Source organism: Vicia villosa, linkage group LG1 (assembly GCF_029867415.1).
Source record: "Vicia villosa cultivar HV-30 ecotype Madison, WI linkage group LG1, Vvil1.0, whole genome shotgun sequence".
Taxonomy (NCBI): Eukaryota; Viridiplantae; Streptophyta; class Magnoliopsida; order Fabales; family Fabaceae; genus Vicia; species Vicia villosa.
This window is the reverse complement of record NC_081180.1, coordinates 140677771-140749859: the sequence shown is the minus strand read 5'-3', so window position 1 is coordinate 140749859 and position 72089 is coordinate 140677771. Positions and strand designations below refer to the sequence as shown.

The 72089-nt window shown below is 36.0% G+C and overlaps 3 protein-coding genes across 3 annotated transcripts; 2 read left to right on the top strand and 1 right to left on the bottom strand.

Moving 5' to 3' along the window:
- The first annotated feature begins 17050 nt into the window (after nucleotides 1–17050).
- LOC131655785 (uncharacterized) lies at nucleotides 17051–18466 on the top strand. Its single transcript, XM_058925596.1, has 3 exons — nucleotides 17051–17702; nucleotides 17745–18062; nucleotides 18183–18466. The coding sequence occupies exons 1-3, from the start codon at nucleotides 17051–17053 to the stop codon at nucleotides 18464–18466; spliced, it is 1254 nt and encodes a 417-aa protein (XP_058781579.1).
- Nucleotides 18467–33375: 14909 nt separating this feature from the next.
- LOC131644342 (early nodule-specific protein 2-like) lies at nucleotides 33376–35383 on the bottom strand. The gene has a single exon (XM_058914818.1). The coding sequence runs from the start codon at nucleotides 35359–35361 to the stop codon at nucleotides 33598–33600; it is 1764 nt and encodes a 587-aa protein (XP_058770801.1). The 5' UTR covers nucleotides 35362–35383; the 3' UTR covers nucleotides 33376–33597.
- A 2647-nt stretch (nucleotides 35384–38030) lies between these two features.
- On the top strand, nucleotides 38031–42072 carry LOC131618222 (la protein 1-like). Its single transcript, XM_058889488.1, has 5 exons — nucleotides 38031–38237; nucleotides 40340–40389; nucleotides 40776–40918; nucleotides 41410–41544; nucleotides 41790–42072. The coding sequence occupies exons 2-4, from the start codon at nucleotides 40374–40376 to the stop codon at nucleotides 41506–41508; spliced, it is 258 nt and encodes an 85-aa protein (XP_058745471.1). The 5' UTR covers nucleotides 38031–38237; nucleotides 40340–40373; the 3' UTR covers nucleotides 41509–41544; nucleotides 41790–42072.
- The last annotated feature ends 30017 nt before the right edge of the window (nucleotides 42073–72089 follow it).

The following is a 72089-nucleotide window of genomic DNA, read 5'->3' as shown; positions in this document are numbered from 1 at the left end:
TTGAATTTGTCTGTTTTGTTTGGTCTTCCATTTGCTGTAGAAGTACTTAAACAATTATTGGATGATCATGGAATGCTGAAAGCTGTGAGTTTATTCGACATTCTTTTCTGCTGGTGAGGATGCTTAACATCTGTTGAAATCCTAATTTATTCCAAGCATACCACTTGAGGATCAAGGTAACACCTCAAACTCAGAAATCCAATTTTCTCATTCTTCGAGGTAAGCCTAAAACTCAATCAACTGTGTTATAACTCCATCAACTGTGTTTGTACTGTCAGTATTAAATGTTGTACTATTTGTCATATTGTTGCTTAATTATTCAGATAATATTTTGTGTGTTTTCTGCCAGTCAAATATTTATGTTTTTGTGCATTAAATGATTTTTAGGGTTATTATCGGTAATTTGCATGCGTACAGTAAATAATAATTATTTATTATGTATGTGTTTTTTAACAAGTCATGTAAATAAACTTTCATCTTTCACATAAAACAAAAACAACAAAAAGAAAATTAACTTTGACTGTTGATTTTTCACTCTAACTGTTACATGCCTGAATAGTCAGTTGACAGTCAAACTGCTAACAGTACAATTCTCCGTGTTTTGTACTATCAATCAAATCAAACTTTTGCATTTCAAAATTCCAAGATTTTTGTCCTAGAAGTCTTCTGAATATCACATGATTAGCAGAGACTCAGCACTGCACAAAAATCAGGTACGCTTAACTGTCTCCTACACAAACAGTCCCTGATTAGGGTTTATTGTTTTTTCAGGAGAAACAAGTTTTTGAGACCTCAAATGGATTTCATGGACCTCCATACATCTCAAAGTACCATCATACAAATTTTCAAACTTCAATTCACTCAGACGCACCGTCAGCAGCTCAAACAGTCAACAGACGACCCGTTTGACCAAAAAAGTCAACGGACAGTCAAAAATGAAATTTTTTGTCAACATCCATATTTTGTCAAAGGATTCATCATTTGATCATTGGATGATCATAATTCATCTAGGAAAGGTCAAAAATCAACAAAACCCTAAGATTCAAAATTAGGGTTTTCTCCTAAAAAGTCAACTGAACTTTGACTGATCATAACTCTCTCATCCTTCATCCAAAAAATTCAAACCAAAGCTCATTTTGAAGGAAATTCAATTATCTTTCAAATTCAATTGGTCCCATGGTCATTAGGTTCACCATTTGAAAAATATGAACCAAGACATTACAGGTCATTTTCAAAGTCAACAAAAAGACACTTTTTTCAAAAGGATACACAAGGAGCATCAAAACTCATTTTGACATGAGACCAAAGACATTGGTTAGAGGACTCTTTGATGTTTCCAAAAAGTGCAAGATCTCCTTCATATGACAAAAATTGAGGGATTTACATCTTGTTGAAGTTGGCTAAATTTTGGGAAAATGCATAAAACCAACATTGCTCAAAAATGTATTTTTTCCAAATGGGGCCAAGTTTTCATAGTTCAAACATGTTTACCATGATACAATGGGCCTCCCACGACCAAGACAAAGCCCACACCATTTTTATTCATTTTTGGTTTAATTTTATCCTATTTTAAGATTAAATGAAAATGGAAAATGGAAGGATAATGCATAGCTTAGTTTCTAAGCATGAGTCATCAAAGAATCTTTAATTTTCTGCAGAAGATTGAAGTACAAGGCAAGAGAATTGAAGAGGAGCAAGGCTTGGTCAACAATTCAAAGATTTTTAATATTTAAAAATCAAGAATTCAACAAAGACATAAATGCTTCTTAGCTTAGTTTATAAGCACTTCAATGCTTATATAAAGGCTATATCACTTCAGCAAAAAGGAGATGACGAATTTAGAAGCTCCCATAGGCATATATCACTCTTGTAACAACTTGTAAAAATTCAAAGAAACTTGAAATTCGAATTTTAAGTTTAAGTCATTTTCAATACAAACTAAACATTCAAACACCTTCCTCAAGTATCACTGAAACTATTCCAATCATTTCCCAGCCTTGAAACCCACTGAACTAAGCACTACAGGTCACGATTTATTCAAAATAAAACCAACTCGTATCTGATCATTCAGTCATGTTTAACAAGATGTAGACATATATTTGAACTTAGCTTAATGTCCTGATCATTTCTGGACATTTAATTAAAGTTTGGGAGCCTGTACACGAAACTACCATTTTAGGGTTTCTTAGTTCAAATTTAGGGTTCTTCGTTAGAACCAAAAATAGGACAAATTAAGGGCATGGTTGAATTCAGTAGATTGAGACGAATCGAATGGGCATGTCGCGCCAAATTTATATTCATGTTTGACCCTATTCGCTATTTTGCAGGTTTAGAAGGTATCTATTACAGCGCTTTTATTACAAAAACGTTATTAAAGGTGCTGGCTGGAGGTTGAAGACGATGAGGTGTCCTCACCTCATTGGATAGAACGCGCGCGCCAGTGTTTTTGAATCCTGGGTTCCCATGTGCGCTTTACATCATCTTTCCATGTGACCTCAATATCTGGGCCGTCTGATCTCATTAAACTCTCAATCCAACGCATCAAAACACTCATCCTTACCATGGTCCTCATTTAAATACCACACCTGATCATTCATCTTTTTATTTTCTATTTTATTTTAGTTTCTTTGTTAAATTAATTAAAAATAGTTTTAAAAATCCAAAAAATACACAAAAAATATTTTTAAGTTTCTAAAATAATATTTTATTTTCTGATATAAAAATATTTTATTTTTCTTCATAATTTGAATATTTTGTGTAATTAATTAGATAATATGCATATATTTATCTTTTAATTATTTTCACCCAATCAAAAATCATAAAAAAATTTGTTCTTTATATTAAATATTGTTTATATATTATAAACTAATTTTGTACATATTTTGAATAATTTTCTCTTCAAGTTTTAATTATTTGTGTAATTATTTATATAATTATGTATTAATTAACTTAATAGATTTCAAATCAAATTTCAATAATCCCAAAAAAATTAGTTTTGTTTTAAAATTAATTAACAAGCATTTTGAACATATTTTGAACTTAATTTTTAGGTTTGAAATTTATTTTCATCTTTTTTCCTCGTTTTAATTTAATTAATCATGCATTAATTATAATTAAAAACAATCATAAAAAACCAAAAACATTTCTTTTATTTACTTGCAATTTAAATTCCTAGATAAATGTATAGGTTGTCAAATTCATGTAAATAGCGTAGTTTACATTTCCTGCACAATCGATGTAATAGCGTAGATTTACTTTCCGCATTTTACATTTCCGCATTTTAAATTCCAGCACATATAAACTGCGTGTATGCCAAAGATAAAATTGAACTGTTAGATCACTAACTTCAAAGATAAAATATCTGAATCCAAACACAATCACACTTGCACCTCTTAGGGTAATCCCTTTCTCATTCTTTTCAAAATCAAAATCAAATTCTTTTATTTCAAACGCAAAATCGAACTTTTGTTTATATCCGGTGAAAGGATAGATTTTTAAAGGAAATAGGATAAAGACCTTATAACTCAGGGTAGATCTCCTAATTTGCTTGCTCAAATCAAAACAAACAAATCTCTCATATATCATTGTTTTTCAAAATAAAACTTTCAAAAAGACAATACTTTGTATATATCCAAACAAGGATCATTACGAAGTTAACGCTCTTTTTTCCAAAGCATCTTTTGAAAGATAAAAACACTTTGTATACATCCGCACAAGGATCATTACAAATTCAATTTACAAAGGTATTTCAAACCACATACGAGCATTTCAGAGCAATTGAAAACAAGTGAGCTAAGCAAATTAAAGAGCCCATGGATAACCATGGATACAAAGGGTGCTAACACCTTCCCTTTGTATAACCTACCCCCTTACCCAGAATTTCTTAAAGGTCTTTTTTCTGTTTCTTTTATAAACCTTTCCTTAATTGGATAAAATAAAAGGTCGGTGGCGACTCTCTGATTTTCAAGCACAAAAGCATAAACAAAAAGAGTCAGTTCGCGTATCTCTCCGCGAGAGGTATGGCAAAAAACCGAGCGCGCGACAAACTGTTTTCGCAACAGTAATCAATTCACTTTCAAAATCATTCAACTCATTTTCAAAACTGGGCCTCTCGAATATTAGAGAGTATAAGTCCCTTTCCTTTTCTTTGTACAGTTTTTCTTTAAACAGAAAACTTCTTTCAAAACAAAAACTTTCAAACTGTTTTCAAAACCCCGCGCTTTTAAACAAAACAATCAACCATGTTTTATAAAATAAAACAGGGGCCTCCACATAGGTATAAGTCCCATTCCTGTACATGAAATTAGGTATTTCATTGTACACACACCATTTTGTATATATCTCGTTCAATTTGTTTTTTTTTAACTTCGAACAACAAATCAAAAAATGAAGGTTTTCTTTAAATCTTCCCAAAAATACCATGGGCCTCCATGTAGGTATAAGTCCCGAGCCTTTTTGTAAATACTTGTTTACATAGCTTTTGAATAAACTCAAGTGGGTCTCTCCCCGAGTATAAGTCCCGAGCCCCCGTGTTTACAAACGGATCATGCTTACAGGTATATTTCCTTCATAAACTCCATTGTATACACACACCTTGTCATATATATGTGCTTGTTCATAATTGTTCATATTTGTTCATGTACTTGTTCATATTTGTTCGTACTTGTTCATATTTGTGATTGTGTTATATATATGCTTGTTCAACTTAGTACAACACTAGGTTCCCCATAGCCTCCTATTGGGCTTCGTGCAAAGAATCTCCCTTAGTTTAGGTTAGGACATAGAGTATGGTTTCCCGGTGAAATCGCTCTAAGAGCTCAAACCAACTATACCATGCCTCCTCTTGGGCTTCGTACAAACGACTTGTCCCTCCCATAGCCTCCTCTTGGGCTTACAATGCAAGGACCCTCGGTAGTCCCTCCCATAGCCTCCTCTTGGGCTTACAATGCAAGGACCCCCGGATAGCCTCCTCTTGGGCTTCGTACAAGGACCCACGGGCTTCTTATAAGCATCCCCAATATCCAAATCAAATACCCTAGGAGATTAGACATTTATCATCTCTATGATAGGAGTATCTCATCTATATCATCACAAACAATCAATCAATCAAATTTCTCTTTTGCCACAAGGCTAGCTAATCAATCAAACCTTTTTGCCACCATACTGGCTGATTAATCAAAGTTTTTGTCACAAGGTTGAGTTCATTGAAACTTTTGCCACAAGGCTGGCTGATTAATCAAAACTTTTTGTCACAAGGCTGACTTCATTGAAAGTTTTTGCCACAAGGCTGGCTAAAAAACATCTTTATCATTCTAAGCGCCATAAGTGGCATGGCCCAGGGCTTATAATGAAAAGATTTCAAGCAAAATCAAACAGATGTATGTGATGATATAGATTAGATACATCGAACATTGAGATGACATTTGTCTCTTTTCCTTTGCTTCCACTAGCATAAGTGGGAACTACGATTGCTCTGACTTTCTCAACATCCCTTTGAGAATACGTAGGCACAACGTCGTATCCTTGGCGAGAAAAACTTCTCTCTCAAACCACTCAAACCTTAGGACCCGTAGACCCCGAGCTACAGATGCTCTGATTCCCTCTAAGGGATATGTATGCAGAGGATCGCGATGATCTTTGCGAGCATAATCAAACAAACACCCTAGGTCCCACCTATCTCACAAGAACCTCTCCATAACATAGAATGAAACAAACATAACAAAGAAGCCTATAGAGTACTATAGATACGTTGGGTGCTAATACCTTCCCTTCGTATAACCAACCCTCTTACCCGGAATCTCTCCCCCACTTTTAAGGTTATTGCAGCTTTTTTCCTTTTCCTACTTTGGAAACAATAAAAAGTTTGGTCGAAACAAAAGAAAAATCATTTTTTGAGCACTCGAGCTCAAAGAAGGCATCAGCTGTCTCATCCCAAAAAAAGATACGATTTTTCCCGCGACAGTCATATCTGACGGCGGCGTAGCTGTAGACCCTTCAAAGGTATAAGCAGTGATAAATTGGGAACGACCCAAGAATGCAACTGAGGTCCGTAGTTTCCTATACTTGGCAGGTTACTATCGGATGGGCTTTTCTAAATTGGCTTTACCTTTGACCAGACTTACAAGGAAGGAAGTTTCATTCAAATGGAATTCAGAATGTGAGAAGAGTTTTCAGAAACTCAAGGAAAAGTTAACTACGGCTCCAGTGTTGGTGATTCCAGATCCAAACCGATCTTACGAAGTGTTCTGCGATGCTTCTAAGAAAGGTTTAGGTGGAGTTTTGATGCAAGATGGATAGGTTGTAGCTTATGTATCTAGACAGTTGAGATCTCATGAGGAGAATTATCCTACTCATGACCTCGAACTCGCTGCAATTGTGTTCGCGCTCAAGGTGTGGCGACATTATTTGTATGGAGTTCACTTTGAGATGTTTAGTGATCACAAGAGTTTGAAGTATCTCTTTGATCAAAAGGAACTTAACATGCGTCAAAGGAGATGGATGGAGTACTTGAAGGACTTTGACTTTGATTTGAAGTACCATCCCGGTAAAGCTAATAAGGTAGCAGATGCCTTAAGTAGAAAAGAGATAAAAGTTGCAGAGCTGATGATGTTGGAGTTTGGTCTTATGGAGAAGTTCAGAAATCTGGATTTACAATTTGTGTGGGCACCAACGGGTGTGTTGATTAGTAACTTGTGTATTGAGAATGAGTTGCGGGAAAGGATCCGTCAAGCACAGTGGAATGATGTAGAATTGCAGGCCAAAGCAAACCTTCCAGATTTCGTTCGTACATCTGATGGACTCATTCTTTTTGGACGGAGGATGTGTGTGCCAAACGACACGGAGTTAAGGAGGTTAATTTTGGACGAGGCTCACAAGAGCAAATTCACCATTCATCCCGGATCGACCAAGATGTATCAAGACTTGAAAGGAAATTTTTGGTGGCCCGGTATAAAAAGAGATGTGGCTAACTGTGTAGAGCAGTGTGTGATATGTCAACAAGTGAAGATAGAACACCAAAGGCCCGGTGGTATGCTACAACCGTTTGATGTTCCTGTCTGGAAGTGGGACAGTATATCCATGGACTTCATTGTGGGACTACCACGAGTCTTGGGTGGGCATGACTCTATATGGGTGATAGTGGATCGTTTGACCAAGTCCGCGCATTTCTTACCGGTTAAGACAACTCACAAGGTTTCTCACCTTGCGAGGCTGTTTGTAGTGGAGATTGTAAGGTTGCATGGTGTACCATCTAGCATTGTGTCAGATAGGGACCCGAAGTTTACCTCCCGATTTTGGAAAGCTTTTCATCAAGAGATGGGTACAAATCTGAATTTGAGCACTTCTAACCACCCTCAGACAGATGGACAAACAGAAAGGACTATTCAAACCATTGAGGATATGCTAAGGGCATGTATCTTGGAAATTGGTGGAAGTTGGAAAGATAACTTACCTTTGATAGAATTCGCGTATAACAACAGTTATCATGCGAGTATCGGGATGGCACTGTATGAAGCTTTGTACGGACGGAAATGTCGATCACCTTTATGTTGGTCTGAAGTTGGTGAGAAGGGAATTCTTGGACCGGACATAATTCAGGAAACCACGGAGAAGGTTAAGATGATTCGAGATAAGATGAAACAAGCTCAAGATCGGCAGAAGAGTTATGCGGATAAACGAAGGAGACCATTGGAGTTTGATGTAGGAGATCATGTGTTCTTGAAGGTGACTCCGAGGTTGAGATTGAAAGGACCGTTTAAGACATGCAAGCTTAGCCCGAGATACGTAGGACCCTATCAGATCATGAGACGAATAGGTGAAGTCGCATACCAGTTAGCGTTGCCTCCTTCACTATCCGAGCTGCATGATGTATTCCATGTGTCTCAGTTGCGGAAGTTTGTGCCGGATTCGTTTCATCCTATCCTACCGGATACAATTGAAGTTGAACCAGATCTTTCTTTCCAACCGAAGCCGTGTCGTATTCTGGAGTATGCTAGCAAGTCGTTGAGAAGCAAAGAGATACCTCTTGTGAAGGTGTTGTGGGAAGAGTCGCGTCCTGACGAAGCCACTTGGGAGCTCGAATCAGAGATGCGAGAGTTGTATCCTCACCTGTTCTGGTAAATTTTCGAATTCGAGGACGAATTCTATTTAAGGGGGGGAGAATGTAATATCCTAATTTTATTTCAAGAGATTTACTAATAGGAAATTGCAATTAGTTGGATTGTAACTAAGTGGCATCATGGTAAATAGAGTCTAGTTGGAGGGTGTTGTGGTCAATGCACCTAATACTAAAGACTTAGGGATGAGTTTGGCTTGAAACTCATTCTATTCTTGGAAAACAAACAGAATTTTGGAGAAAGAAGAAGAAGGAAACGTGAAAAGCAAGAGGAAGGAGAAGGAGGCCCATAACACAACTTCATCATCAACCTTGCATGCACCATTAATTCAGCAATCTTCATCTTTTCTTCTGATTTTCGCAGCCCCTACTGCTCCCCTTCAAGATGAATCTCATAGATAGAGGCTTTGGGGTATTTTATTGGGTTTATGCCATTTTTGGGGTTAAGGGTTTTTGAGAATAAATGCTTCAATGATCCTACATATGCATGTTTAACCCTCCATTCTGGTAATAATGAGTATATGTATGTTTACCATAGCTTATTATTTGATTAACAATGGCTGCATGTTGAAATTTGGGGCTTGGGGACCCCAAATGCGTTTCTGCATTTTTGCTGTTTTGCAGAGTTTGCTGCAGCGAACTTTCATTCGCTGCAGCGAATGGTTTGCTGTAGTGAACTGTGTAGCGAATAAACCTGGGAGCTGAGTTGATTTATTCGCTGTAGCGAACTTTCCTTCGCTGTAGCGAATCGGGGCTTCGCTGGGAGTTCGCTGTAGCGAACAGATCTGGTTTTGAAGAAAGTTTGCTTCTGTTTGAGTTTGCTGTAGCGAACAGAAGTTCGTTGTAGCGAACTGGTCTGATACAGAATTGATGCCATGTAGGCTACATCACTTCGGACTCACCTCTAATGGTGCCACGTAGGCAATACCATTAGACTTTCACCCGGTGGGCTTGTACTGTCTCGTAGACGTTTCGCATCTGTATAACCACCTGCGTATATACCTGATTGATGGGGTAGTGACGCCACTTAGGAAGTCATTACGGTAACTCATCCCAGATGAGATTGTGTAGCCAAGTAGGCCTAAATCATATGGGATTCATCTGACTCATGGTGCGGTGGGCTTATGCGAGTCTCTTGACGCGATGTACAGGAGTAACTCACCGAGGGTGTGGTTAGTGCAGCTTAGGTAGATAAGCGGATACTACTTCTAGATTCCTCGTACCGGTGTACGGGTTTGCATGCTTGTTTGTAGTGGCTTGTGCCGGTTTGTTTGTTATATCCATTGGTTGGTTATGGGACTACCAATGGTGATGCTACCCATGTGTGTACTTGTAACTAGCCGTGAGGACAACCTGGATTCTCGGTGAATCCATTGATTGCATGTTCCCTGTAGAACTGAGTGAACCCGTAAGATAGGGAGACTCATTGAGATTTAGTAATCTCACCCCATTCCAATTATTCTTTTACAGGTGGTTCGAGGCAGGATCGAGGCAAGGGTAAGATGACTTAGCTTCGAGTTGATGTTCTTGGCGATGCTTTCCGTTGTAGTCTATGATCTTTTGTATCTCCATCTTTTGTATTATGGATATGTATTTGTACCAGTTGGAACTCTTGTATTTTGGCCATGACAGTTTGGGCTTTTGTACTTGTACTTATACATTATCTATTCCGCTGATTATGTTTATGATTTTCGAGTGCCATTTTAATGCCATATACGTATATCCTAGGCAATGTATGTATGGGGTGTTACACATCCAATCCAACTCCCATGATTTTTTGAGTTTTATTTGATTTTACAAGGATTTTTTATTCATTTAAAAATGGTTCAATTCATGAAAATCAAAGGAAAATAAAAGATTTGGTTAGGAGATATATATTGATCAATTTCAATTATCAAATTACTCCATAATTAAGTCAAAATTCGTGCTAATGGCAATTGGTAAAATTAGATTGAAATTTGACATATTAAGGAAGATTTAGTCAATTTCAATCAAATCTTCAATCATTGAGTGAAGAAGATTTGATCAATATTCGTACCCTAAAATCATTCTACTATATAATCATAAGATCACCAAATGCAAGAGGAATTGGTGTTACACGGATTTCCCAGCAAAAGAATCCTAACTGAACCCCTAAAATTCTCACCAAAAAATCAACATTGTTTTCTCAATTGCGGCGAGATTCAGAGCTTGTTACTGATTGAATACGCTTCTCTGAGGTCTCCTGAAGATATCTGAACCATCTCCAAGATCGCACACATTCAGGATCGTCGCCCAATCCTCACGGTTTTGTATCTTCTTTTTTTGAATTTGATTTCATTGATTCATGCATATTTAACGTGATTTATTCGCAAACTTGTGTTCATGATGAAATTTGTGAGCTTTCTGTGTGGTTTAATTTGGATTTAAGCGCTGATATATTGAACCACCATTGTTAGGGTTCTAAATGTTCCAAACAGGGGTTTTACGTAAGGAGCTATTTTAGGCCACATCCATGACTCCGTTGGATTTATGGTGTTGTTTATACTTGATCTGGGCTATTCGTGGGCTTCGATTGATGTTGATTTGCAGGTTTTGAGCAAGGGAAGCTATGGCCACCCATAAAAACCGTGGCCTAAAGGTTCTCAATTGCTGGAAAAGCGACGAAGAAGAAGGGCAGTGTCTGCGCGCACTCTTCCTTTTAAATTTGTCATTCGCGCGTTTTTTGTATATTACATTCTGGAATGATTATATTGACAGCGAATAAAACCTGATCCAGTGGTAAAGGCGCGCGTGATAAAGCTTTAATGCGCAAGGGCAGGGGTTCGATCCCTGCCTCTTGCACAAAATTTTGCTGATTTTCTTTGTGTGCAGATCTAGCGCGCATAGATAATGAATGCTCACGGTGCAACCCTACGCCACAGCCTTTGGATTATGGCTAAATCTCATCCGAGGACCCTGGAGACGCTGCCTCATGGTGAACATTCATGGACGCGCAGCATACGATCCAAGCTAAGTTTCCCAATCTTCTTATTTTTATTTGTTCAAGTACTATTTTGCCATATATTATTTATTTGTTTTATTTTATATAATTCTTTTCAAAAATCTTTTTTAATTGAAACTTCTCCTAAAATTTTCTTTTTTTCATAAAATACTAAAAATAAATTTTTTTATTTAATTACTAATAATACTTTTTTATTTGATTTAAATAATTAAAATGTTTAAATTGATTGTTTAGATTAATTATAAAGTTTTTTTATTAAATGATAAAAATACATATTACGGTTAGAGGATTTAATCGAAACCCTATTTTCACCGATTTAATTAATTAGGTTGAAAACCAATAATTAATTAATTCGATTTTTATTTATTATATTAAACTTAGTCAATTCGTACCCTAATCAGGGTTTGCGAAGATCACGCCTACACTAATTTTTTTTCTTATTGTGCAGTTTTTCAGGGTTAGCACCAGGATTTTCTCCGATTACGAGCTATATCTGATCAAAAGCTAAGTTCTATTCCATATTAATTTTTATTTTTATTTTGCTTTATTTTTATCAGAATAAAGTTAGCCTCGACTGTTAGTGAACCGATAATGCACTCACCCTTGGTTTTCTATTTTTCTTTTCTCAATTTTCAAGGTTAGCCAACCGTCTAAGCTCAATAGTCGGTAACCCTAAAACCTAGATGATTTACTTTCTTTAATTATTACTTGCGTCAGACCTATTGCACTGCTGGTCCTCTTCTCCCCTTCCCCATAATTTATTATGTATTTGCTTCGAGGTTGTATTGTATGGCCTTGAAGGCACTTAAACTGTGATATTATATATTATTGTGTGGTTAGTAATCCTAGGGAGTGACAACCATGAATTGAATTAGAATCACCTAAATACAAGATAAATATCTGAATTTAATCACGTGATTGTTGCACCCACGCACCTTTTATAGTACCCCTCTTGTTGCCTGTTGCCTTGTGTTTAATGCAGAATAGCCAAAGTCCCTCGAATACGAGGATACCTCACCAATGTTTCCCTCAGTTTATTCTCAAGGTCATAAGTCTCATAAGTCCCTAATGATGCTGCCTTCGATTCGCCAAATATGACCTCGTCCCTCGAAGTTGCCTACGAAGTGCTGAGGTATCCTCTGGTTGCCTAACGAAGATGGCTATTATGATCCTTCCCTTAGACTACCTGCCTCTCTATGGCATGGGACAGTCTTATGGCGAACGATAATTCGACGACCCTTCAACCTCCAAATCACAGGACTTCCCTACCCTCCTATGGTATGGATAGCCCTAAAAGGCTAAAAGAACATTTTTCATCTAACCAGGTAAGTTGCCCCTAATTGCTTTGCTCTGGCTCAAATCTTTTTCTTACACTTTTTCATAAACCTTCAAAAAGGCTACGCTCATTTACGAGCTAAAGTCCTTATTTCTCTTCTTCTACATTTCTAAAAACTTTTGGCTTCAAAACTAAAGAGCAAGGCAATTAAGAGCCCATGGATAACCATGGATGCAAAGGGTGCCTTAAAAACCTTCCCTTTGCATAAATTACCCCCCGAACTCAGTTTTTTTATTTAAAAGGTTTTTCCTGTTCTTTTAGCCTTTCTGTTAATTTGGATAAAATAAAAGTCGGTGGCGACTCTTGTTTACCGCGACATTTCAAATAAAGTCAGTTCACCGTATGACAGTATCATATTTACTTATACAAAATTTATTTAATTGTTATCATCAAAACACTAAGATAAGAATGGAATCAAACTATGTTCTAACAATAAGTACTCAGATCTTGTCAAAGTATTTACCATTGATCAGATATGACTCACTTCTTCAGAGAACCACATCTCCACACTCTTATACTATCTCCAGAACAACTTCCTTTTCTGAATAGGTACATTCTTGAGATGATGTTCCAACATCAGCATTGGCATCAATCTCGAACATATGGATTTTATCATTCACTATGGCTTTGGGGATAACACCCATCATAATCCAAACACATCTCTTTAAAGGGAACACAAGAGACCCATACATCAACAGCTGAACATTTTTCAACCTGTTTTAGAGAGACACCAGTCAAACAAGTTGAGAAGAGTAAATTCTCCATTATGTTGATATCAAGATATTAGCTCTGACATCTTTTCAAGAATCTTCCAACTTCTGATCAGGGATTGCTTCTTCACCAACTGCTAGGAATACCTTGAGAATAAACCATTATCCCTCTCAAGGGCAATACAGACTATGATTAGTGCTAATCCACACACAACATAACCTATTCCAGGGTACACAGCTGGAAATATTTCCCTTCCAGATGACAGAGAGGATGCTCTTGGCATATGAACTTGACCTTCATATTTGAGCAAACTGGCTGAGATACTAACATGGATCGAAGGTTATCTGAACCAGGAAGTAATCAAAGATTGATCATCACCTTAATCATCTAAGACATGTTTTATTGGAAAAAAACATCTTAGAAATATAACCCAAATGCCTCCTCTTCTGACACAAATAGTCTGTAACGCCCCGAATTTAATTAATTATTTAATTAAATTAATCAAGGATTTGTTCGTTGAAATTAGTCGAAGTCGGGATTTATCAGTATTATTCTAAAGGCGTAATTGGATTAATATGTTGATTTCAGCTGTTAAGTTTATGGTCGGATTAATTAGTTGGATTAGTCGGAAAAATACAAATTGCGAGTTGGTATTATTTAAGTTATGGATCAATTGTAGTTGTGGAATATTATTGGAAATAATATTCGTTTATGTTATGTGGCTATTTAATTATTTTATGATGTGTTTTGTGAATTATTTGATAATTATGAGATTATTTAGCATTATGCCATTTTATTAAGTTATTATGTCGGTAAATAAATTAGTTTAGTCGGAGAAATATTATTAGAATTGATATTTTAGTTTATTTAAAACTATTTAGTTTAATGGGCCTAATTTGGTTTTGAGAAGCATAGTAAAGAGGGGTGTTAAGCATTAAGCCCAATATGATATTAGAAATAGATTTTTTTTAATGAAATAAGGAAATAGAGAGTATGGTGTTATCAGATTAAGAAAACAAAATTGGAAGAGGAGGAAGCCAGGTTTTGGAGAAGAGGAGAGAAAGCTAGGGCAAACCCCATTGGGAGCTTAGAGTTGTCTTCAATCCAAACCAGGTAAGGGTGGGATTCTTGCATTATAAGGGTTTGTATGATGATAGGTTATGGTGGGGATTAGATTCTATCCTTCAATATCCATGTTTGTATAACAATTGCAATTTTGATGTCGTTGTTCAATGTTGAAATTGATGGATGATTTGTTGTGCAAATGATGTAAATGATATGTGGATTCGAATAACTATTTGATGCTAATGTTAGACCTGGGAAATTATGACCTAAACTGATGTTTTGATATGTGAGAATGGATTTTTTTGGGGTTTTGGGGGATAAACTCGTAGCATAAAAATTTGGGGATTTTGGGGTTCTGCAACAGCGGGAACCGGTTCCCAGTTTGGAGGAACCGAGTTCCCGGACGCATTGAAACGTGAAAATTGAGATTTTGGAGATGGGAACTGGTTCCTAGTTTGGAGGAACTGAGTTCCTAGACCCTCTGTGCATAAAAACCTTGTTTTTTTGGATGGGAACTATAATGCCCAGAAAAATGATTATTTTCTTAATTTAGTCATTTGGAATGTTTATTGAATTTTTCGCATTTTGGGACGATTTAGTCAGTGTTAATTCGGGATAGAGGAGTGATAATTAATCAAGAATTTTAATATTTTCAGTATCAAAAATATTAATAGATTAATAGTGAGCGTTTTGGAAATTTTCCGAGCATTTGAGATTATACCGTAAGTTGGAGATTAAGAGTTAAAAAAAGGTTTATTAATTAAAGTAGGTGGGCTGGTTAGCAATACTGTATGCACGTTGATGAGTGGCCCAAACTGGAAATAGTGAGGTAATACTAGATTTTAGAAAAACTCAGTAGACACCACAATTTGGAGAGAAGCTGAGTTGCAGAGAAAGAGAGAAAGAGGAGATACGAGCAAATTCCATAGCAGAGCAATTTTGGGGATTTTCGATCGGGATGAATTAGAGAAACCTTCATTCCAAAGGTAAGGGGTGGGGTTCTTGATCTATAATTGGGAACATGATGGATTGTATGTGGGTTTGGGGAATTTTGTTATCTTTGAGTTCGATTGAAATTTTCCTAATATGCATGAATAAATTGTATGCTACTGTGTTGGAATTCTGTTGGAATTCTGTTTGCAAAATCTATTGTTTTCCACTATGGTTGATTGATGTTTTTCTGTGATTGTTTGACTGAGTTGAAATTATGATCGATAAGGATTTTGTGTTGGGAATATTTTTTGTGATGTTGATGATGTTTGTTTTCGTGGAAAACTGATGATTTAATCTGGGAAAAAGAAGAAAATGATGTAAGGGACGGGGCCACGTAACTAGGACAGGTGTCCCTTAAATAAATAGTGGGGAAGACCCCACATGTGTGGGGCAGGCGGCCCTAAGGGAAGGGGAGGGCGCCCTTGGGTGCTTGGGGAGGTCCCATTGTGGGACGGGTGTCCCATGTCTCAATTATATACTTTTCTTGTTTTATTGTTTAATCATTTAGTAGCCCAGTAAATGAATTACAAACAATAACTAAAATAACTAAAATGCTACCTTTGAATATTCTTAGAATTGAATAATAGGCTTAAGTGAATTACCAGTAATTGAATTAACACAATATAGAAGAGGTTATATAAATAAAACGATTTCAAGAAATAGGAAAATAATGCTAGCAGAGTTAATTGTTAGAGATAGCAGAGTAAACCTTAGCAGTAGCAAAGTAGCATTAAGTTAGCATATCAGTGACAAGAAATGAATCTTCTGTAGACCGAATTTAATTCAATCGAGTAGAATAAATTAGGTACGTACGGGAATAATTCGGTAATTTTGGTAATGTTTCGAATGCGAAGAATACTGTGAAGTTTGCGAAATTGCAGTAAATTGATGTGATGATTATTATCAATGATTATTGATAATTTTGGCGATATAGGCGAATGCCTTTGTGACGATATATATATACTGTGATGTTCTTGTGATTTGTTGCATTTCGTCCGTATCGCATGATTTGCATATTTTGATGACGGCCTCGATTTGGCGAAGGTGACGAAGGCTTACGCCTGTATGAATGCCTCTAATTACGGGCAATTAGTGATGGGGGCTGAAGCCCCGGGTACCATATGCATTGCATCTGTCACGTCTCATTCATTTGAATTGTTTGTGACTTTGTGTGAATTTGAATGTTAAACCGTTTTACGGAAATTGCGAATTGAGTTATATTATAACTTGAACCGTAATATACTATTCATCATGATTTCGTTTATATTATTTGATATCTCACCCTTTACTTGTTTTCGTCGTTGCCTTGGTAACGTGCAAGTGATGCTTGTGAGTGAAGTGTAGCCACCATGAGTCGAGTCGGTTGTCGCTCTGATACGTAGCACTCGGGGGGACAAACGAATGTTTTTCTTTAATAATTTAATTTCTGAATTTTTATGGTGTTTGGTTTTAGCTCATACTTGATGTTTAATTGAGAAAGATGCTATGATGATGATACTAAAGTTTTGTGAAGTTTTGTGAATTCTGCTGCGACGTTGTTTTAATTCATGGAGTATTTTTGAGGATTAATTTAAATATTTATATTGTTTGCTTTCGTTTAATTGCTATGTATCCATGTGAAGGCACGTTTTATGTTTGTGAGTTAAAATGAAGAATGTGACATCCTATTTGATTGGTTGAAAATTTTACTCTAATATTTTGAAATAAATATTCGGGTAGATTTGGGGTGTTACATTAGTGGTATCAGAGTAGGTCGGTCTGTCCGGCAAAGGGTCGTGTTGTAGTTGTTTAACAATCGAATATTGTTATTTAGTTCTAGCCATTGTTTGTGATGTAGATATAAGTTGAGATGGCGAGAAGAAACGACGCTGCAATTGCTGGTGCATTGGAGGCTATGGCTCAGGCTTTGGGAAATCAGCCGAACATTGGAGAGAATGTTGGGTGTCGTAGTTTGGATACCTTCCAGAGAGAGAATCCGCCTGTCTTCAAGGGTACCTATGATCCTGATGGTGCAATGAATTGGTTGAAGGAGATCGAGAGAATATTCTGTGTGATGGATTGCACTCCAGAGAAGAAGGTTCGGTATGGTACTAACATGCTAGCGGTGGAAGCTGAAGACTGGTGGTTAGAGACTCGTCAAAGGTTGGAAGTTGCTGGTGAGGAAGTGACTAGGGTTGTGTTTCGTAGGGAGTTTCTGAGGAAGTATTTTCCTGAGGATGTTCGTGGAAAGAAAGAGATCAAGTTCCTTGAGCTGAAACAAGGGAGCATGTCTGTCACTGCTTATGCTGCGAAATTTAGCGAGTTGGCTAAGTTCTATCAGCATTATGATGGACCGACTGGAGAGTTCTCGAAGTGCATCAAGTTTGAGAACAGGTTGCATCCAGAAATCAAGAATACTACCAGCTATCAGAAGATTCAGATATTTGCTGATTTGGTGGATAGCTGCCGGATCTATGAGGAAGACAACACTGCTCACTATAAGATGATCATTGAGAAGCGAAGCTAGAACCAACAGAACCGTGGTTAGCCCTATGATACTACAGCTGGAAAGGGTAAACAGAAAGCTGCTCAGGGTCAGAGGACTAGTGGGGGAGATGCTCTTGCTGGTATTGTGTGCTTCAAACGCGGAAAACCTGGTCACAAGAGTAATGTATGTAGTGCTGAGGCACAGAGGTGTTTCCGTTGCGGGAAGACTGAACATTTGGCTCCTGATTGCAAGCATAAGGAGGTTATCTATTTCAATTGCGGCGAAGAGGGGTACATCAATACAAAGTGTGAGAAACCGAAGAAGGCGCCAGGCAGTGGGAAGGTGTTCGCTTTAGCTGGGACACAAACAACTAGTGAGGACCGACTCATTAGAGGTACATGCTTCATCAATAGTACTCCTTTAATTACTATTAATGACACTGGTGCTACTCATTGTTTCATTGCTGCTGATTGTGTTGAAAGATTATATCTTGTGTTGTTTGCTATGAATGGAGAGATGGTAGTCGATCTTCCAGCTAAGGGGTCAGTGACTACTTTTCTTGCATGTGTGAAATGTCCTTTGTCGATCTTCGATAGAGACTTTGTTGTTGATCTGGTTTGTTTGCCTTTAAGGGGATTAGATGTGATTTTAGGTATGAACTGGTTAGAGCATAACCATGTCCATATTAATTGTTATCATAAGTCGGTGAGATTTTCTACTCCAGAAGAAGAAGCGAGTTTGCTGTCAGGTAAACAGTTACGCCGACTGATGCTAGAAGAGGAAACTCAGATGTTCTAGTTAATGGCTACATTATTAGTGGAGAATCAAGCGGTGATTGAAGAATTTCTAGTAGTACAAGACTTTCCTGAAGTTTTCCCTGATGAAATTCCTGACGTACCACCTGAAAGAGAAGTTGAGTTTACGATTGATCTTGTACCTGGTACCAGACCTGCTTCTATGGCTCCATACAGGATGTCAACGTCTGAATTGATAGAGATAAAGAAGCAATTGGAGGACCTACTTGAGAAGAAGTTTGTGAGACCAAGTGTATCACCGTGGGGAGCTCTAGTGCTATTAGTGAAGAAGAAAGATGGAAGTATGAGGTTATGTGTTAATTATAGACAGCTGAATAAAGTGACTATCAAAAACAAGTATCCACTTCCGAGAATAGATGACTTGATGGATCAGTTAGTGGGTGCTCGTGTATTCAGTAAGATTGATTTGAGGTCGGGTTATCATCATATTAAAGTGAAAGATGAAGTCTTAAGGGTATCACTCTAAGGGAGAGAAATGAATCCTAGATGGCAAAAGATTTTGCTTCTTATTCTTTCTTTGGAGCAGGAAATTTTTTTGTGAACCACTCAGGTCTAATCTTTCTGGTTGCGAAAGGAGCCATAGAGGGAGTAAAATTGTGACGCTTTGCAAAAACAATCACAAAGTTGGTAAAAGCTTATTGGAGGTTGCGTCCTTCTTCGATTGGAGTTAGAAGAGCCTGACACGTTCCTTTAACTCTCCTATTTTTAATCTCGTCAGAGTTGGCATCAATAGGACTGAGATATGGTAAAGAAGTCTCGAAAGAAGCATTTAACCAGAGTTGAAGCAGCCAGAAGGGACCAGCGAACCGTAGGCTTCCTTTCGGTTTGGGGTTTTTGAGGTACGTGGCTCCTTCGCCAAGAGACTCATAAAGGTGGATCAGGATCATCTGGCTCAAACAAAGTTTGTTTCCAGCATTGTGTTGGTTGGAAATGATGATGAACTTCTTCGCCAATGGAATGGACCTCGAGCAGAAAACGTAATGCCATAGCCATAGAGCAAGAAATGCAATGTGCTCTCGATCAGACACTTCATCAATTTCCTTATTATGGTAGTGTTCGATGTGGGTACTATATGTTCCTCTAGAAACATCAAAGTCTATGGAATATTCGACTAGGTAGGAGGGGTCGAAAGTCTCACCGGTGGATTTGAGTCCAACAATAGTAGATATGTCAAAGAAGGTTTGTGTCATCATTCAACAAGAGAGATGAAATGTTTGGTGAGTACTATCCGAAAAATACATAGAAGCAACTAAGATGCTTGAACAATAAGCACGTCCTACCTTCAACAATTCTATTAAATTGAAGATACCCATATCTTTCCAAAATTGAGATTTCTTCTTTTCCACCTTAGCTAACCATGCTAAGTTATATGAAGCATCTTTAGATGAAAGGGACGATCGAAAAACCCTAAACCCATTATTCATAAACCCTAGTTTGATAGGATCATCAGTTGAAGGATTTCCTTGATGTTAGGGTGTGGTTGTTCATCAGTGTGAACTTCGTCTCTTGACTTGGGTTTCCTAATGTTTGTTATGGGTCTATACCTGTCGTAAGTAGGAAAAAACTGTCTAAGTTTTTCCTGATCAGCTGTTGGGTCCATTATACAACCTAGCATGGCTTGGGGTTTTGTAGTTATGGAGAGAGGAGGCAAGACCTGGGAGTTATAGATCTTCTGTTGTTCTTCAATAAACAACTCAATAACATATTGTTGATTCTCGACCACTTGAGGCCCCAAAATCTTGTGAATAAGAGGTAGGTTGGAAGCTTTCTTGGTCTCTTGAGTTTTCTTGGATCCTTTGATAGTTGTGGAAGACGACTCCATTGTTTAGATGGTTGAAATTGTTTGGAAAAATGAAGAAGACAAAGATTGTAAAGGAAAGAGTTGTAGAAATTTGGAGAGAAGAAAGGAAACGTTGGAAATAAGGAAGAAAGGCTATTTATAAGCTGAAATCGGAACCGTTTCAGTTTGGTAGTGGGAAGGTAGAGTGTTAAATGGGACGCATGTAAGACATTTTTTATTCGTGGAAAAGAGAGGTGGCAGTTATAGGCTACCCACGATTTTCTAGAACCTAGGAGTGTCTTAATTGTTGAAAATACGCACACCAGATTTGAAGAGACATTTTGCAAGAGGTGCCATAATGATTATGATGTCATTGGAACTAAAAGGTTTATGGTGTCGAAACGAAAGATAAAAAATGCCCTTTTCTTTAGTGCGTCGAAAATGACATTTTTGGGGCGCAATTTGTTAGCTGCAATTTTCGACACCATGGATTTAGTGAAGGAAAGAAAATATCTTTTAAAGATATTATGAGTTTTCGACAAAACAACATGTTTTCTGAAGGCCCGTCGAAGTCACTTATGATTGGAGAAAGTGTTTGATATGGACTTAGAAATATTTTCTAAGTTTTGTAGTTGCTTCAACAAAGAGAAGAGTTCGATTGGGAAGTTGAGTTTTGAAAGAAGATGTAATTACCTTTTGTCCTTATCTGTTTTCATTAGAGGACGCGTGGAGCTTTATGGCTAAAGAAAGGCATGCTGCGCAAAACGTGGCATGTTTTAATCGAAATACCGTTGGAAATGGTTATCTTCGATTTAGTATATATAAGAGTCTTAGCATTTAGGATTCAGGTGTTCATTTGTGTACAAAATGTCACCAAAAAACTCAAAGTATATGTGCATTGAGAAAAGAGTCTTCTGAAAATGTACGTGTAAACACCATTTTATCTTCTTTTACAGTTTTATATAACTTATCATTTCTAGAATTTGCATTCTTGCAATTTACTTTCAATTGCCTTTACTTTACTTTCTTTACAAGTTTACAGCATTACTTTAAAGAATTAGGTAAATCAAAATAAACATTTCAATAAGAACATGAATGTAGTGGAAGTGTTCTTTATTATCAAGATTAAGGTTTGAAATATAAAGCACATCTTCTAAGATCAATCTAGTCGATCCTGTGAGTAACCAAAGATTGTTATTTTTGGAAGACTAGCGCTTGTTTACCCAAACTCCTGCCTTCGGGCTTTGTTATTTTCACGGTAAACAGTAACCCAAAGTCCTACCTTCGGGCTTTATTTTAAATTATATTATCACTTTTGTTTTTGACTTCATATTTGTATTCGGTATCCTAATTTAAATAATTCGAGGTGTATGTATCCAAGTCCCTCGGGCATGAAGTACATAGGACTTAAGTGCCCGATCATGAATGAACCCGGCATTATTTCATGGACGTCTACTCATGGTTCAACAAGATTAAGCTGGAAACCCTAGATGTTCCCAAGACGATATTAAGGTCAAACCACGACAACTACTATTATAATGTCATGCCTTTTAGCTTGAGGAATTTAGGCGCTGCCGCCTAGTGACTCATGTACGCAATGTTCTCCCATTAGATAATGCTAAAATTGGAAGTGTATGTTGAAGAATTGATAGTAAAATTTCCAAAGGGAAAGAGTCGTGCAACAGACATAGAGGATGTCTTAGCATCAGTCAAGAAGTATGATACGCGTCTGAACCTTGCTAAGTGCTCTTTCAGGGTGCAGGAAGAAAAATTCTTTGGCTTAATGTTAAACAAAGATTCATTACTTAAGACATTGAGGAGAGTGAAAGGTTAATTGAACAACTAAAATTCCAAAGATTCATTTGACAAGAGTGAATATGAGAGAGCCCTTCCATCTTCTATAGCTTGACATTACGTGAAAAAAATTCAAAATATTTTACAATTGACACACCAATCTTATTAAATGTAGGCCTTCTATAAATCAAGAATAGTGTAAATAGTTTGTAATGTCCTTAAAATTAAGTTTAGTTAAACATGGAATAAGAAGGGTTTAACTTTTAAGTTCCATTTCCAGAATATTAGATAGATGGAGTTTGGCCATTTTGAAAAAAATATATCTTGTATCCGATATATAGACTTTGGCCATTTGTTTTGATATTTTATATCCAAAATAGTACAGACATGAACTATGTCCAAAATTCTTCGCTCTCAATTAAACATCCACTCACCTTGACCATTTCAAAACCCTTCTCTTCCCTTCTCTGGTCAGTTTCCCTATTTCTTATATTTAATTAATTTCACCAGCAATTTGAATCTTGCTTTGTAGTGTGATGATGGGATGGAGATGTAGTTGTGTTATCATTGTAACTCTGATGCTTCTTCTGCCACTCATGATTTCTTCCGGTTCTTTTGTCAAGAACCTGCCGGGTTTATTTTGATGGCAAACTCCCCTTCAACCTTGAAATTGGTTCTATTGGATTTTCTTACTCCCAAACGCAACAAGGCTACTACACCAGTGATACACTCTGGGTGGATCATGCATATTCTATTTTACAAAAGGTAAACAGCTTTTTTTTTCCCGACTTACATAGTAGGTCGACTAATCCAGCTCGTGCTATGAAGGCACGTGCACTGGCCAAACATTGTTTCTGCCAGAAATCAGTAAACAACTTATTTTACTTCCATTATTTATACTATGTTTATAATTTATCAATGCAAAACAAATTGATCATGGAGTTTAGCAAATTTTTAGAGGTGCACGTAAAAATTATGTGACAAATTTTTATGTGACAAATTTTTATGGGAATCGGTAAACAACTTATTTTACTTCCATTATTTATACTATGTTTATAATTTATCAATGCAAAACAAATTGATCACGGAGTTTAGCAAATTTTTAGTGGTGCACGTAAAAATTGTGTGACAAATTTTTATGGGAATCGGTAAACAACTTATTTTACTTCCATTATTTATACTATGTTTATAATTTATCAATGCAAAACAAATTGAGAATTTTTTTTAAATATCCAGGTTAAAAAAACCAAGAAAACCAGTTTTTCAGAAAATTTACCAAAGTGTCTAGGTTTGGCAGTACACCATGGGGTATGCGCCAAACCAAATGACGCATTGGTTCACACTTTTGGTGAACTAGCCAAACCAAATGGCGCAAACATTGATGAAGATAGGGAAAGCCATTTGATATGGCGCAAATGTGTTGTTTACACATAGGAGCCATTTGAAATGGCTCATATGTGTTAGGGTTTCTTTTTTTAAAAAATTACCCCATTTCGTTTCATTTCGCGCAAAGTTTACGATTCCGGTCTTTGATTTTCGTAAAATTGTCCGATACGCCGATTTCGTAAAATTGTTATTAACCCTAATTATGTTATTTAATATTTGTGTTGTTGATTCCGCCGCTTAATAAAGTAAAGTTCATTGATTCTAAATATGTTACAAAGTCGATACACGAAGTCGATACATTATCGTAAAAATATGTTACAAAGTTGATTAAACATGCGATGAGTTGTTCCACGACTAGGACATTTCTTTTTATTGTGCCCTAGTTGACAAAAAATGCTACATTTTCTTTCCATTTTGTCATGCACGTCCATTTCAGTTCGAATACGAGTACTGTTGGGATGACCCTTTTTCTTTCGTCGCATCGTGTCATTATGAAAAATTACCTCCCCATCATACTCAGGCCAGTAACCCTCCTTTGCTACCATTGGAAATGCCACACTGTATACCTGGAGCAATGTCTCAGCCTTGTAAATTGGAGATAGTAGTGATAATGCGTCCCGGTGCACAAATGCACGTGCTGCTATGACATGTGAGCAAGGCATACGAAATGCTTGAAACTTTCCACAATCACACCAATGATCATCTAGTAGAACCCGATATTGTTGTCTTGGCAATTCTTCATTGTGGTCAATTGTCTCTTGAACACTGAAGGTGCGGTTGAATCGATCGAAAGTAGTTACATGATGACTGTTAGCCTTCGCTGATTGTTCTTTAATAAATTTCATGCAACTCTCGCGGAACTGTTGACCCGATTCTCTAACAGTACTCCACCTCTTACCTCTTGTTGAGAATAGTGAAGCCATCCTAAAGTAGGTTGCCTCCACCAGTTCAAATGCCCTTAAAAAGACCATTCATGGATTCTACTAGATTTGTTGTCATGTGACCCCATCGCACGCCGTTGTCGTAAGCCCTGGTCCATTTCTCCCTGGAAAGGTTATCAATCCAACTTCCCTTATTTGGATTTGACAATACAATTTCACTCCGATAATGTTGGAATGTAGGTTGAGTTAATGCATATCCTGCATTGACCAGTGTTTTTCGGAGGTGCCTATCCTTAATCTCCCGCATGAAATTCTGGGCAATATGGTGAATACAGTATACATGTGTTGATGGTGGGTGTTGCCATCCGTTTGCTGGATTTTTGTAAGCACTTTCAATGGAAGCATGCCTATTAGAGATTAAACAAAGATCAGGTTGAGGAGCAACATATTCTCGAAGATTCCTTAGAAAGAAACTCTAACCCGTGGCAGTTTCACCTTCCACTATTGCGAATGCTACTTGAAATATATTGTTGTTTCCATCTTGTGCAACAGCCATCAACATGGTTCCTTTGTATTTAACATATAACCAAGTTCCATCGATTTGCAGTACCAGTTTACAATATGCAAACCCTCGTATGCAAGGTTGGAAAGCCCAGAAAAGGCGATGGAATATTCCATTTCCTTGAACACGGGTTCCATCCGGGGCATGCGCTGGCAATGTCTCTAGAATAGAAACGGTGTCAGGAGCATATGTTTGAAGCACAGTTAGATAACGTGGAAGAATTTTGTATGACTCCTCCCAATTGTCGTACACAATTTCAATGGCCTTTGTTTTTGCTATCCAGCCTTTATGTAGGATGGAGTGTAGTTGTATCCTGTAGTGATATGCGAGATAATCGTTTTCACCTTCAGAGACGGGTCACAGTTGATAAGAGGCAAGATCTCCTAACAGATAAGATCATAACTAAGCTTCGTATGATCTTGGGATATGTTGGAGTTGACACATGTTTGTTGTAGTGAAATTGACCCGATAACCCAGGCATCACTTCTCTTCCTATACTAAGCACAAAGTCTGAATGCATAATCAGGGTTTTTACAAATGATTATATACGTTTCTAGGTTCGAGGGCCACTTCAAAATCAACATTGTGTGCCATGTGCCGTTTTTTGATAGTTCTCAGACATGCCTCCTTAGAAGGAAACTTATCTCCGGACTTTAACGCTTCATCACTTTGTATGTACGGATTGAAGAAGATATCAGATGAAGGTTCGTCGCCTTGTAAGTTTAAGTTAGAAATATGTGCAGGAGGTTCGTACACATGATCTAGAGGCACCGATATGTCCTGTTCGTCTTCAGATTCTTCATTGACCATGTCGTCAACATCAGTTTCCTGTTCATCTTCTTCTTCGTCTATAACATTCACCTCTGCTTGCTCGTCGACGGGTGGGTCAATAACTTGTGATTGAACAACACGTGATTGTTGTGTATCGACCTGTATGGTAACATACATCTCGATGCATTCGTACCCAGAATATTCGTGATTAGCAAACATATTTTGGAGGTCTTCGTCATTTTGAACCTCAACCTGGTAAAACTTAACCGGGTTGTTGTCACGGATAAAAGGATATTGGTAGAAAATTTGTGCAATATGACCCATTGCAATTTTCGCCTCTAATCTCTTATGAAAGTATTCAAAATTGGCTTTTTTGCTTAATGAAAATTTAACAACTTTAGTGTTTCTCATCAGAAAACCAACTCTTTCACATATGTATGTCTCATCGTTTAGATGGACATTGACTACGTATTGGGGTGGGGATGCCATTGTTTTGGATAAGTGTTTGGCTGTGTGTGGTGGATTATAAAGAGATATTGGCATTCTTAAGTAGCATAATATATTACTGTAGCATAAGATATTGGCATTCTTCGCCGTGTTTATACTTCTCATCCAAAAACCTCAGGATAGTCCTCTTGAGTTGGTCCACGGAATTGATATTCCAAAACATAACCGGCATGGGGGGTTTGACAGGAGAGAATATGACATGCCCGTTCCTTCTGCAATACTCCGGTTCATAGTCGAGACGCTTCATTGGTGGTCGAGGCTCTGATTTCCGGTGCGATCCTTCTGACCTAATTCGAGACATTGTTGTTTTGTTTGTAGTATTTCATCCATAGGAAACCCTAATTTATAGAAGAATTGGGTGACTAAGGAAACCCTAATGCGAGACATTGTTGCCTGTGTTTATAGACACATCTAATTTGAAAATTTTCAAATAAATGCAAGCACACTGATCAATGCCTGCTCTGAAGATTCAAAAATGACGGGACTAGACGAAAGCATGCGTATCTGACTGTCTAAAACACACACTGTTGATATGGGACATCAAGACAACTTCACTACAGGACAAAACAAAAACCCTAATTTTCAAATAACCTTTCTTGGAAGGCGCCATTTCAAATGGCGCTAATGTGTATAATTAAAGTGAATGCGCCATTTCAAATGACGCATATGTACACATGTCAAAATTTTTCCTTTTCTCCCATGCAGTCCCATACAGCTATCACGCATGCGTCTGAACCAGAAGACTGTATACATGCATGCGTCTGAATAGATTCCTTTCTGTAACCTGCATGCGTCTGAATGGAATCCTGTGACCTATACTACATGCATGCCACCTTATCTTGTCACCTAAACCTACACTGCATGCATGCCACTCTAGACTGTCTTACACCTATACTGCATGCATGCCACCCTAGTCTACACAAGCAACACCTAACACTACTAAATGTTGTGACATGTCCAGCATGCAGCATGTTATCGTTTCATCTTTCTCATTATATACTTGCAATCTCTCCTCATCTTTCTCATCAGCAACACAAATTTCCAGTCTCCAAATTTTGTTTCATCTTGCTTCTTAAGTATTTTTAGTCTGCAAATACCAAGTATGTCTCTCTTAACAATGGGAAACAAGCACCGAGGGAAGAAGGAAAACATTGAAACATATGTAAGTTTTTTAGTTATGCTTATCATTCTATATTATTATAACTGCATATTAATCTTGTGTTAATATTTTCAGGACGTTGCCTGATTCCGTACCCGTAGTCACGCTGTCGTCGCTCCTGGTGAATTTATTATACCATATTTACAAAGGGCTGGTTTCGAACACATCATCAGCATCACAGAATCAGCCATTGATCTAAAATTTTTGTTGGCCTTGTTAGAACGATGGAGGCCAGAGACTCACACGTTCCATCTTCCAACCGGGGAATGCACAATAACCCTAGAAGATGTGTACATGTTGTCGGGCCTTCCGATAGCAGGTAAGGCTGTTAATGGGGCTGTACAACAAGCCAATGCCCTTTGCGAGAAAGCATTGGCCATCGATCTGATAGAAGGTGAGGTAGGTTCTAGGGGCCAGGGTGTCAACCTAAAGGCCCTAAAGCTATATTATAGTACGTTTCATTTGGACGAAAATTCGTCTGAAGAGAGAATACTAGTGAAAACAAGGTGTTACCTGATGTTTCTTTTTGGAAACGTGTTATTTCCAGAAAGTACCGGTAACACAGTAAATTTTATGTAGTAATGTTTGCTTATGAATATTAATAGAGTGGGTCCATATAGTCGGGGGTCTGCTCTCCTAGCTATGTTGTATCAATCCCTTTGTAAGAATGCTAAGAGGGATTCTTGCACATTCTATGGATGCGCTCTCTTGGTCCAAATGTGGGGGTGGTGGAGAATGCCTATACTGACCCTCGTAAACAGAACCCACTGGACGTTCCCCTACGCAAGCAGGTAAGTATTTTAATCATATTTTAATTTAAATAAAATCTTTAGGGTTTACTTCAACTAACAACTGTGTACTTCGTTTTAGATTTTGCGTAAAAGGGATGGACTACACAAAGAATTCGAGGTCAAATATCACGATGTACTGCCAGCTTCTGGATCACTTACGATCGGAAGATGTATAATCTCTAATCCTTTCCTCTTTTATCAATCCCTTTTTTTTAACATATGACTGAAATAATTTATAAGTTTTATACATGCAGTTTATATAGAGACCATATTTGGAATGCAATCATAAACCTAGAGTTGAAGATGCCGCTATTTGGACTGCAATGACGACCATCATTCGGTACAACATCATCGAGATGCATCAAAGTGACCGGGTGAAACTCTAGTTTGGGATGCATCAAGGTATCCCTGATCCTCCAACTGATTTGGGAGAATGGAACCTTAAACGAGTCAACCATCAATGGGATGTCCAAAATTGGAAGGATTTCTCTACCGAATGGCGCCAGATGTGGAAAGATCGTGCCCAACATGTCCTTGAATTCCCTGTAAGTGATTATGAAATGAAACCATCACCACAATACATGAGTTGGTACATAACTATTACCACCTCGAATTTATTTGTGGCTGACCCGTTCTACTTAATAGACCCCCACTGTTAAAATTATATCATCCCACAACAACAACCTCAACAGCAACAATACACACAACAACAACCACAATAAACACAACAACAATACGCACAACAAAAACAATACCCCCAATACCAATACCACTCCAAACAAAAAAACTACCGACAGTTAAATCCGTTCCAAACTCAGTCCCAACCACTCTATCAACATGACAACCAACACCAACATGACAACCCATATCAGACCCATTCCCAACCAATTCTCCAACCTCGTAGTCAACCACCTCGTCAAAGCCTTAGACACCCCTACCACTACCAAGAGGCAGGCTCCTCAAGGTCATTCATCCAACACAACGAGGCTGGTTCATAAAGAATCCCACTAAGTCCCGACGATGGTCCACCTGATGAATATGATCCCCGCGACCCATTAATATCACAATCATCTCACCACCGTACCCCGTTTGGCTTTGTGACACCAACCAATCAATTTGGCTTTTATCGAGGTAGTTCAAGTGCCGCTGAGTGCTTCCAACCGGAATTCGTATCTCACCCTACTCCCCCACCACCATTTAGCATATTTGAGGGCTTGGGTAACCAACTTTACAATAGTCGGCTTCCGGGACATTATGATGGCCTTGACGAATTCCTTGACAGTGACATCCGAGACAACACAATTCCAGGGCCATCTACATAGACGCAACAAGAACCACAAAGGGGAAGGGGAAGGGTTGGCCCTAGGGTTCGCGGCGGCAATACACGTCCTCGACGTGTTACACAAGCACCTAGATGCGGAACGGAAGGGTGTTATGGTGATGACATACTCTAGGGGTTTTTTAAGTTTCCGTTTATCAATTGTTGTTTCCGTTGTATCTTTCCGTTCAAATTAATATAATTATTTACTTCCAACTTTATTTATTTCAATCGTTGTTTCAATATTTGTTTCCGGTAGTCCAAATGGGTCTCCAATTATTATTTGTAACAAAACAAAAAAAACCCACATAGGCACCATTTCAAATTGCTAACCTAATGTGGGTAACACTATTGCGCCAAATGAAATGGCGCATACACACAAGCAGTACACTACTGCACCATTTGGGTTTGGCGCATACCCTAGGGTGTGCTGCCAAACCTAGATACTTTGGTAAATTTTCTGAAAAAGTGGTTTTTTTTTGTATTTTTTTTAAACATGGTTATTTAAATTTTTTTCCACAAATTGATCACGGAGTTTAGCAAATTATGCTTACGTCCATATTGCAATACCTCTCATTTTGTTTAAACGGGCTTACAAATTACAACTTCTAGTCAAATACTAATGAGCTTAACGACCCTGCTCACTTGTGTCACTAAAATGGGAGTCATACTCAATATTAAAAACTTATGTTATATCAAATATATTTTTACGTGGCACCTCTAAAAATTCATTTTTAATTTTTAAAACAAATTATTTCTCTATTGGATGTCATGGGTTCAACACTTGATAATTACAAAAATCTATTAATTTAACAACTAATTACTAATAACTTGAATATAAAATAATTTATAAACTTTGAAAAATAGTTTATACATTTTTCTTGCAATCTTTTTATCTATTTCATCATTATTAATATTTTAAAATAAAATTAATTTTATCTGCTTATTCAATATTGATAAATTATTTATATCAATATAATACAAGTTTTGTTTAGAAAAAACAGTACAATTAACTACTTACAAAAATTTAGTTGATAGATGAACATATAAAGTACTAAGACAAAAAATAAAGTATCAACTTTAAAAGATTTACATTAGAATTTTACATTCGAACGACTCAGACTCTATGTAACCAATCATCACCGTTAAAATCAAGATCTAAGATAAATCTCTCTATTTTTTGAAGATTATATTTTTATATTTTTATTTTATTCCTTAAATCACTAAGTTATATCATAAAATTTTATTAAGATGGCGTGAATAACCTTATAGAAATAGATTATCTTTTATCTTTTAATCTTTGGTGAATTTGTCTCTCATTCATTTAACATTTTTAAAATATTAGAGTAAAAAACCGAAAAGGAAATATAAAATAAAATTATTGAAATTTTTTACTACGATGATTTGTTGCATAGAGTCTGAATCACTCCAATATAGAATTTTTCTTATTCATAAAATAATGACGATTTAACATTTTTAAGAATATTAGGAAAAAAAGGAAATATAAAAGAAAATTATTGAAAATTTTGACAGGTTACATAGATTCCGAGTCGCTCGAATCTAGAATTTCTCCCATCCATAAAATTATAAAGATTAAATATTTTTTAAAATATTTAAAAAAAACGAAATATAAAACAAAATTATTAAATTTTTTTCATTTATTTTTCATTTTAAAATTTAAATAGAAACATCTTACTTATCATTTCTATAATTCAAATATATTTTTTCCGTTTAAAATTGTTTTCTCTTTTTTATTATCTTCATCTTATCGTTTCAATTATAATTCTTATTAAATTAAATAATTAATATATATAATTCAATATTACTTTAAAAAAATCATCAATGCCCCGTGCATAACGCCTATATGCGGGGCTCAATTTAGTTATAATGATATAACGAGTTTCATCTCTTTAAATGGAATGGTTTACTTAGACCTGTCAAAATGGGCTAGCTCATATGGACCGACCTACCAGGCCCGATAAATTTTAGGGTCTGTGCCTTAAAATTAGAACACATATTTTTCAGGGCCTTTTTAGCCCAACCCTGAAAAGCCCGCTACCCATTAGGGCTAGCCCATATGGGCCGTGGGTAGCCCATTTGGCCCGCATACTTATAAATTTAAAAAAATATATTAATATTTATATTATCTTACTCCAAAATAGCATATTGATTTTTTTCACTTCACTAAATTTTATCTCTATTTTATTCAATCCTTCTCTTTTAAATATTATACATTAATATAATAAATATTTTTTCATCGTATTATATTAGTTTTTCTCTTATAATAAATATTCAAGTATTATTTTATACAATTTAGACTTATATTATATTTAGAAACACATTATAGTATTTATAAGAGATAATATATTATTTAAAAATGTATTATGTTTAAAATAACGTAATTTTTAATTTTATTTATAATAAATATTATGGATTTTTTATTTTATTTTTTTTAAATAAAAAAGTCCATTTAGGGTCAGGTAGCCCGAAGCCCATCTAGGGCTGGGCTCGGGTAGTAAATCTCGACCCCATATTATACAGGGTCTTTTTGGCTCAATCCTAAAAAGCCCAAGACCCACCCGTTTAGGGCCGGGTAGTCCATATCGACAGCTCTAAGTTTAGTGATCATCCAAAGTTTAGGTCAAATCCGTTTTATATTGGCGGTAGCTTGTATTCCGGAATAACTACTGGTCCTCTTGTTCAACAAGTAAAGGTAATTAAATACTAAGCAGCCAGTAACAAATGTCAATCGACTTAAATTTGGCATTGTGCTGTATTTTTTCATTGCTTCCTTCAACTTCAGGATACAAAGCCTAGTAGAGTTTTTGTTTTAATGAAAGGTCACAACGATAGTCTATCTAAAAAGCCTAGTAGGGTTTTTGGCGTGAAAGCAAATAGAATCCAAAGAGCTCACGAAATATCGATCTCCATAGTAGTGAATGTGAATCTTGATTGATCTTGATTGAAATAAATTTTGATTAAATCTAAAAAATAATAGAAACTCTAATCTTTCTAAAACGGATTTAAGATAATTCTTTTCAAACTAGAATTTGGCACATAACTCATTTTTACAAAACCAAAATTTATATGGTGAAACATGTTATTTTATATAGATCATTTGTGACCTTTATCATTAACCAATATAAAATTTAAAATGTGGTTTCTCTCGTTAATGTGTTTCATTTTCTTCTATATTTTTATGTGTTGGAACACTATAACATCTGTATTTATTTTTAACTAAAAAACCATTGAAGTTTTGTTTACAGAAATGGCACTTATCATTGTATTTCAAGATATGATATAACTATTCATGGCACTCATCTTGCCTAATTATTCAACTCTAGTTCGCTTTGTTTACCAGTGAACCACTATGAAGATTATTCAACTATAGTTAACTTTGTTTACCACAGATCCACTATGCATTAATAGTTTAAGCAATTAGGCAAAGGCATTGGAATAAGTTGCCATTCTCTAAGAATTATACGTTCATTCATCAATAAATTCCTAAATTTTGCATACTAGTCACTAGCTGATACTTTCTAACTAGTTTTATTTATCATTATTTTTCATTTCATGTATATTCTTTGCCAATAAATTTTCAGTTTCCCCACCTTGTGTTTTTGAAGATTGTTACTTCATAATTGAAGAATTAATCAACAGTGTGTAGCAATAAGTTTGAGATCAAGATTGTTGAACATGGCACTTTTGATAAGTTAATAAATTATGGCATTACCAGATGATACCAAGGTTTTGTTGAGCTCTTGAGTTTTTCATTTTATTACACATACAACGATGTTGGATTAGTGAATTGGGCAGTCAAGATTTTTATGGTTATGTATTGCAATTTCTAGTAGTGAGATTTTATGCTAATTTTCTTAGTCTGAAGGTTGTTGGCTATAGCCATAGATAAAACTAGTAATAATTGACATTATGATATCATTGCTAAAACGAAAATGGAAGATATTATACAAAGGCAATATATAGAGCCTTTATTTGCATGCAGAAAGGGCACATTGTGCTTTACAACTTAAAAGAGCTTTCAAAACAGAAAAGGAAAAAAAGAAAAATAAGAACATAAACACTTCATATGAAAAGCATAACAAACAACCACTCTGAATTTTACTTTACCAAGTTAAATGTGCACATTCTTCAGTGGTGGTCATTATTAGTTCTTAGATGCTGGGAAGAGTCCAAAAGGGCGGGGGTTGTAGTGTGGTGATTTCTCCATCTGTGATGGTTTCACAAGAGGAGGTGGCGGGTAAACAAGTGGCTTTACATGAGGAGGTGCGTGAAAGAGTGGACGATGGTACACATGTGGTGGGGGTGAGTTCTCATAAGGTGGTTTGTATACTGGTGGTGGACTCTCATATGGTGGTCTCACATGGGGCGGTTGATACTCTGGGGACGGATGTTCATGAGGTGGTTGATATTCTGGTGGTGGATTCTCATGAAGAGGTTTCTCATGAGGCTTATGGTCCTTTGGAGGTGTATGTTCATGTGGTAGTTTTTCATGAGGTGGTGGGTAATATGGTGGTGAATTTTCATGAGGTGGTTTCTCGTGAGGGGGTTGATACTCTGGTGATGGATTTTGATGTGGTGGTTTCTCGTGCGGAGGATGGTACTCGGGCGGTGGTTGTTCATGTGGTGGTTTTTGTTTAGGTGGTTGGTACTCTGGTGAAGGATTTCCATGAGGTGGATTCTCATGAGGAGGTTGGTATGATGGGGGAGAATATTCATGCGGTGGTTTTTCATGAGGTGGTTGGTACTCTGGTGGTGTATTTTGATGAGGTGGTTTCTCATGAGGAGGTTTGTACTCTGGTGGTGATTTCTCGTGTGGTGGTTGGTACTCTGGTGGTGAATGTTCATGAGGTGGTTTTTCATGAGGTGGTTGGTACGATGGGGGAGAATATTCATGCGGTGGTTTTTCATGAGGTGGTTGGTACTCTGGTGGTGTATTTTGATGAGGTGGTTTCTCATGAGGAGGTTTGTACTCTGGTGGTGATTTCTCGTGTGGTGGTTGGTACTCTGGTGGTGAATGTTCATGAGGTGGTTTTTCATGAGGTGGTTGGTACTCTGGTGGTGGTGGACTCTGATGTGGTTTTTCATGAGGTGGTTGGTACTCTGGTGGTGGTGGACTCTGATGTGGTGGTTTCTCGTGTGGTGGTTGGTATTGTGGTGGCGAATGTTCGTGTGGTGGTTGGTATTGTGGTGGTGAATGTTCATTTGGTGGTTTTTCATGAGGTGGTTGATACTCTGGTGGTGGACTCTCATGAGGTGGTTTCTCATGTGGTGGGTGATACTCAGGTGGTTGATGTTCATGTGGTGGTTTTTCATGTGGTGGTTGGTATTCTGGTGGTGGATGTTCATGTGGTGGTTTTTCATGAGGTGGTTGATATTCTGGTGGTGGATTCTCATGTGGTTGTTTCTGATGAGGAGGTTGATATTCTGGTGGTGGCTTCACATGAGATGGTGGATACTCAGGTGATGGTTGATACTCAGGTGGTGGGTGTTCATACGGTGGTTTTTGATGATGAGGTGGTTCATACTCTGGTGGTGGTTTCTCATAGGGTGGTTCATACTCTGGAGGTGGATTTTCATAAGGTGGCTTTCCATGATGTGGAGGTTCGTATTCTGGTGGTAAATTTTCACCAGGTGGTTCATACTCAGGTGGCGGCTCTTCATGTGGTGGTTTTTCATAAGGTGGTTCATACACTGGAGGTGGTTTCTCATGTGGAGGATGATATATTGGTCGAGGGTATACCGGAGGCTTATAAGCCGGTGGTTTTTGAGTTGGTGGATGCTCATAAGTTGGTGGGTTCTCAAATGGTGGTGATTCATAAGTGAGTTGTTTGTTGTAATTACCCAACACAGGAGTGATGAGCATTACCACTCCGAGCAGGAGTATTGCTAGTGAGTGTATAGATGCCATGCTTCAGCTTGTGATGAAAAATTAGAATGAACGAACGGGTATTTATAAGGAAATCATGTGAAAATTTTGTGTGGAGTCATCATCAACTCTTATGTCTTTTCTTTATGTAAAACATGCTATCAATTATTAAAAATTCTAATGGGGTCAAAAGAAAGTAGCAGCTTCGAATTTGATAATTACAATCTATGCATTAGTTAGGATTCTATCTATAAAATTGATGACAATATATTTCTTTTTAGCTTTTTAAAAGACTATTTTATTAGATGAAATTTATGTATATTCCTCCATTTTAGTGATATATGATTACCATATCCTATAGTCCACCAACTTATTAATACTATCTTTCTATGAATTAATGAAACATTTAAAATTTTAAATTATAAATAATATGTATTCAAAAGTGCAAGTAAAATAACCGTTTTTTTTTTTCACAAGAATTAAAGATGATAACAAAGAGAATAAACAAAAGAATGAGAAAATAATTGTTGTGTTCTCTATTACTGTTGTTAATAAATGATAGCTACTACAAGGCTGTTTATACAAAGAAAATCTTGCCACATAAGCCCTAATATAATAAACTTAGTGAACAAATTTAAAGTACAAACAGTACAATACTAAAAAATACTAAATACCCTTACTAACTAAATAGCTAAGCTAACAGGACCCAGAAGGTAGAACTTCTGGTCAACACTATCTTCTGAGTAACCATGAGAAGATCAGTCCACTTCAAAACTTCTGATACTCATCTTCTGAATATGAATCACTATTCAATATTTTTAACTCACTTCTTAAGTCACATTAATGTTTGTCCCACAATTTTAAAAATAGGTTCTACACAAAAATGAGACATAAATCAAAATTGAATTTGCATCCGAAGAGTAACTTTGTACTTTAAAATATTTTAAACACCTCTACACCTATCAAATGCTCACTTTCTTTTCTATTAAAGAAATATATAAGAAACAGTATGAGGTTTTAGAGGTGTGAAAATATGAAAAAATGTTCCTACCACAGCCAAAATCAGCACTACTCATAAATAACTGCTCTGTTACACAGTTAAGTTTTATCTCGTCCAGCTCAAGTGGATACCATTGAATAGAAACTTCAACTGTTGAAAAACTATATTGAAATATATAAATCACATTTTCTGCTGATACTCTAAGAAATTTTTTGTTGATTTTAAGTTTTGAAGCTCAGCATTTTTCCTATTATAGTGGATACATCACTACTAGAAATACACGATTTACCTGCGGAATTTCCTGCGGAAATTTTTTTGCAGGTTTACCTGCGGATTTTCCTGGGAAACTTTTAAATAAAATAAACTTTCCTGCAGAAACAAAATCCGCAGGTAAATTCGCAGGAATACCTGCGGATCTTGCTGCCGATATTGTATTTAGAATAAAAGCCCAAACTACATTAAGAAATCCGCAGGTAATTCCGCAGGAAATTTTGCTGCGGATTTTGCTGCGATATTTCTATTTTGACTAAAAACCAACTACATTACTTAATCCGCGGGTAATTCCGCAGGAAATGTTTCTGCGGAATTACCTGCGGATTTTCTTTTGTATTATATTTTATTATTTTTTGAGTAAAAAATAATATAAAATATATTTCTTTTAAAATAAAATGTTTTTTTTTTCAAAAATAATAGTAATAAAATGTTTTCTAAACATAATATTAAATTCTTAATTTCTTTTAAAATAAAATGTTTTTTTTCAAAAATAATAGTAATAAAATGTTTTCTAAACATAATATTAAATTCTTAATTTCTTTTAAAATTTAATAAAACTAGTTTTTAAATTTAATGTAATTCTTCAATTCATATTTTAATAAATGGTATGAAAAGTGGGCTTAAAAATGAAAATAAAACAACGTTAATCCAACTCAATATAGAAGGTTGAATGGATCAGACATAAAAAATAATTTGTTTGATTTATCGATTTCAATTGGTGGATAGATAAATATGACCAAAAGTCTACCATTAGTATGCAAATTAATTATGTTTATAATGTATTTTAATTTTAATTTTAATCTTAGTTTTTAATAAAATAAATGGTATGCAAATTTTGATATATATTTATTTAATTCTTCAATTTATATTTTAATAATAGGTATGAAAATTTGAAAAATAAATTAAAAAAGATTTTACATTAAGAATCAAACTACTATCTACCTTATATTGGATCAAAGATTCTACCAATAGGACAATACCTTAAATTGTGATAAATTTGTATTAAGAAATTATCATATATTTTCATGAATGTTCTGTAAATTTTCCTATGAATTATTCACCAATTTTTAAAATTTAGATATGTTTGTAGAACTGCTATTGGTTAACTATGTTTTATACCGTGATAATCTTGTTTATAAAATTTCTCATCTGAAAATACTTTTATAAAATATTTTTTTGTAATATTTTTAATAAATTTAAATATTTCTAAAAATAATAATATCTTTTATAAATTTTATCAAAAAATATTTCCTCTTATTAGACTCACATTACAAGGACCAAAACTGATATTGTCTCTTATAATCATTATATAATAAATATAATATAATAAATTCCAATATTCCACACTTCTCATTCTCTGCTTCAAAACTTGTTCGATTTTGCAGTACTCACTCTCCAATTATGGCCAAAGGCGTGATGTGTGATGACGAAGGTGAACCCTAGAAATCCTCTATTTCATTCGTAGTTTATCGTTTTCCTCTTCTAAGTGCTTCTTGGTTCTAATCGGAACCCTAACTTTTTCGGTTGTTCTATGATGCAGATGAGGTTGAGGTTGAGATGGACGAGAGAGAGCCCGTTGATGGTGAAGAATTGGAAGAAGGAGGTCGAGATATGGACGAGGACGATGTGGATGAAGAAGAAGAGGGTATGAACTTTGATTGTTCTGAAGTGTTTTTGCTGTTTACAATTTCTATTGGGTTTTTTCTTACTTTTTGTTCTCACTGGCTGCGGATAATTTTTTAGAATACTGGGGATTTCAAATTAGGGTTTTCCCTTGCGGCATTGTTTGATTTTGGTATGAAATATGACTTATGTTAAGTGCTTGAAAGTTGTTTTTTATTAGATTGATGATGCAAGTTTAGAAACGAAAATAGATTTGGAATAGTATTTCTGAGTTGTGTCGAGTTAGGGGAAATACTCGAGGTCGACCTGTTTGGTATTTAAGCAGCAGCTTGATACGCATCATGGGAAGGCGACTGCAGTATTCCAAATATCGTAAGTTACGGATCTTTATTTGACGAACACTGTCATGTTTGGATAAACATCTTAATCAATATAAGCACTTATTATATAAGCTATTATAATAACAGAAGATAAAATTGAGCTTATGACTATGGACATGAAAAACATTAACCTCTTAGTTGTAGTATTCCTTCACTTACCCAAAAAGCCTTTTAATTCATTATTGAACAAGGAATCAAAAGACTAAAATAATTTGTTAGCAGAATTCAAAAGCTCAAACTGATTTTTAACATGATGTTGAGCTGTTCTTAATCCATAATTCCATCTACACAAGCCTTGGTCTTTCAAGGCTTCTACAACTCCAACACTAGTTGCAACTGTCCAAATTCTTCTTGTTGAACTCATCATGAAATTATTTGAAATCTTACTTGTATAGTATATAGTGTAACAGGGTTTGTAAAAACCAGTGACATGAAGAAGCTAGCTACTGGTTTTGGTGGAAACTATGGTGTTTTCCTTATGAAAGTAGTAAATGATAAAAGTTAATGTGTACAGCTGCATAGTCCTGTCCTATCCTGGTTTTTTCCTTTTGTTTCAAGCTTCATAAGAGTAGTTGATGAAGTAGAAGAGGTAGCTTCTTGGTGATGCAATTCACTATCCTTGTTGTTGTTAACCAAGTTTTTATCTTAAAATTATAATAAATGTATACCCTGATTAGTTAATTTCTCATTAAATTAATTTCTCGCAGTTGGTTCATCATCTTCACGGTGAGTGATAAGTATGCATGTGTGTATGATAAGTATGCATGTGTTAGGAATGCATAACTAGGTTGTCATTTAATAAACCATTATATTAATGTTACACACCGAGTGTGTTTTCTAGCCAATATGAATTTTAATTAGTTAACATTACTCTAATATATAACATTGCTTTAATCTCTTTTTGTAATTTCAAATGCATGTTAAAAACGTGTGTATAGTATACCATTGCACCTTTGAAAACCTAAAAGTATGAACTAGTATTACTTTTGTCTCAAATAATCTCTTATATATTTATCATGGATTTATGAATTATTGTTAAACCATATTTTCTTGACATTGACATGCCTATATGAAAGGACTTCTGCGCATTGAGTATTTGTATCGACTTTGGATTCTGTTTAGTGTCATTTTTCATTCCAATTTAATTATCAATTTAATGCCTTATGTCAGTATGATTTAGGGTTTTCATATGCTCCAAGTGTGTTTTCTGCGTAAATCTCTGGTGAAGTGGCTGTTTGTGAGACACTGAGAAAGGTTTGTCTTCTACAACTTACAAACATTTCTTTCTTTACTAGAAATGTACAATAGTTTACAATGCTTCATATTAGAAATATGTCATGTACTATTGCCAGAGCTTGATTCACAAACTGCATTTCTGTCACTGCATTTAATATTGTGTAATAAGATGTCCATGTAAGAAATGCAAAAATGAGAACCACCTCACCCCGGATGAAGCAAACACTCATATTCACTAACATGGGTTTACAACGGAATATTGGAATTGGACATGCCATGGAGAGATAATCCCTCACATCAATGATAGCGACAATGATGATATAGATATGGTTGCCTAGCTTGCCTAACTAACAGTGGCTAATAAAGAAGGCTCTAGAACATTTGTGTTGATTAATTTTGTGTATGAGTTCATTGGGTCAAGCTGAATTTTGTGTATGAAGACCTTTTCATTGGGTCAAGCTGAATTTTGCAATAACTTGAGTTTATTGAATCAATCTGAATTTTGCAGGAGTATGCTGATTCTCATTAATGGGTGAAAGTTGATGGATACTAAATCAGGTTAATTTTGTTTAATTTTCTCAACTTGCTGAAACCATGATGTGTTTGTTGTTTTAATGTGACCAACAGGATAACCTTTTGATTAAGACTGTGAAGAAGCATGATGAAAGAAACTGGAAAATAAGTGGATGTGGTAGTATATTCAAGTTACAAAATAGAAAGAAAAAAACATCGTTTTCTGCTATGAGACTCTTTTTGGGCCATTGAGCTGACTGACAAAGTGAATGGTTTTAGTTTGTTTCGTTTGGTTAGAACTAGACTATGAATGAAAATGTCTTATATTGAACCACATATGTATGAGCTTCGTTTTTGAATGGTCTCCGCTTGTTCTGTGTTGAAACACATATCTCATTACTTATTTCTTTCATTCTATTTGTGCATTTCAGGCAGCAAAGTTGGCAGGATTGCTGAACTTTCCAAGCCAGAAGAGGTAGTTGAGCAGGTTGAGATAAGAACGATTTCCGCATCTCCATTTGAATATAATGTGAAGCTTGAAGAAGTGGAGTCGTTCTTTGGTCAATATGCCAAGGTAATATTAACTTAGCATTTGATTCCACTTGTCAATATAGATTTACTTAAAAAGGCTCTGGCTCTCTAGGGTAAACAGCAGTCTCTAATATATACTGCCATATCATTGTTCATGAATCATCAACGAATTTACTTAAAAAGTGTGTTAAAAAATGGAATTAGAATTTTCTAAAATAAGTTTGAATATATATACTAACATTTGTTATACTGAGTCACTGACTATTGATGAATTTGGACTGAGCTAGCACTGCTTATTGTGAAAATGGTTTCTTACTAACCTTTTTGTTTTTTATTTGGACTTTTTAGCACTTTTAAAAGGATTAAATTTCCTTTTGTTTGAATACCCTGATGTTGGTTTAGATACTAGACCATTATGTCTCACTCTCATTCGTTACTAAATTATCAAGCTTTTTGAATTTGCTTAAAACTGGTTTTCTGAATTTTTTGCTTATGGCATGCATATTAATTTTATATTCATGTTTACATGCTCAGTACATAGATTTCAAAATGGGAGCTGAGTCAGGATTCATTCGGTTTGATGTAGGTGAAGCTACTCAGAAAGCACGTGCTGCTGCAGTTCTTTTTGTTTGAATACCCTGAAGCTCGTGTATGGAGGACTGTGTAGCGGTATGATTATACCGACTTTTACTATTCTGTTTGTGGTGGTCTAGCTATGGGTTACTCACCTAGCATAATTATTTTTTTCAACCTAATCATACACTAATTGACAGCTGATAAGTGTTTTTAGTTTTGGAAAATTCAGCACCATATACTCACTGATTTGGAAATTTTAGGATTTGTTTGACAGCTAATATGATGTTAGTGTTCAATTTGGCTTATGTTTATTTAGATTTGAACTCATTACTTTCCAGGACTAATGCGCCAAGGTGGAAAGTTAAGTTTATCATATGAAGCAGAGAGGTATCAACTTTATTCCGTAAAGGTTTTGCACTTAACATTACATTGTTTATTTTTTTTCATAATTTAACTTTAGCTTACTAATCATAATTTGATATGGTTAATTAGAATTGGTCCCTATTTCAATTTGTACCAATTTTCATTCATTACATGTTAATTTCTAGCACATGATTTGTCTTTTGGAGAAAATCACTGTTGCATAACTTTGGTGATTATATATATTGTTTAGTATTTAGTAGAAGCAATACAAATCAAGAGACTGAATAAACTTTTTATTATTTTTTAAATAAATTACCTGCGGATATTTCCTGCGGATTTACCTGCGGATATTTCCTGCGGATTTACCTGCGGATATTTCCTGCGGATTTAGCTGCGGAATTACCTGCGGAACTTCCTGCCGAAAATATTACCCACGAAGGTTTTAGCTGGGGACAAGAAACCGCAGGAAAATCCGCAGGTAAAGTGTTTCCTGCGGAAATTTATCTAAAATCCGCAGGTAAATCCGCAGGAAAATCAAGTATTTCTAGTAGTGCATGTGGCGTTTATGTTATTTAAATTTTTGTGTAAATTGTTTCATGATGTAAAAAATATGTTACTTATTATTAAATATTAGTTTTGATAATTATTGATAGAGTCAAATATAAACAATAAATTGTTTATGATATTGGAGTATAATTAATTTAAATTACTTAAATGTTATTTAAATGCAATGTGATAATTGGTCTCGCACAAAATCACTCAAACAATTGAAAATTAATTTTTTTCATTTGAGTGCTCTTACATGAGCTTCTTTCAAGATCGGTGAGTGTAACCGTGACACTTTTATTCATATGGATCCAAAGTCTAACTCCAAGAAAAATAAACATTTGATTAATGAGTGGTCGATATTTAAATTCATCAAGCAAGATCTAGAATTTGAGTTTTGTAGATGGGGAGATCTCAATGATAGACAGCTAAACTTTTCAGCTTGAGGTGTACATTTTATGGGCTTATACTTTTGAGACACAACCTAGAGGCTAAAAACATCTAAAGACCTACTCCCTCATTTTTTTAAGTGTCGTTTTAGAAGATTTTTTTTATATTTTTTTTAGTGTCATTTTTATAGTTTAATTTTATAATTTGTCAATTATATCCTTATTTTTTCAATAATACCTCTTCACATTTTCCATAAAATTAATTATTTTCTCAATTATGCTATTGGAAAAAGAGAGAGTGTATTGTTGAATTTAATTGGAAAGAGAAAATAAATGAGGGTATAATAGAAAAAATAACTCTAACAATACACTATCTTGGTTGAAGAGCTTCTAAAATGCCACTTAAAAATGAACGGAGGGAGTATTTCGCATAAAGGAATTACTTTTTCTATCTTTAGGGTTCTCATCCATCATAGTGAAAAGTTACAATTGTCTCTATCGTTCGAACGCACCTTTTTTATATATTCTTCAGCACAAATTGATGAACTACCCTTTTTTACCAAAAATTTTATCTGAAGATGTATCTCCATATAACATAAGGGAGACTCAGGAGATGTATCTTCGTAAAAATCATTAATTCAAAGTTCAATGAATTTTACAGAGATGCATCTCTAGACGCGTATTATTCATAAACTCATGTCAGGCCCTTCCCTCTTCCTCCTTCATATTCTGCAAAGTCACTAAAAAAACCTCATTTGAGCTCTCTTTTGTTCCAGCCCCATTTGAACAAGTTTCTTTAAATTCACTCACTCCATTCTACTACATTTGTTGCAAAGTCACTCACTACATTCCAGCTTTCGTCCACAACTCTAATTTGGCAAGTCTCTCATTTTATTTCTTTTTTTAGATTCGAATAATGTTTAAGGTAACATAGGTCGTTTAAGATGCATTAATTAGTAGTACATTCAAAATACACTGCTAGTTTAAACATGCATTCCAATTTGGTTGGAGTTTAGGGCATCAATGATGTTTCTTCCATTGCTGAAAATCATGAGTTCATCTAGAGATGCATCTTAAGATTTTGTCTGAATTATTTTTGAAGATGTATCTCCCGAATTGGGCCTGGCTACATTTTAGTTGAATTTTGATGTGATTTTCTAGTTTTATTACAAAGGCAATGGCTAAAAACAATCAGGACAGGATTAGGCTCGACCGTGTATCCCAACATTGTTAGAACAAGAATTGTTCTGATCAATAATCTTAGTTTTGATGATAACAATGTATATGAATTTTGCTCAAGATAATGTGGTACTCTAATCCTATGCAATTTCCTTTTCAGGAAATATATAAAGAGTATGCACAAATCAGCGCTAAGAAGCTTTGACTCAGAAGGTTCACTATGCAACTTCAGCACATGGTCTGGCAAGACATCAGAAGATGGTCAAGCAGAATCAGAACATGGTCTATTAGAAGCATCATAAGAACTTGAGTTCAGAAGCAGAAGCACTGAAGTCATGGAATCACGCTCAGAAGCATATCAAGATCAGAAGATCAGAAGATGCTCTGCACCAAGCTGTTTGTACTCTGATGATTTTCAACGTAGTATTTACAAAGAACAAATCAGAATCAAGTACTAGATGGCAGGCTACGCTGACTGACAAAAGGAACGTTAGAAGCTATTAAAGGCAATGTCAGTAGTCACAGCAAAAGCAAGGCTCGAGGTAGTTGACAAAACAGTGAAACATTAAATGCAATGCTGTACGGAATACGCAAAGCATTAAATGCTCCCAACGGTCATCTTCTCAAAACGCCTATAAATATGAAGTTCTGATGAGAAGCAAGGTTACGAATCCTGAACGAACTTATTCTAAAAAACTTGCTGAAACGCTGTTCAACTCAAAGCTCAGAAACTTCATCTTCAACCTCACTACATTACTGTTGTAATACTTTAGTGAGTCTAAGCTTAAATCTGTAAGAGAAATATCACAGTTTGTGATTATCGCTTTTAAGAAGCAATTGTAATACTCTTAGAATTGATTACATTAATTTGTAAGTAACTAGAGTGATCAAGTGTTGATCAGGATACTCTAGGAAGTGTTAGCTTGTGTCTAAGCAGTTGTAATTAGAGTGATCACGTGGTGGTCAGGATACTCTAAGAAAGTCTTAGCTTGTGTCTAAGCATTTGTTCCTAGAGTGATCAGGTTGTGATCAGAAGACTCTAGAAGACTTAGAAGTTGTCTAAGTGGAAAACCATTGTAATCTTGTGTGATTAGTGGATTAAATCCTCAGTTGAGGTAAATCACCTTGTATAGGGTGGACTGGATTAGTTTAGTTAACAACGAACCAGGATAAAAATACTTGTGCAAATTATTTTTATCTTACGAGTTTTTAAAACTACATTTATTCAAACCCCCCTTTCTAAGTGTTTTTCTATCCTTCAATTGGCATCAGAGCGCCGGTTCTAAGGTGCAAGAACTTAACCGTGTTTAGAAAAGATTCAGGAAGAGAAAAACGCTTCAGTAAAAGATGGCTGGTGAAGTTCAAACAAATCCAACTGCATCTACATCTGGCTCTGCTGAGCAATACAATGGTAACAATGGTTATACTAGACCACCAGTATTTGATGGTGAAAATTTTGAATACTGGAAAGATAAACTGGAAAGTTACTTTCTTGGTCTGGATGCTGATCTATGGGATCTTCTGTTGGATGGTTACAAACATCCTGTTAAAGCTACTGGTGTAAGGCTCACGAGAAGCGAAATGACTGATGATCAAAAGAAAGATTTCAAAAATCATCACAAATGCAGGACTGTTTTGCTGAATGCTATCTCTCATGCTGAGTATGAGAAGATATCTAACAGGGAAACGGCCCATGACATATATGAGTCCTTGAAAATGACTCATGAAGGAAATGCTCAAGTTAAGGAGACCAAAGCTCTTGCACTAATCCAGAAGTACGAAGCCTTCAAGATGGAGGATGATGAAGACATTGAGAAGATGTTTTCAAGATTTCAAACTCTGACTGCTGGATTAAGAGTTCTGGACAAAGGCTACACCAAAGCTGATCATGTAAAGAAGATCATCAGAAGCTTGCCCAGAAGATGGGGCCCAATGGTGAATGCATTCAAGATTGCGAAGAATCTGAATGAAGTTTCTTTGGAAGAGCTGATCAGTGCCCTAAGGAGTCATGAGATTGAACTTGACGCAAATGAACCTCAGAAGAAAGGTAAGTCTGTTGCATTAAAATCTAATGTTAAAAAATGCACTAACGCTTTTCAGGCTGAAGAAGAAGATCCTGAAGAATCAGAATCTGAAGAAGAAGATGAATTGTCCATGATCTCCAAAAGGGTAAACCAACTCTGGAAGAGCAAGCAAAGGAAGTTCAGAAGCTTCAGAAGTTCAAAGAGATTTGAACGAGGAGAATCTTCTGGTGACAGAAGATCTGACAAGAAGAAGGCTGTCTGCTATGAGTGCAATGAGCCTGGACATTACAAGAACGAGTGTCCAAAACTTCAGAAGGAGAATCCCAAGAAGAAGTTTCATAAGAAGAAAGGTCTTATGGCAACATGGGATGATTCAGAATCAGAATCAGACTCTGAAGATGAGCAGGCAAATCTGGCACTAATGGCCACAATGGATGATGGATCAGAATCTACATCAGAATCAGATTCTGAAGAGGTATTTTCTGAACTATCTAGAGAAGAGTTAGTTTCCAGTTTAACAGAACTTTTGGAACTCAAGGCTCATCTTAGTATCAAATACAAAAAGTTGAAAAAGCAGTTTGAATTTGAAACTAAGAAGCTGGAATTGGAAAATTCTGAACTGAAGGAAAATTTTTTAAATCTATCCAAAGATATGGATCTCCTTCTGAAACAGAAAAATCCATTCCTAGCATGAATCATATTCTGAAAGAATATGACTCGAGCTTCAGAAATTTCTTATCTAGAAGTATTGGCAGAAGTCATCTTGCTTCTATGATATATGGTGTTTCTGGAAACAGAAGGTTTGGCTTTGGCTATGAGGGTGATACCTCACATAAATTTGAACCTGTTGATGATATGAAGATCACATACAAGCCATTGTATGATCAGTTCAAATATGGCCATGCTCATGATATTAGGCTCACTTCACATGCACAGAAGTTTAACACGGTTCACACCAAGAAGCATGTGACACATCCTAAGAAATATCATGCTGACAAACCTAAAGAATATCATGCTGTTCCTCCTGTTAAATATTTTGCTAAACCCAAGTTCAATCAGAACTTGAGGAGAACTAACAAGAAAGGACCCAAGAAATTGTGGGTACCTAAGGAGAAGATAATTTCTGTTGCAGATATCCTTGGCGGCAAAGAGGACAAAAAGCAAAATGTCATGGTACCTGGACTCTGGGTGCTCGCGACACATGACGGGAAGAAGGTCTACATTCCAAGACCTGGTGCTTAAACCAGGTGGAGAAGTCAAGTTTGGAGGAGATCAGAAGGGCAAAATCATTGGCTCTGGAACCATAAGTCTTGCAAGGCTGTAAGTCAGAAGGATGGCTCAATCCTATTTACAGGCAAGAGGAAGAACAACATTTATAAGATTGATCTTTCTGATCTTGAGAAGCAGAAGGTGACTTGTCTTATGTCTTTTTCTGAAGAGCAATGGGTCTGGCACAAAAGATTAGGTCATGCTAGTTTGAGAAAGATTTCTCAGATTAACAAACTAAATCTGGTCAGAGGACTTCCAAATCTGAAATACAAATCAGATGCTCTTTGTGAAGCATGTCAGAAGGGCAAGTTCTCCAGACCTGCATTCAAGTCTAAGAATGTTGTTTCTACCTCAAGGTCGTTAGAACTCTTGCACATTGATCTGTTTGGCCCAGTCAAAACAGCATTTGTCAGAGGGAAGAAATATGGATTAGTCATCGTTGATGATTATAGCCGCTGGACATGGGTAAAGTTCTTGAAACACAAGGATGAGTCTCATTCAGTGTTCTTTGAATTCTGCACTCAGATCCAAACTGAGAAGGAGTGTAAAATCATAAAGGTCAGAAGTGATCATGGTGGTGAATTTGAGAACAAATTCTTTGAGGAGTTCTTCAAAGAAAATGGTATTGCCCATGATTTCTCTTGTCCTAGAACTCCACAACAAATGGAGTTGTAGAACGAAAGAATAGGACTCTACAAGAAATGGCCAGAACCATGATCAACGAAACCAATATGGCTAAGCACTTCTGGGCAGAAGCAATAAACACTGCATGTTATATTCAGAATAGAATCTCTATAAGACCTATTCTAAATAAGACTCCTTATGAATTGTGGAAGAACAGAAAGCCCAACATTTCGTACTTTCATCCTTTTGGATGTGTCTGTTTTATTCTGAACACTAAAGATCATCTTGGTAAGTTTGATTCTAAGGCACAAAAGTGTTTCCTTCTTGGATATTCTGAACGCTCTAAAGGCTACAGAGTATACAATACTGAAACATTGATTGTAGAAGAATCAATCAATATCAGGTTTGATGATAAGCTTGGTCTTGAAAAGCCAAAGCAGTTTGAGAATTTTGCAGATTTTGATATTGATATCTCAGAAGCAGTAGAACCAAGAAGCAATGCTGCAGAAGCTGGCAGTCTCAGAAGCAATGGATCAGAAGATCAAGTTGCTGCATGTAACACCCCAATTCTACCCAAAGCATTTAGGCAAGAAAATATCAGAGTATTAAAATTTCATACAACACAATTAGGATGTTACACTAAGTAACCAAACAAACACCTAGAAAACAAACGGACATCAACGATGCCAAAAGCATACACACCTGCCAATAAAATGATACATAACACACGGAAGATATGAACATATATATATACGTATAGCTCTCACTCTCAAAGAGGAGTTTTCCAAAATAAAGTGTTTACAATATACAATGGCACGTTATCACATATACATGTTCAAAAGAGTCATATACAAATAAATAACAACAGACTCCCGACTACCCAGTGTTACATATCAAAGCGACCGACAAGACCAACTGGAGAACTACCTCTTCCAAAAGACTTCCAAAGCGGCTAATCTGCAGGATGCCACTCAAGCATCAAATCAGCAGAAGGGTGAGAATATAATTCATAATGAAAGCATGACAATTATAGTAATGCCAACAAGTATCATCAAGAATCATACAACAAAGTAATCCACTCATTTAACCACAATTAATATATAAGTAATGTGACACATGAATGATAACATAATTATAAAGACAGACCATGATGAATGAGACTCAACTATGCATATGCATGTGGTACCAAATCCGGAGTAAAACTCCCCTTGTCATTATGACAAATACACCTTTGCCGAGCATTATGCTGGGACTTCTTTCCCTCAGGAAAATACACCTTTGTCGAGCATCAAGCTACGACTAAACGTCATCGAGCATTTAGCCCCCACTGATGACCTCTTGCCACTCGGGCAAATACACCTTTTTACCGAGCATTAAGCCCCCACTGGTAATAATTGCCAATACTGGCCACCTGCTAATAGCATTCCGCCATTAACGTAATGAAATGTTATGCTGTGCAAATATATGACTCTATTACACGACAACAACATCATCAACAATATAACACGGTCACATACCCACGTTACACCGTTTATATTCTATCCAAAAGGATACATCACCAATTAATAACATCGTTATCAATTACATCACACCATAATTACCACACAGGCATTAATAAGCACACAACACACATTCACCGTTCAAACATACTGGCCACATCGGCATAGATGAACGTATAACACACTTATACACATCAAATTAATATTGGCCATCGGCCCACAACTTCATCAATACATCATCCACAAGTTGTAATAACAACAATTCAACAATGATATTACATCATTCTCATAACAATAATTACTTGCCATAAGGCCACACATCATGTTAATAACAAACAACCAAACATCGTCACATATCAAGAATGAACGTTCATTAATACATAACACATATGAACATGATCTCATGTTATCGATAAATAATCACATACCTCGTACCATTACGATAACATTCACACAACACATCATAATCAATTACAACCAAGCACTATGATTATTTACCAATCATATCGCGCATATAAACAATTATGTGTTTTCATCAACAACACCTCATAACTAACTAATAACAATCTAACCAAGCCTATACTATCATATATAACATCCAACTAGCTTCCTAACACTTCGAACGGCGTACGAAACGGAGCTAAGGATCAAAAGTTACCAGGTTTCAAAGTTTGGTTAATTGAACATACTACACAACTCATCACTTGATCCTAATAAAAATAATGGGATACTACATCCTATGAATCATTTAATTAGATAATAATATAGGTTATTGCGTTAACTTTCCAACGCTTCGAACGGCGACAAAATCGGAGTTACGGTTCAAGAGTTACGAAGTTTCAAAGTTTTGGAAAAACAGAAAAAGCTGTCATCCGCTTCAGCTCCGCTCAGCGGACCTTGGCAGAGAATGTTCTGCAACAGGACCTCCGCTCAGCGGACCCACCTCCGCTCAGCGGACCTGCGTAAACCCAGAAAAAACCAGAACGAACCAGAACGGTTCCAGGCCCCCTATACCCACCAAAACCACTCCAAAACATCATTACAACACCAATACAACACATACAAACCATAGAAACAACCTATTATCACACTTTTCATGGTTAATTCATCACTCTAACTCAAAACCTAACTTTATCTCCAGACTCAAACAAGCCATAGAAAAGGAAAACAAACATGATCAATCACCACAACACAACAAGGATATCATGTATTCATCATACAATCATTCTCAAACAAACTTAGATCAAACAAAGATCACACAAGAAAATTGTGGAAATTGGAACAAGAAGAACAAGAACAAGAACAAGAACAAAAACAAGACTATAAGAATCATACATCCAAGATAAATTAGATTCACCCTCTTACCTTGCTATAGCAACGATCGGAACTCGAATCGGTCGAGAATCCACCAATCTACACTTTTTCCTTCTTTTCCTCTTCTTCTTTCTCTCTTCTGTTTCTTTCTTTCCTTTCTTTCTCTTCTTTCTATCTTTGTTTTCTTTATAAAGAAAATATCTTCCTCGCGGAAATGACCAAAATGCCCCTACGCTCAAATATCGTTCAAACGCCCCAAAACGCGGAATATTACCTTAATAATATTTCCGGTACCAAAAATATGAAAACCTTCAATTAAATATTAGTCCGCCATCCCGAACTAATACCGACTGAAACAACTCCAAAACGGTAAAATTCCAATAAATGTCACAAACGTCCAAATCAAGTATATACTTATTTTCCGGGCGTTACAACTCTCCTCCACTTAGAAGATTTCCGTCCTCGGAAATATCCCAAACACAAACGAACTTGGATACGCTCTTGCCTCAGACTAACCAACTATCAAGCCACGAAAGCAACGACACAATCAGCGCCAAACAACGAACCACTCTAGCTAAAAGCAAAACAACCAAAACACAACAACGACAATGAGATGCAATGCCCATACAATGCACTTATCGACTAACACCAAAACACAAGAAATAATCAAGACACAGACAACAACCCGGTCGCACAACATCCAAACAACCATGTCCAGACATAGCAGTCAAACATGTAACCAAAGCATCTGGTGGTCTTATCATTCCTACCACATGCACTGTCCACAATTTGAACTTTAACAATTCATACACACACGAACCGCGTCATTTCACGCTTCCGATGCGCACTCTGATCTCCCACAACAAACAGATTTACAAATTTCATAACCTACTTCCAACTCCTTCTAGTATTCACCAGAAACCCATTGTTCTCTCTTAACATACTCAACCTCTTAATCTGCTGTGTCAGCTTGCACACCAGACAAAAGTCTTTGTATTATCCAATCAAAGGCAAAAAGCTAATCCAAACACATCCTTGTTTCACAACACAAGCCCTCATAGATCCTTAAGTGACCAAATCGTCCTCTCAGTCTGACCATCCGTTTGAGGATGATACGCAAAATTCAAACGCAACTTCGTACCCAAAGTACCTTGTGAACCCTCTCTAAATTTCAAAAATAAACCTCGGATCTCAATCTGAACAATACATTTCGAAACACCATGCAAACAAACAAACCAACAAACATCTTTATCAACATACCACTCGCCAGTACTCCCATCGGTTAATCCATTCTTATCGAAATAACATGAGCAGATTTCGTCAATATATCCACAATGACCCAAATCGCCTCACAATTACTCAACGTCCTCGGCAAACCAGAAACAAAATCCATAGAAACGCTATTCCACTTCTACTCAGGAATGGATAACAGTTACATGAAACCAGACGACTCCTGACAAGTCAAACACAAATAAACAAATCCCTTCATATCCTTCTTCATTACCTTGCCACTAAAAATGACCTTCTCAAATCTTGATATCTCTTAGTAGCATCAGGATGAATACTCAAATCACTACGACGCACTTCATCCAAAGTCCTCTTTTCAAATCCGAACATTAGGAATGCAAACTTGATCATGACATCCCATGACATTGCTCTTATCAATCCGAAGATCACCATCTTTACCTTTGACTAATAAATGTCATCTTATCAACCCATTCAAATCCGATTTCTGACCTTTTCTAATCTCATCAAGAATACCATAAGTAAGCTTCCACATATAAAGCTCAACACTTGAAGAAGTCTCTTTACACACCCAACTCAAATCTCACAACTGTTTCAACAATCACAATACTCGAATCATCAACATAGACGTATGCAATGGTTTCTCATATTCAACTCGTTCTGATCAAACGAATGCTTCAAACTCTTGTAGTCACGTACACACACAAATCTCGATCCGAATAATTAGTGCCTTTAAATTTCCCAAACAGAAATAACAACTGCCAACTCTAAATCTTGTGACGATTAATCCTTTCAAAAATCTTAACTTGCATAAAAGCATAAACCTCCACTTACTCCTTGAAAATTCACTTCATTCAACCAAAAACTCACATAAGGAAACTTAGCAAACAACTTCTTCTTCCCAACACGGACAAAACAATTCTCAAATACTTAGCATGATCATCTTCACACTGATGATACCCATACCTCAAATCAAACTTGCAAAACAAACAAGCTCCAACCAACTTGATCCATCCAAATATCAATCCTCGAAAGTGGATACTTTTCCTTAACTGTCACTTTTCTCAATTGCCTAAAATTGACACAAAGCCTGACTGAACCTTCCTTCTTAGCCAACAAAACACATGCACCCTACGGCGACACACTCGAATGAACAAACCTCTTCTCAAGAAAATCCTTAAGTTGACTCCTCAACTCTTTCAACTCAGAAGTTGGCATCCGATACGGAACCCTCGACACAACAATAGTTCTAGGAACTAAATCCGTCAAAATAGAACTCCAAGACAGAATTCCTCTTTTCAATGACGAATCAATTAAACCTTCAAGAAACACTCATACATATGCACAACTATCCGCAATTCCCACAATTGCTCTTTCTCAAGGACATCCAAAGTCGTCGACAACATAAACAACGTCGTACCATCTTGCACCGACTCATTCACTTCCAATATTATCAAACTAGCCAGATAAGCCTATCACATCCAATACGATTCCGTCTACTATCAACAAGAGATTAAGGGTGATCAAGTCCTCAATTTGTCAATAGGTAGCCGACAATCATAATAGAGTATAAACTATCAGTACTAACATTAATAATATTCTTTTCCAACTTTTGCTCATAGCACAGAAGCACTATGATTCCATAATTCACAAACCTCTCAAGATCATCTGAACCAGCCAACCCGACGTCTTATAGCTACGTACCAAAACACTTCTAACAACGTCAATAACTCCTACAACAAAGTCTACCACAATGCTTTCCTTAATCATTGATCCAACAATGACACCTCACACAAGGCTACTCAAACAACAACTTCATAGTCCATCAGCAGCGTTAGAGCATCACAACTCTCTAAATTCCATTCCTTAGAAATAACAAAATCTACTCCGAGACACTCCAACTCGATTAACAACCGAAGTCTTAAGTCCAAGTCGCCTTCACTTCAGAAAACAACAAAGTCCAACAACACTAGTACTGCTGCCCTCAATAGCATACTAACATCTTGCAACTGAAACATATCCGAGAAGCATATGTTCTCCCCCACTTAGCTTCAAACCACTCCTGCATACATCCGACTAGAGGCACAACAAGTACTGACAGTGCTCCACACACTTATCACGTACTGAGGAATTAAACAACATTAGACAACACTGGCCGGACAGACCGACCTGCTCTGATACCACTAATGTAACACCCCAATTCTACCCAAAGCATTTAGGCAAGAAAATATCAGAGTATTAAAATTTCATACAACACAATTAGGATGTTACACTAAGTAACCAAACAAACACCTAGAAAACAAACGGACATCAACGATGCCAAAAGCATACACACCTGCCAATAAAATGATACATAACACACGGAAGATATGAACATATATATATATATATATATACGTATAGCTCTCACTCTCAAAGAGGAGTTTTCCAAAATAAAGTGTTTACAATATACAATGGCACGTTATCACATATACATGTTCAAAAGAGTCATATACAAATAAATAACAACAGACTCCCGACTACCCAGTGTTACATATCAGAGCGACCGACAAGACCAACTGGAGAACTACCTCTTCCAAAAGACTTCCAAAGCGGCTAATCTGCAGGATGCCACTCAAGCATCAAATCAGCAGAAGGGTGAGAATATAATTCATAATGAAAGCATGACAATTATAGTAATGCCAACAAGTATCATCAAGAATCATACAACAAAGTAATCCACTCATTTAACCACAATTAATATATAAGTAATGTGACACATGAATGATAACATAATTATAAAGACAGACCATGATGAATGAGACTCAACTATGCATATGCATGTGGTACCAAATCCGGAGTAAAACTCCCCTTGTCATTATGACAAATACACCTTTGCCGAGCATTATGCTGGGACTTCTTTCCCTCAGGAAAATACACCTTTGTCGAGCATCAAGCTACGACTAAACGTCATCGAGCATTTAGCCCCCACTGATGACCTCTTGCCACTCGGGCAAATACACCTTTTTACCGAGCATTAAGCCCCCACTGGTAATAATTGCCAATACTGGCCACCTGCTAATAGCATTCCGCCATTAACGTAATGAAATGTTATACTGTGCAAATATATGACTCTATTACACGACAACAACATCATCAACAATATAACACGGTCACATACCCACGTTACACCGTTTATATTCTATCCAAAAGGATACATCACCGATTAATAACATCGTTATCAATTACATCACACCATAATTACCACACAGGCATTAATAAGCACACAACACACATTCACCGTTCAAACATACTGGCCACATCGGCATAGATGAACGTATAACACACTTATACACATCAAATTAATATTGGCCATCGGCCCACAACTTCATCAATACATCATCCACAAGTTGTAATAACAACAATTCAACAATGATATTACATCATTCTCATAACAATAATTACTTGCCATAAGGCCACACATCATGTTAATAACAAACAACCAAACATCGTCACATATCAAGAATGAACATTCATTAATACATAACACATATGAACATGATCTCATGTTATCGATAAATAATCACATACCTCGTACCATTACGATAACATTCACACAACACATCATTATCAATTACAACCAAGCACTATGATTATTTACCAATCATATCGCGCATATAAACAATTATGTGTTTTCATCAACAACACCTCATAACTAACTAATAACAATCTAACCAAGCCTATACTATCATATAGAACATCCAACTAGCTTCCTAACACTTCGAACGGCGTACGAAACGGAGCTAAGGATCAAAAGTTACAAGGTTTCAAAGTTTGGTTAATTGAACATACTACACAACTCATCACTTGATCCTAATAAAAATAATGGGATACTACATCCTATGAATCATTTAATTAGATAATAATATAGGTTATTGCGTTAGCTTTCCAACGCTTCGAACGGCGACAAAATCGGAGTTACGGTTCAAGAGTTACGAAGTTTCAAAGTTTTGGAAAAACAGAAAAAGCTGTCATCCGCTTCAGCTCCGCTCAGCGGACCTTGGCAGAGAATGTTCTGCAACAGGACCTCCGCTCAGCGGACCCACCTCCGCTCAGCGGACCTGCGTAAACCCAGAAAAAACCAGAACTAACCAGAACGGTTCCAGGCCCCCTATACCCACCAAAACCACTCCAAAACATCATTACAACACCAATACAACACATACAAACCATAGAAACAACCTATTATCACACTTTTCATGGTTAATTCATCACTCTAACTCAAAACCTAACTTTATCTCCAAACTCAAACAAGCCATAGAAAAGGAAAACAAACATGATCAATCACCACAACACAACAAGGATATCATGTATTCATCATACAATCATTCTCAAACAAACTTAGATCAAACAAAGATCACACAAGAAAATTGTGGAAATTGGAACAAGAAGAACAAGAACAAGAACAAGAACAAGAACAAGACTATAAGAATCATACATCCAAGATAAATTAGATTCACCCCCTTACCTTGCTATAGCAACGATCGGAACTCGAATCGGTCGAGAATCCACCAATCTACACTTTTTCCTTCTTTTCCTCTTCTTCTTTCTCTCTTCTCTTTCTTTCTTTCCTTTCTTTCTCTTCTTTCTATCTTTGTTTTCTTTATAAAGAAAATATCTTCCTCGCGGAAATGACCAAAATGCCCCTACGCTCAAATATCGTTCAAACGCCCCAAAACGCGGAATATTACCTTAATAATATTTCCGGTACCAAAAATATGAAAACCTTCAATTAAATATTAGTCCGCCATCCCGAACTAATACCGACTGAAACAACTCCAAAACGGTAAAATTCCAATAAATGTCACAAACGTCCAAATCAAGTATATACTTATTTTCCGGGCGTTACACTGCATCTTTAGAGAATCTCAGGATTTCTGAAGAGCCAACAATCAGAAGATCACCTAGACTTGCTTCAGCTCATTCAGAAGATGTCATTATTGGAAAGAAAGATGATCCAATAAGAACCAGAGCGTTCTTAAAAAGTGAGAATCAGAATATGCTCTCAGAAGCTAAAAACTAAAATTCTTGTTGTCATCAGCATCTGAAAGCAAGACGACAGCTGTAATCTGGTATCTTCTGGCTGTAAGCTCGTGTTGGCTACAGGTAAAAGCGTGCATCTGAAGGGACGTCTTCCTAGGTAACTGTGTAAATCATTTCAGAAGTCACTCTCTCACCTAACGTCATTCCTCATTGAATGCAATTGATTTTATTTGATTTTGTAACTGTTCGCTGTCATAAAATGCATTACATTGTCTTTTCAAATCCGTGTCTATAAATTCATTTCAAATTCTTTTAGGGTTTCTTTTCGCTCTCTTTTCATTTTCCTTGTGTATGCATTTCTGAAATCTGTTCTCTCTTTTCTCTAACCCTAAGCGAAAACCAAGTTCTTGTTCTTCTCTCAAAGTTGCTCAAATGGCTGCCTCATCATTTCTCAAGGCTGGTCCCTCTGCACCCATTCATCCTCGCGAAGGAGAACAACCGTTGGTTTCGGTCATCACTTGCTCAATCCCTAAAGACAAGTTGGAAGTTATTTGTGAACTCATGGTTGATTTTGACAGTATTGAAGAACATGAGTTTCTTCTTAAGGAGGACATGATTTTTCAGGGATGGACATCACTTTTTGCTGAGTTCTGTGGTCCTACTTACCCAGATTTAGTGAAGGAATTCTGGATTCATGCCGTCGTCACTCCTACCTCCATCCTATCCTTTGTTCATGGAAAATTTGTGGTAGTAACAGAAGCAATTCTGAGAATGATGTTTGATCTCAGAACCGCTGAACGAGCATTTGAACTTAATAAAAGAGAAGACTGGGATGACGTTCTATCCACTCTCTATGATGGAGGAAAATACAACAAGCCTGTCAAAGATTTGAAGCTCATTTATCAAATCTGGACAAAGATTCTCTAGGGGTGTTTCTATCACAGGAAATCAACCCACTCTGCTGATTATGTGAACAAGGAGCAACAATACATTCTGTATTGTATTGCTACCCAGAAGAAAGTTGATGTTATTCACATCATTTTCAAACACATGTGTAAGGCTGTGAAAGAATCTAGGGATACTTTCAAATCGAAAAAGAGCTACATCATTCCGTTTGGAAGAATCTTTACAAATCTTCTGGTCCACTCCAAGATTGTGGAAAGTCTGGAATCAGAAGGAACCATTAAAGATCTTGCAGTTTGCACAGGAAGCTGCTTGAATGCTCTTACCTTGAGAAAGATGAATGTAATCAGTTCTATAAAGAACGTTCCTAAGCCTCTTTCTGGAATTGAAGACAGAAGGGATCCTATTCTTGCTGAATTTGAATCCTTCTTCAGAAATGAGATTCCAGAAGTTAGGACAAGGTATCTCAACTCTCTCAATGAAGAAGCTGTCCAAACTGTCCCTGAAAAAGGAAAAAGGAAAGGCGCTCCTTCTTCAAAAGCTGCTGACTTAGAAGAACCTGCTCAGAAAGCTGCTGTCAACAAAGAAAGAAGGACTAAAAGGAAGCTTGACCGTTCCTCTGGTAGTCAGGATAAAGAAGTTCTTACAGAAGTTATTCCTGTAGCTACTGACAGTTCTGCTACACTTGAAGCTATAGTTGAAACAGAAGCAGTGTCTGAGAAAACAGCAGAAAAGGAAGAAGATGTTGCTGTTGAGAAAAAGAAAAAGAAAAAGGCATCTTAAGTTGCTGTTGTTCAAAAAGTTGCTGAGAAGAAGAAGAGAAGAAGAATGATTGTGACTGATAGTGAGGAGGAAGAAGTTGCCTCAGAAGCTGTAGAAAAGGAAGAAGACAGTCGAATGGCTGCCAGAAGAAAAGAAATTGCTTCTGGAAAAGCAAAGGTGGTGGAAGAGAAGAAATCCAAGAAGCAGAAGCGCCGTGAAGCTGAACTTGCTGCTCTTCAGAATGTCTCTAAAGGTATTGCCTTCTCTGAACCTATTTCTGCACCTGCTTATCAATCAGAAGTTGCACCAATATCTGTTGCCCCTCCTTCTGAATCTCTAAACCAACCAGAAACAACCCCATCAGAATCACCCATTCTTGTCCGTGTTCTCACACCTTCTTCCTCTCCAATAACTAAAATCACTACTCCTTCTTCTTCACCTATTTCAAATGTTCTCATTCCTCCCTCTCTTTCTCAAACAAAAACTGTGTCTAACCAAGTCATTGAACCGACTGTTCTTGACATACAACCTCTCCAAACTGTCATTCCTCCCACAACATATTCACCCTTGTCTCTACCCCCTCCTTCTGAAAATAATGAACCCATTCCCTCCACCTCACTAAATGACTTTTCAGAAACCGTAGAAAATTTCCTTTTTCCACTTAACCGTGATCCGCAGCCCTACTCCATACTTAAACCAGATTATGGGCTACACAAAATCAAACCTCGTCGTCCCTACAATATTGGTGTACGCTTTACAATTGTAAAGCAGCTTGTAGACAGAGGTGTGGAAGACCTTCGTGCAGCTCATCATGGTGGAATAGATGATGAAGCAATGCGAAAGATCTGGCGGTCCTTTAGATTCATGTCTGATGTTGCCTTTAAAGCCCTTCAGGAGTCTTGTGAATATCTTGCTCCAAGACCTAAAAGGTTTCTAAGGGATGCTGAAGATTTTTGGTTTACTAGTTGTAGTGGCTGATTCTGCTTTGAAGAGAAAAAATTCATTGATGAGCATGAATTAGCAAGGCTCCTTGCAGAACTGGAAGCGAATCCCTGCAGAACTCTTGTGGTCTGGCGACCAAAGTTCATGGTTCTGACTGGTGACTTTCAGGGGTTGTTCAATTGGTTCAGAATGAACCCTTCTGAAAGTGCTCCTGATATGGACTTTCCAGAAGTGGTCTATCCTGCAGCTGTTGCTGGTCCTCCTTCTCCAACAAATCTTGCAACCATTCTTCAAGCTCTGGAAGATGGAAATTCTGAGTTCCCAGAACCAGAATATGCTGAAGTTATTTCTGAGTCTGACTCAGATGTAGAGATGGAAGATGCTGAAGAGATTGACTGTTCTCATTCAGAAGATCATCCTGCTGAGAATATGGTGGTGCATTCTGATGATCTCCCTGAAGAGACTACCATGGAAGCAGCAGTGGAAAATGCTATGCCAGTCAATAGAAGTCTGGAAGTTTCTTCTTCTGGTGAACCCTCCTATCTGGTGCGGACTTTGGAGGCCATGCAGAAGAATCAAAATGACTTGGCTTCTCGTCTGGATAGGCAAGATGAGACCAATGCAGAATTCAGAGCCTTCATGACAAGGCAGGCTGAGAGCAACAATGGGCTTCATGAGACACTAGCCAAGATTTTGTCAATGCTAGGGTCTTAGTCTTTGTGTCTTAGTTGTTTTCTGTTTGTTTGTTGCATCTGCGTTCTGCATAACTCTTGTACTTCTGCTTTTTATCAATGATTATGTGTTTTCTTTCCATTTGTCCTGTGCTTACATCTGAATCTTTTACATTCTTTTTGATGTTATGACAAAAAGGGGGAGAAAATAGTGATAAATGATTTGATTTATATTAGCAGTTGCTGAGAAGAAAGCCCCCACATTACTAACAGAAGCTGCAAGCTTCATATGTTTCTAAGTTGTTTTGCAGGATTGAAAGCTCAACATTAGAAGCAAAATCATGAGGAATCGCAAAAGGAATATGCTCTTGGATTCTTGAAGCAAGCTGAGTGCTATGAAGCTTCAGAATCAGAAGCAAGAAGGAAGAATGTTCAGATATTCTGATGATAGAATATGTTCTGATACATTCTATATGGCTTATATGGCTCTAATACATATTATGTGTTCTGAAACATATTTTATGTTCTAATTCATTCATGCTGACTTTTGTCGTTTAGTTTTGTTCTATAACATTTCAGGATGTAGAGATGCTCTGATGATGCTCTGGTACATTCAACAATGTTCTGATACAATCTAGCATGAAGTGATGTAAGAAGAAATTCAAGCTCTGAAGCTGTCCGCTGGAAGCAAAAATCAGAAGCTGTGAATGTTCTGAGGATCAAAGAAATTCAAGTTCTGAAGTTGTCCAATGGAAGCAGGAATCAGAAGCTGTGAATGTTCTGAGGATCTAAAGAAATTCAAGTTCTGAAGCTGTCCAATGGAAGCAGAAATCAGAAGCAGTGAATGTTCTGAAGTTCAAGCATATGTGAACGTCTCTACTGAAATACTCAGGGAAGTCTTTTATTTATAAAATTCTTCTAGTATTAATTTCAGGGGGAGATTGTTAATCTCAGGGGGAGACACATTCACATTATGTTTATATGCTTATGCTATAACTGGGCAATTGTCTTTTGCCGTCTGTTATTCTGATTGCAAATTCATATCATTTATATATGTTTTTGTCATCATCAAAAAGGGGGAGATTGTTAGAACAAGAATTGTTCTGATCAATAATCTTAGTTTTGATGATAACAGTGTATATGAATTTTGCTCAAGATAATGTGGTACTCTAATCCTATGCAATTTCCTTTTCAGGAAATATATAAAGAGTATGCACAAATCAGCGCTAAGAAGCTTTGACTCAGAAGGTTCAGTATGCAACTTCAGCACATGGTCTGGCAAGACATCAGAAGATGGTCAAGCAGAATCAGAACATGGTCTATTAGAAGCATCAGAAGAACTTGAGTTCAGAAGCAGAAGCACTGAAGTCATGGAATCACGCTCAGAAGCATATCAAGATCAGAAGATCAGAAGATGCTCTGCACCAAGCTGTTTGTACTCTGGTGATTTTCAACGTAGTATTTACAAAGAACAAATCAGAATCAAGTACTAGATGGCAGGCTACGCTGACTGACAAAAGGAACGTTAGAAGCTATTAAAGGCAATGTCAGTAGTCACAGCAAAAGCAAGGCTCGAGGTAGTTGACAAAACAGTGAAACATTAAATGCAATGCTGTACGGAATACGCAAAGCATTAAATGCTCCCAACGGTCATCTTCTCAAAACGCCTATAAATATGAAGTTCTGATGAGAAGCAAGGTTACGAATCCTGAACGAACTTATTCTAAAAAACTTGCTGAAACGCTGTTCAACTCAAAGCTCAGAAACTTCATCTTCAACCTCACTACATTACTGTTGTAATACTTTAGTGAGTCTAAGCTTAAATCTGTAAGAGAAATATCACAGTTTGTGATTATCGCTTTTAAGAAGCAATTGTAATACTCTTAGAATTGATTACATTAATTTGTAAGTAACTAGAGTGATCAAGTGTTGATCAGGATACTCTAGGAAGTCTTAGCTTGTGTCTAAGCAGTTGTAATTAGAGTGATCACGTGGTGGTCAGGATACTCTAAGAAAGTCTTAGCTTGTGTCTAAGCATTTGTTCCTAGAGTGATCAGGTTGTGATCAGAAGACTCTAGAAGACTTAGAAGTTGTCTAAGTGGAAAACCATTGTAATCTTGTGTGATTAGTGGATTAAATCCTCAGTTGAGGTAAATCACCTTGTATAGGGTGGACTGGAGTAGTTTATTTAACAACGAACCAGGATAAAAATACTTGTGCAAATTATTTTTATCTTACGAGTTTTTAAAACTACACTTATTCAAACCCCCCCTTTCTAAGTGTTTTTCTATCCTTCAAACATATGTTTGTATAATGTGAGAAGGCCAGGGGCAGGGCCACGAGGCCGCAAGTTGATGAATCCACATTTGATGGTTCACAAGGTTGTGAGGTTCACAACTATTTGGTTCTACTTTCCGTAGTCGCCTGTCTCAGGATTCTACTTCATGGGGCCATGTGTCCCTGATCAATTAAGCCCCTAAAGCCCAGAAGGAACCCCACTACTAATTCCCCTATTGATAATTATCCAAGAGGCTCATTTGACACCTTCTTACTTCATCTCTATGGACCATCCTGCTAGGCTTCTTTGGGAAGGAGAGATATATTGAATTATCTTTGCATTACATATCTTGGCACGTCCATCTTTATGGACAAAAGTGAAATACACATCAATGTGGTCTACCTTAAATACTTAATCAACTTGATGGCGATTCACGAGTATAACTAGGGGGCGCCTGTTTGGTTTACCTATATCCGAAGTTGGGCGAGGGTTGTCTTTGGAATACAAAGTAGATGAAAGGAAACAATACAGTACTTACGATAATTTATTGTTACTAGTATTGTCATAATTCTTTGGTTACATATTTTATTTGAACCATTTTCAAGGATGGATCATGTCCTACTTTCCTCGCATCTTTAGGATGGAACCTGTGTCTAACTACACAGAGAATTGGCCATGTGCTTCTGCCTTCACCCCACTCAAAAGGAATCAGGTGATCGAGCCATTTTGAATGTTTATTTGTGAAGACAATATACACCAAGTATGATGTTTTAGTGAAGACACAATAATATCTAGTTCAAGTGTCAAAAAGAAGGAAAAGACTTCTCAACATAAATTTCGAGACTCTCTTAAAAGGATATAATATGAACTAAGTTAATTGAATTCTAATGATGGAAATAGTCTTTGATCAAGATGATAAAAAAGTTGAAGTACAAGCTCATTTGAGTACCAAGATTAAATAAGCCTTTGAATATTGATTTTAGAGGAATTGATATTGTTGCAAAGGTATTCGATTATAATTCATAGTATATATATATATATATATATATATATATATATATCCATAGATGCTCAAAAAATCATTCATCATTTAATCTTAGATGTTTCTAAGCATCCACTCATCAATACCTTGCATGCCAGTCTTTTGAAAAAGTATTTTTCAATTTTTACATCAGTGTAACTAGCTACACTCTTTTGCAAATCGGTTACAAATTTAAATTTTTCTATTTTTGAAAAATTAACTAAGTGTAAGCGGTTACACAAGTTATATAACCCGTTACACTCTAGAACTTTAAAAATTCAGCTCATTTCAAAATTGCAGAATGCGTTGTTTCATAAACGATTTCTACTATAAACCAATACAAATCTTCGTGAAACATCTACCAACATGAACAAATGATCCAAGATGTTTCATAGAATGTATATAAGACAATGGTCATGAAAAATTCAGATTTCACCTCTTTTACTCAAGTTTTTAAACTACAATTCAAAATATGTTTTTCTCCATCAAAAATCTTGAAACTTTTCCTGTATAAATTGTCATATTATTGCAAAATGTTTATGAGCATTTAAAGTTATTACATTTGAATTTGCATTGAAAAAGAAGATCAATTTTCTATATTGGAATTTATTTAAGAGCAACTTCACAATCATATTTGTTCAAGACTTGTATTTGATCGCCAAATGTGTGGTAACTTATTTTGTAATAGAAAGTAGTGTGCTTTCTTACCATTGTAAACAAAAAATGGCACGCTTTCTTGTTTATGTGATAATCAACATAGTGTTGGTGATTATCGGAAAAAGTCCTTTGAATCGTGTGCTTATTTATTGTTTCTAGAAAATTATAGGAGAAGTCTTGGTGTAAGGCTTGTACAAAGATATAATGACATTGAAAATTTTTCACGGGGTGGGAGTGGACAAGATGTACCCTTGGATGAAAAGGAGATCTAGTATACATCATTGTGTTCTTTATTTTTCTGAATTTAAATTCTACATTTTACTTCCTAAGTTCATCATCATATTTCTGGAAAAATAAGAACGTAAGAATTATTGTTTAAAAAGTCTAAAAATTTGGAAAATCTAATTCACTCCCCTCTTAGATTGTGTAATACGGTGAACTGACTTTTAAGAAATATTGCGGATAGCAAGAGTCGCCACCGACTTTTATTTTATCCAAATTAACAGAAAGGCTAAAAGAACAGGAAAAACCTTTTAAACAAAAACTGAGTTCGGGGGGTAATTTATGCAAAGGGAAGGTGTAAGGCACCCTTTGCATCCATGGTTTTCCATGGGCTCTTAATTGCTTTGCTCTTTTTAAAAACCAAAGGTTTAGAAATGTATAGAAGAAGAAACAAGGACTTTAGCTCGTAAATGAGCGTAGCCTTTTTGAAGGTTTGTGAAAAAGTGTAAGAAAAAGATTTTAAACCAGAGCATGCAATTAAGGGCAAATTACCTGGTTATATGAAAAGTGTTCTTTAGCCTTTCAGGGTGAAAGGGTATATCCATACCATAAGAAGGCAGGAAGTCTTTCGTTTGGATGTTTACGGGTCATCGAGTTATCGTTCGCCATAAGACTGTCCCATGCCATAGAGGGGCAGGTAGTCTAAGGGAAGGATCAGAATAGCCATCTTCGTTAGGCAACCAGAGGATACCTCAGCACTTTGTAGGCAACTTCGAGGGACGGGGTCATATTTAGCGAATCGAAGGCAGCATCATTAGGGACTTATGACCTTGAGAATGAACTGAGGGCAACATTGCTGAGATATCCTCGTATTCGATGGACAAGGCTATTCTGCAAAAAACACAAGGCAACAGGCAACAAGCAACAAGAGGGGTACCATAAAAGGTGTGTGGGTGCATCAATCATGTGATTGTATTCAAATATATTATCTTGTAATTTAGGTGATTCTAGATTAATTACAGGCTTGCACTCCCTAGGATTACTAACCACACAATATTAAAACATAACAGTTTAAGTGCCTTCAAGGCCACACAATACAACCTCGAAGCAGTTACAAAAATATGGGGAAGGGAAAAAGAATCCAGTGGATCTGACTCAAGTAATAATATAAAATAAATGAGGTCAAGATTTAGGGTTACCGACTATTGAGCTTTGGCGGTTGGCCAACCCTGAAATTTGGGAAAAGAGAAAACAAATACGAAGGGGTGAGTGTATGGACAGTTCATTTGCCAAAAAGGTGAAAAATATAAATAAAAAGGAAGAATAATTAAATTAACTTAAAGGCAAAATAAAATAAGTTGAATCGAGACTTAGCTTTGATCTGATATGGTTGGTAGTCGGAGGTAGCCTCGAGGTTAACCTTGAAAAATGGACAAAAATAGGCAAAAAGAAGTGAGTGTAAAAGAGTTCATTGACTTTCGAGGTTTTAACCCTAATAACAAATTTTTTTAAGGCAAATAAACATTCAAATGAAAATAAAATCGGGACTTAGCTTCGTAATAGGCGTGGCGCATAATCGGATGAAACCCTGTCGCTAACCTGAAAAAATTGCACAAAGAAACAGAAAATTCTTAGTGTAAGTGTGATCTTCGTAAACCCTGATTAGGGTACGAATTAAACAAAATTAACGGAATAAATAATCGATTTAATTAATTATTGATTTTTCAACCTAATTAATTAAATCGGTGAAAAAACAGATTTCGATTAAATATCTAACCCTAATATAAATTTTTTATCAATTGATAAAAATATTAATAATTTATTAAATAAAAATAGCACTAATAATCAAATTAAAGTAATTAATAAATTATGGAAAAAATATTGGAAATAAATGATTTTAGAAAAAAATAGAATTTAAAGAAGTTTTAATTAAAAGGAAGATTTATTAAATAAAACAAATAACAATATAAAAGAAAATAAATAAATAAAACTAAATTACACAATTAAAAATAAAAAGGAAATTGGAACTTAGCTGTATATTCTGGTGTAGCGCATCCCTGGATATCCATGGTAGACTAGCGCTTCTTGGCCTCTTGATCTGGAGACTTGTCCATCCAACGGTGAGGCACTGAGGGCACATGACGGATCTGCGCGTGCTGGATACACAGGATCTATAGGAGTCACTTGAGGGAAATAAAGCCAAAAATATATGGTCGAGAGTAGGATTCGATCCCCATCTCTTCCACACTAAAGCCTCATGACGCACTCCTCTACCACTGAAGCACTTTTCATATGTTGAAACTATAACGCACGCTACTCAAAATATGCAAAAACGAATTAAAAAAAATTTTAAAACACAAACTCGCGCCATGGGCTTCGTCTTCCTCGCTGGTATTATGAAGAAAAGGCAACGCTTTTGGCCACGGTTCTCACTCGTGGCCATAGCTTTTCGTCCCTAAACCTGCAAATAAACACGGATCGAAGCACAACAAGAATCCAGATCACTTCAGAAGGGCCTCACGGTCCCAAATAACCTGTTAATTGGACCTAAAATTGGCTCTAACTTAAAATCCCCTTTTTGAAATACAAGAACCCTAACAATGGCAATTCGTCTTGTCTGCATCAAAGCTTCAATTGAATGATTCAAATACGTTCTATGCATTCATACAAACATGTACATATCATCAAAACACATTTATGATGCATAATATTAAGAATTCGATTCTTGGAAAGAAAACGCAAACCGTGAGGTTTTGAGAGCAGTTCTGAGAGCGGCAACCTTAGGGAATAGATGGAAATCATTCACTGAAGCACCAGGAACGTGTTTGAATCTCCGAGACTCTTTGAATCCGGCTGCAATCGAGAAAACGATGTTGACTTTTTTGGAGAATTTTAAGGACTCAGTCAGGGTTCTATGTGCAGACCAAAAATCGTCCCTTTAAGTCTGAATCTCTTCCATATATATGTGTGATGGATTTAGGTTAACAATTTGGATCAGAATCAAGGTAAATGGAATGATTGAGATTTGATTTTCAATCATTCATAAATCCCTCTAAATTTGCTCAATCTTCTTCAATTACTTGCTTAGTTCACAAATACTCAATCCTTGATTGATTGTGATTGAGAAATCACGTTTATTGCACCTCCTTCTAATTATTTGATTTTTAGGTGATTTATTTTGATTTAATTTGAACTTAAATGGATGAAAATTCAAAATAAATAAAATAAATATTAGAAAAAAATATGGATGGGCCTAGAGGTCGTGGACCAGATTAGAAACACATTCCAAGCATAAAAATATAGGCCCATTTAGAAGAAAATCAATTTTGATCAATATTCACTTTATGCATTTTCTCAAAAATCACCCAACTTGTGCAAGTCATAACTCACTCAATATTTATCACATGAATATGATCTAGTACTTTTTGGAAACCCCAAGATGTCCTCTACAAGCCACTTTGGAACATATTTCCCATTTGGAGATTTTATCTTGATGATATTGCTCCTGGCAAAAAACAGCTTTTTGCGATCTTTCGGAAGGACCTGTAATGTTTTGACTTATATCTCATATGCGGAAACCTTTCTTGACCTTGGGCCCAACATCACAGTTGTAGAGAATCGAATTTCCTTGAGAATGAGCTTTGGTTGGAGAATTTCTGAGAAAGTATGAGAGAGTTATGGCTAGTCAAAGTTTAGTTGATTTTCTCCTATGAAACTCTAATTTTGGATCTGTTATTTAGGAGAGAGACTGCATGCTTCTTTCTTGTGTATCCTTGAGTATTTGAAAGTCAGATGTATTGAAATATGAGTAAATGTAATGGGCAAATTTTGGGGTATGACAGATTGCATTATATACTTACAATTGGCATTAGAGCATACTAAAGTAACTTGCACCCTAATCTCGTAAATCTAATGCACTCCCTTCTTAGATTGCATGAGTATTGTTAATGGTGTTGGTACATCCAATATTAAAAGTTCTTGGAATGATGATGATGATGAAAAGAAAATGCTATTTCACAAGAAGGCTAACAACATGCTTCAACCAACCCTAGGTATGGAAGAATTCTTTCGTATATCTCATTGTAACACATCAAAAGAAATTTGGGATACTCTAGAAGTAACACGTGAAAAAATGGTAGAGGTAAAAAGATCTAAACTAAACACATTGTCACAAGATTAAGAAATGTTTAGAATGCAGCCGCGTCAATTAATTCTTGATTTACAAAAGAGATCCGCTCACTTAACAAATTATTTGATGGCTCTCAGATAATATTTTACAAATGATGAATTGAATTTCAAGGTTCTTAGATCCTTTTCAAGGCATGACAACCAAAAGTAAAAGAAATATGAGAAAATAAAAATATATCTAAAATGTCTTTTGCGACATTGTTCAGTAAATTACAAGAACATGATATATATTTGAAAATTAGAGAAGCGTGAAAATCAAGAAAAGAATTCTAAAAATATTGCCTTAAAAACTATATTTAAATACCATCATAGTGATCAAGATGATGAATCTCAATCGATTAGTAATGAAGATGATTCTCTAATCAAGATATTTGAAAATTTATTAATGAAGGAAAAAACAAAAGAAATAAGTAAAAAAGAAGCACCAACAAAGCATATGTAACATGGGATGACAATGAAATAAGTCCATATTTAGATGAAGATCATGCAAACAAGGAATTGATGGCATCACATCATTCAAGTGATGAAGAAAATGAGGTTAGTGATTCTGAAATTGATGATAGACCTACAGCTGATGAATTACAAAATGCTTTTCATAAATTACATGAAGAATTTTCAAAACTTTCTAGATAATGCTCAAAACAAACGAAAATTATTTTAAATCTAAAAAGTGTGGCTAATGACACAAAAGTAGAGTTAGAAAAAGTCAAAAAGTCTACATGCAATAAATGTCAATATCTTAAATCCAAAATTGTTGAACTAAACTTGGTGCTCAAAAAACATTAAAAAGGTTAAATTGGTTTATAAAACATGTTAAGTAGTTAGAGAAATTCAAGTAATAAAAGTGAACTTGACTTTTCTAATTTTTATAAACCTACTACAATTAAATCTATCTTTGTAAAGGATACGAGAAAATTCAACAATAAGGAATCAAAGTAAGTACTTGTTGTAAATCATCATAAAAGATCTTATGTTAGAAATGACTTTTATGTCTATAAAAGAAATGGTGTTTTTAGACCTACTTGTTCTTAATGTAATACAAAAGGTCATACCCCTAAGGCTTGCTACATAAGAAGCTATGGTGTTCCTTACATTGAGTATGCATGGGTGAGAAAGGGATCTAGTCCAAGAGGACCCAAAGAATATTGGGTACATAGAAAGTAGAATTAATTGTTTTATATGTACCTGAAAATCATATGCTAGTATTGTAAAATTCAATATTGATCTTTCAAGATACAAGACCATATAGTATGGCAGAATTAAAGCTTCGTTGTATTAAATATGATTTTAAAAAGATGGACATCAAATCATATATCATGAAGAAGATAATCTCTTTTACGTTTAATGTATCATTTCCTTTATATTATTATACCCCCTTTTAATTTTACTCCGTTATTTTTTATAATTTCAAAAGGGGGAAAGAGATATGGTTGTTTATGTTGTTTTTCACAATACCAAAGGCAAAAGAATAAATTGCAAAAGAAAGTGGGATTTATAGAGATAGGGGAGAAATCAAGTGTCAAGTGAAAACTTCTCGTCAATATATTTTGTCATCATCAAAATGGGGGAGATTGTGAAAATACTATGCATCAAGTATGATGTTTTGATGAAGACAAAATAATATCAAATTCAGGTGTCAAAAGAAAGAAAAAGCTTTTCAGCATAAAGTTCAAGACTATCTCAAAATGGTCTAATATGCACTCAGTTAATTAGATGACAATGAAGGAAATAGTATTTAATCATGATGATAAAAGGTTAAAGTCCAAGCTCATTCAAGTATCAATATTACCTAAGCCTTTGGATGTTGATTTTAGATGAATTGATCTTGTTACAAAGGTATTCGACTATAATTCATAGTATGTATATCCATAGATATTTAGAAAATCATTTATCAATTCATCTCAAATGTTTTTAAACATACATGCATCAATATCATGCATGGCACGTCTTTTGGAAAATTATTTTTTAGTTCTTACATCAATGTAATCGGTTACACTCTTTTGCAAATCGCTTATAAGTTCAAATTTGACTAGTTTTTGAAAAATAAACTAGGTGTAACCGGTTACACAATTTATGTAACCCATTACACTTTGGAACTTTGACAAATCAGTAAATTTCAGAATTGCATAATGCATTATTTCATCAACCATTGTTATTCTAAATCAATGCAAACCTTTATGAAACATCTACCAACGTATACAATTGATCCAAGATGTCTCATAAAATGCGTATAAAGCAATGGTCATTCAAAATTTAGATTTCACTTCGTTCACTCAAGTTTTTAAATTACAATTCAAAATCAGTTTTTCTCCATCCAAAATCTTAAAACTTTTTTCTACATAAATTGTCATATCCATGCAAAATGTTTCCAAGCATTTAAAGTTATTACATTTGAATTGTACATTTAAAAAGAAGATTAATTTTCTATTTTGGAATTTATTCAAGAGCAACTTCACATTCATATTTGTTAAGACTTGTATTTGATCACCAAGTGTATGGTGATCAAATAATTTAAAAGTTTCTTTTACAATTTGATTATAATACAATTTTACATAAGATCGAGATCATTTAGAATGGGTGACATTGCAAAATCATAATATTTTAAGATGAGCCATGATTTGTACCTATATCGTATTCATTTTAGTTTTAACTCGTGAGTTTCATCTCTATCCAACTCTTGATACGTGGTACTAAGCAACAAATATGATAACCCCCAAATTAAACACGTAACAATAACTTAACTATATTTTGATCTGCTTCCTGTTAGATATGGATGATTGGCCAACAAGTGTTTACATAAGGGGCAGTTTCTTGACCTTTCGCAGATAACAAACACAACAACATATAATTATAAATTTTCCTATGTATGATTTTAAAAAGATTAGTTCATATATCACTTTCTCCGACAAAACACATATGCATGAACTCTGGCTAAATTTTGAAGTTTCGAAGAGTATAGCGGAGTGGTTTACGAAACAGGATGAGCCAGATACATCAACTTCATTGTGTTGGATATACTGTTAGTGAACACAAAATATTAACTGTTTTCGATCATTATGAAATCCAAATTTGGCCAACGCAGCAATGGCTTATGGTACATTAATATATTTTGAAACAGCCAGTATAGTGGGCTACGACATCCCCGCAATTAAAGAACTACTGCTGCTTTATAGACTCATATATGTAAGTCCACTTGGTTGAACTATTTGCGTTTTGCGTTTCTATTTTTTCTTTTTAATAATAGTTGGTGTTCTATACGGACGGTATTAGATGATGATTAACAATAATACAAAATTTGATTTGGCAAGGTTTAATGGAAAGAATAATTTTGGATAATGATAAAGGATGATTAAGGGTTTGTGACTCAATAACATTTACAAAAAGCATTGCGTGGAGCAAAACCGACAGACATGACATACACAAATTAGTCGTAATTGCATGAGAAAGATGACGGATCCATATGTGTGTATCGAACAAAGTAATGTGTAATGAATTAGACCCAAGTTCTATAAGTTCATTA

Coding starts and splice junctions, on each gene's coding strand:
- LOC131644342 (XM_058914818.1), bottom strand. CDS start 35,361: ATGGCATCTATACACTCACTAGCAATACTCCTGCTCGGAGTGGTAATG.
- LOC131618222 (XM_058889488.1), top strand. Junction 40,919..41,409: donor TCTTTGGTCAATATGCCAAG/GTAATATTAACT, acceptor TTACATGCTCAG/TACATAGATTTCAAAATGGG.
- LOC131655785 (XM_058925596.1), top strand. CDS start 17,051: ATGGCGAGAAGAAACGACGCTGCAATTGCTGGTGCATTGGAGGCTATG. Junction 17,703..17,744: donor GATGATCATTGAGAAGCGAA/GCTAGAACCAAC, acceptor ATGATACTACAG/CTGGAAAGGGTAAACAGAAA. Junction 18,063..18,182: donor TGAGGACCGACTCATTAGAG/GTACATGCTTCA, acceptor CTATGAATGGAG/AGATGGTAGTCGATCTTCCA.